The 60948-nt window shown below is 45.4% G+C and overlaps 1 protein-coding gene across 2 annotated transcripts; it reads left to right on the top strand.

Annotated features, from left to right (window-relative positions):
• The first annotated feature begins 2000 nt into the window (after positions 1 to 2000).
• Positions 2001 to 16922, top strand: LOC130886083 (spermatogenesis-associated protein 31A6-like). Of its 2 annotated transcripts, XM_057787986.1 has the most exons (4): positions 2001 to 4678; positions 12819 to 12870; positions 13428 to 13488; positions 13743 to 16922. In XM_057787986.1, exons 1-4 carry the CDS (start codon positions 4643 to 4645, stop codon positions 16885 to 16887), a joined length of 3294 nt encoding a protein of 1097 aa, XP_057643969.1. In that variant the 5' UTR covers positions 2001 to 4642; the 3' UTR covers positions 16888 to 16922. The 2 variants fall into 2 exon arrangements, with proteins under 2 accessions (XP_057643969.1, XP_057643970.1); XM_057787987.1 differs by lacking the exon at positions 2001 to 4678 and having other exon boundaries at positions 12759 to 12870; positions 13961 to 16922.
• Positions 16923 to 60948: the final 44026 nt, after the last annotated feature.

Raw genomic sequence — 60948 nt, 5'->3', positions numbered from 1 at the left:
CGAGAAAGTGATCCGCATCCTACAGAAGAGAAGCAGGGATTTCAAGAGCTTGTTCTGTGGTCCTGGCAAAATGACTGTAAGTAGCTTCTAAGTAGCAGCCTGCAGGAAACAAGCAGGGCTTCTCAGGATGTGTCCTGTGGTCCTGGGCAGCACAAGTATGATGAAAATCTGAGCAGCAGCTTGCAGAAGAGAAACAGGGTTTCTAAGAGTGTATCCTGTGGTCCTGAGTAGCAAAACCATAAGGAGAATCTGAACAGCAGCCTGCAGAAGAGAACCATTGTTTCCAAGAGAGTGTCCTGTGGTTTTTCCAGAACAACCATGATGAGCAAGTGATCAGCATTCTACAGAAGAGAAACAGGGTTTATAAGAGCATGTCCTATGGTCCTGTGCCGCATGACTGTGAACAACTCCTGACCATCAGCATGCAGAAGAGAAGCAGGGCTGCCAAACCGTGTCCTGTGATCCTATGCAGCCTAACCACAAGGAGCTCCTGAGCAGCTTGCAGAAGAGATGTGTGACTTCAAAGAGTGTGTCTAGTGGTCCTGTAGAGGATGACCATGATGAGAAGCTGAGCAGAAGCTGCAGAGGAGAAGCATGTCTTCCATGATCGTGTCCTGTGGTCCTTGCAGCATGACGATGAGCAGCTCCTGAACAGCAGCCTGCAGAAGAGAAGCAGTGTTAGCAAGAGTGTTTTTTGTGGTTCTGTGCAGCCCAAACATGAAGAACAGCTCCTGAGCAACAGCTTGCAGAAGAGATGTGTGGCTTCCAAGAGCATGTCCTGTGGTCCTGTCCAGCACGACCATGAACTCCTCCTGAGCATCAGCCTACAGAAGCAAAGCCTGGCTTCCAAGTCCGTGTCCTTTGCAGCCCAACCACGATGAGCACCAAATGAGTAGCAGTTTGCAGAAGAGAAGCAGGGCTTTAAGAGCATGTTCTGTGATCCTGTGCAGCACAACATAAGAAGCTGAGCAGCAGCTTACAGAAGAGAGGCACGGCTTCCAAGAGTGTGTTTATGGTTCTGTGCAGCATGACCTTGAGCAGAACCTGGGTATCTTCATTTGGCCTTAATGGTACAAAACCTAAAATTAATTTTGCCTACCTAGATAGTCTTGAGCACCCAGTGGGAAAATATAACCAAAACTAAAATTATGTTTCTTTACCAATTCAAGGGACCGCAGTTCTGGGACATTGTACTTGGCCATATAAAATGTTATGTGGATAACTATTTCCCACTAATGATTCTCTTACACTTACACACACTAGAGCTCAGATACACGACAAGACCTTGACTTCCATTAGCAACTACAGTAGCCACTCATAGCTAAAACAAAAGCAAAAACAAACCAACGAAAAACAGGTCTGTCATCTTAAAGAAGGACAATTGTAAAAGCTGTTCTCACCAACTAGAGAGCACCAGCTCTTCCCGGAAGCATCCTTCTCACAGCTGCAGTAGGTCCTTCTGCACCTTCACTCCCCTACTCCCTATTAAAGAAGACTGCCTAGTCCTCTACCATCAAACCCACAGGTTTGGAAAATTAACCCGAATGTCCAAGCAGGATCCTGGGAACGTTCCTAGGCGATCCCATAAAAATGTCTTAATCAGATTCTACTTCTCTTGTAATCTCTGGTTACATGCAAAGTCCTTTACCTTTTTGGTTCCATGTGCTCAGGCATCCTACGTCCTTTACACTTTAATGTAAATTTAAGGGTTAGTGTGCCAAATTTCCCTCCCCCAAGAATCTGCTGGGATTCTGAGCAAGGGCTGCACTGAATTCACAGATGTCTCTGGAGGATGGCTGTCCTCACCTAGCACCCACTGACCACAGCTTCCCTTCCTCTCCTCAGTGCTTCATCTCCAAATAGTTCGTCCTTTTGTAAATGAAATTGTAGAATTAGATTAGTTTCCTTTTCATATTTGTTGGTTTATGGAAATACAGTTTTGGTAGAAATATTATTTCCTATAAACTTAAGACTGTTTATTAGTTCTATGTTCTGTTTTGTTTGACAGATTCACTGTTGTTTTCTACATAGAGAATCATGTCTTCTGGAACTGTCGGTTCTGGGTGCATTCCAGTCTGATGACTAATTCCTCCTTGCTTTCCTTTCCTCTATCCTCCAGTTCCCTGCCCTTTTAATATGTAAATCACATATTTATAGAGTTTCCTGTGTACATCGTGTTTGTGTGTGTGTGTGTGTGTGTGGTGCGTGCCTGTATGTACATATCTGTATGTGTGTGCATGTTGTATGTGTGTGTATGAAGGATTGTCTATATATGTGCATATGCAAGGCGAAAGGTCAACCTTCGGTGTCATTCTTTGGGTGTCAATCATCTTGACTTTTTAAAAACACACTGTGTGTGTACATGTGTGGGAGTGTGTGCACTGTTGTGTGCCCGTGGAGTCATAAGATAACTTGTGAGAGTCGGCTCTTTCTTTCCACCACATGGTACTGGGAATTGAACTCAGATGGGGAGGCTGGGTGCCGAGCACCTTTACCTGCTAAGATAACTTATTGACTCCACCTTTAGAAAGATTTTTTTCTGAGTCAGGGTCTCACTGTATAGCACTGGCGGGCCTGGACTCTTCATGTAGAACAGGCTGGTCTAAAACTCCTGAGTTTGGAGATGATAAGTGTGTGCTACCTGCCTGGCCTTAAGTGCTGACTAGAGTCAATGGCAAACTCCTCAAAACATTTAGGGAAGAAATTATCAATTCCCCACATTTTCATTTGGACGGTGTCAGAAACTGACCCCAGCACAGCCTCCTGCCCTCAATTCCCTGCAGTCACTTCAGGGTAAGAGGCTGTGCAGCTGTCCTAACTAACCCCTTCTTTTAAAGCGGCAGTACCCAAATACCCAAACCAGGCAAAGAATAGAAACAACAAACCCACATCTGTCACGAACACAGCTCCAAAACTCAACAAAGTGTTGGTACATTTTCCTGGTACATTGTGGGAAAACCTGCCACACCACGACTCTGGAGGTAGAGGCAGGAGGATCAAGAGTTCAAGATTAGCCTGAGTGCTATAGTGAGGTCCAGGTCAGTCTCGACACAGCAAGATGGGGACTCTGAAAAGTAGAAGGCCCACCCCTTCACACGAGCCCCGCCTCTGGCATCCAGCCTCACCCCTTTCCCAGCGCGTTGTCCCGCCCACCAGCAACCCCACCCCAAATTATCAAGAAAGCTCCTCCCTTGATGGACTATGATATGAAAGATGAAACAAACCCTTCCCTTCCCTAGGCTGCTTTTGGTCAGTGTTTTGTGGCAGCAACAGAAAAGCAAATGAATATATGTATCTGGTCTTTGCAGCAGTTGGGGAGCTGCTTAGGGTTTCTGGTTTGAAACCGTCTCAGTATGTATCCTGGATACATGAGAGCTGCAGTTCTAAGGTCTCAACCTACCAAGTGCTTGGATTCCACGTGTGCACCACTGTGATGTATCTGTTTTTATTAATTAATTTCCCTTATTCTTGAATTCATACATATATACAGTGAAATAGGATTATGTCCACTTCTATTTCCTCCCTCCAGGTTCCCTCCATACCTCCCCAGCAGAGTCCTTCCCAACCCCCTGTTCTCTTCTAGGTGTTTCTGTATGTCTGCATCCCAGCGGCTGGTGGCTAATAGAAAGCCACGCAGAAAGAACGCAGCCCCCTGAGCTGCATGAACAGCCCTGAGCTTTCTGCTGTGAGCCCTTTGAGCAGTCTTAAAGCTTCTTCCATGTGTGCTACTTGGAAAAAAAAAATGCATGGTGCAATTTTCACTAAAATAGGAAATGAACAGTTAAAAAAATCTGCTTGAGAACAGAGTTAAGAATTTGCCCCAGGGCTGTCACTCCAGAATCCTCAATCCTTTCCAAAAGTTCCTCTCCTGGTGACTAAGCACTGAGGTTCATGAGCCTATGGGAGCCGTTCTTATTCAAACCACCCTTAGCACCTTCCCTAAGCCTGAAAACTGACACTTCCATTGCTGTATGTATGTATTGTCATAGTTCATAAAATCTTTTCTTTCTCCTTTCTCCTCTCCCCTTCATTGCTCTTTTGAGATCCTAACTCAACACGCTGATGCTCCAGGCCTGTCTCCTGGAGGGTGGTTTCTCTGCTGTCTGTGTTCCCTCTGCTTTTGGTTGTTACCCTGCTCTATAAAGGTTCTTCCAGTGCCTCAGTGCATTGGTAGTACTTCTTTTCTAGAAAGAACGCCTGCCGGTTCCTTTAGGGTTATACCAAGTTTTCCTCTGTGTGGCTTTCATACCAAGTTCTATTCTGGGATCCCTTCGGTTTCTCTAGCGTTCCCATAATCAGTGTTTCCTGACTCACCCACCACTCACCCTCACTGTAGGACCCAGCCATGAAAAGCAATACCCAGAAAGGGATGGGAAAGCTGAAGGGGCCCTGGGAACTCAGGCTCTACACCGCCCCTTGTGGGCTACAGGAAAGATGGTGGGAGGCCCAGGGACCTGTCTGGAGGAGGAGCGAGCTGCACCAATACAGGAAATGGAGTGGAGCAGCGTACAGCTGCTGCCAGCCAGGCTGAGGCTTCAGGATTCACATTTCGACAGCGAAGACATCTTCCTTTCCGTGCCTCGGTGCCCTTCAGTGACTGTGGGAGCGGGAGTGGCGCTGTCACTGCGTACAGATCCTGGACATGGCGGCTGACTGTCCCTTACTTGGACGTCAGCAGGTAAGTCAGGGGAGCCCGGACCCCACCCAACACGCAGATGTGCACAGGCTGGTTGGAGAAAGTGGTTTGGAGGGACTGAACCCCGTGAAACCCATGTTTTCAGGGTCATTTGGAACAACTTTGGGGCTGTAAACAAGACTTTTACCATCAGAGGACTCTGTCGAGGCTCTCAGCATGCCGTGTGCCAGGAAGTGACCTGAAAAAAAAAAAAGTCTTGTGCGATTATCCGGATTATTTTATTGTGTGTACGGTGACTCTCTAAATATATAAATGCTAACTTTTGTGGAAAAATGACATTGATTTTTTTTGGAAAAAAACCTTTATTGTGCATGGTTCATTTAGCACGTGAAAATCACATTAGTGACAATTCATAAAAAATAAAAGCGATGAGAAAAAAGCGATCCAGACGCCTCCCAGAGTTCCCAGTTTTGCAGTCCATTTCCCGCATTCAATGTTAACACTCAGCCCTGCCCCATTTAGTAGCTGAAGCAAGGGAAGTTTCCAAACACTAAAGTTTACCTCCCTCCAGGGATCACAGTGCCCATAGCATGAGCATGCTTCTCTCTGAGCTCTCCATGACACTGAAAATGGTGTGTAAAATGTTCAACAGCTCACCTCAGGAATATAAGGGAAGTGTGTGGGGTGCTTACTCCAAAGCTTCAGAAGGATCCAGAAACTGAGAGGCATCTTGGGGTCATGTGACTATTGCTGAGGAATGGTAAAGACCATTCAGGTGACAATGAGCGGGTATGTAGAGGGGAGGGAGTCCAGGTCCTGAGTGAAGGAGCAAGTGCTTCCGTGTCATCACCGCAGAGGAGGGCAAATCGCTAGAGCCAAGTGAAGTCAGAATCAAGAGGCCCTGTTGGCAACCTTTCCTAGACGACATGTTAGCATATTCCAGGGTAGTGTGGCTGGCCAGGTGACATGAGCATGTCTGGGAGGGTTTCTGTGAGATCTCTGGACTCTGAAGCTCATGCGCTATTGCAGCAATTGCTGCAGGTGTTATTATTGCATGAATCTTATGCACTATTGCTGCATCTACAGGTGTTATTATTACATGAAGCTCCTGCACTACTGCTGTGTGCTGTAGGTGTTATTGCATGAAGCTCATGCACTGTTGCTGCGTGCTGCAGGTGTTATTGCATGAAGCTCATGCACTACTGCTGTGTGCTGCAGCTGTTATTGCATGAAACTCATGCACTGTTGCTATGTGCTGATGGAGAAGTTACTTTCATTTAATAAAGAAACTGCCTTGGCCCATTTATAGGCCAGCCCTTAGGTAGGCGGAGTAAACAGAGAGAATGCTGGGAGAAAGAAGCTGAGTCAGGAGTCGCCATGATTCTCCCACTCCAGACAGATGCAGGTTAAGATCTTTCCTGGTAAGCCAGCTCGTGGTACTACACAGAATATTAGAAATGGGTTAGATCAATATGTAAGAGCTAGCCAATAAGAGGCCGGAACTAACGGGCCAGGCAGTGATTAAAAGAATACAGTTTCCGTGTAATTATTTCGGGGCATAAGCTAGCCATGTGGGCGGCCGGGTGCTGGAGACTCAGCCCCGCCGCTCCTATTACAACAATGTGCTGTAGGTATTATTGCATGGTGTTTCTGTGTTGGTCAGAAGTCTCTCTGGGTTCTCAATGTGAGCACTGTACAATTCTCAGCACTTCTGTGGAGATCTGTGGCCACTCTAGAGGGTGTGGTGAGCCTGTCTGTGAGGGAGTCTATGAAGAGCCCCATGGGAGCGCTGGGGACTCTGTGCGGAGGTCTATGAAGATTGCAGGGAACTCCAGAGGTCTGTGAAAGAGGGGGGCTGAGGGGAAACTTTAGGATCCTCTGTGTGGGTGTCACTAAATGTCCTTGGGAGGGTCTAGAGCAACTTCAGAGGTCTCTATGTGGGGAATGTGAAGGTCTGGAGGCCATGACTAAGGAGAACCTTGGGTGGGCTCTATCAGAGTCTCCAAAGATGAATGTGGAGGGGCTGGAACAATGGGTCATCAGAAGCACTCGCTGAGGACCAGGGTTTGGTTCCTGGTACTCACATCAGGTGTCCCACAGCTGCCTGTAACTCCAGTCGCAGGGATCTGAAGCCTCTGCAGACACTGCAGGTGTGCAGGGCCCATACAGACAAGCAGACACACACATGCACTTAAGTTAGGAAAATCGTGCTAATGGGAGTCTCTGTGGCTGCTCTTCTGATTTGATGCATCCTCATGTCCTTGTGGGTGGGTCCTGGAACTCAAAACCTGGCTGGAAGCTGAGGGAGGCCCAGGCTGCAGCCACATTTTGGACAAGTCCCTCCCCTGTGTGAACCAGCCCTGTAGGATAGCCTGGTCTCCTGCTGGTCATGGGAAGGCAGGGCTGGAAGCCCAGAATGACTTGCTGTGTGACCCCAGGTCATGTTCTGATCATGTCCCCTCTCTACCCCAAATGTAGTGGTAGAGCCATGTGTATGCATGAAGGTCGCCAGACTAGGAGTCCCAGAATTCCTCGGTCTAGCTTTCCCATCAATTAGTGACTCGTCCCTCTGGAATTAAACGGGCAAGAACAGCAGAGTAGTCAGCTCTGCTCTTAGGAAATAGTATTCCCTGTTTGAAGGCTCTGCTTGCTCTCAGAAGTCTGGGATGGAGCTGATCTCTCCAGGCTTGTGGACTCACCTGTGGCCTGATGATAAGCTCTTGTGGTGGCTGCAGGGGACACAGAGGTGCAGTCCCCAGTCAGGGGCAGCTGGGATCAAGAGGCTGGTGGGCAGAGTAGATTGGCACCTCTTGTCCTTTGGTCCATGACTGCCCTGACCTCAGACCACCCTTCCTGTCTCATGCTCCATAGTCCGCGACTTTCCCTTCAAGATAAGGCCCAGCCAGGCGGTGGTGGCGCACACCTTTAATCCCAGCACTCGGGAGGCAGAGGCAGGCGGATCTCTGTGAGTTCGAGACCAGCCTGGTCTACAAGAGCTAGTTCCAGGACAGGCTCCAAAACCACAGAGAAACCCTGTCTCAAAAAAAACAAACAAAAAAAAAAAAAAAAAAAAAGATAAGGCCCAGATCTTGGGTTGCATCACAGATCCTGGTAAGGATTATGCAGATGTGTGTCAGGTTCCTCTGTTTGCACAGTTAAATGCTGGTTCTGTGTCTCTTCTACTGTTGGCCATCTCTGCAGGCTGGAATCAGAGGCTGGACAGAGGATGAGCCCACATACTGATTGGATAGAGTTCTTCAGAGGAGCTCAGGAAAGCACCGGCTAGGAGCCCTAGCAACAGTGTCCCAGGATATAGACCAGTGACAGTGATTGCAAAGGTTCAGAGGACCCCATCTTTTATAGGGTGCTTCCTCCAGCTAACTCCGTGGCTTCCAAAGCCACTGTATGGGCAAGGAAAAAAATGAATCATTTGAAAGAGGAATAGATATAAGGGAACTGAAACAGTCTGTCCACAGAAGGACCTAGAGGTCCCCCTCCAAATCCTGGCAGCATGACTCTACTCCTCCCCTCATCCCTCTCTCTGAGCATCATCCATGGGCACAGCTTTATTCCAAGTGTAGAACCTGGATGGTATCCCCAGTTTTGATTGCCTCCCTGTCAGGGTTCTGCAGCTCACATCCTTCAACACATATCTCTCTTCATTCAGGAACAGGGGAGATGAAACCACCTCAGGGGAGGAAGGGCAGGGCCTGACTTTTACGGCTTCATTTTCCTTTATATTTTTTTTCTGTCCCTGACAGACACAAAAAGGGCCGGGGATCCACTCCTTCCCTTTTCCCTGAACAAACAGCTTACATTTGGTGTTCCTGGATTTTGATTTTCTATATTTACAGGACAGTCTCCATGTCTTTTCCTTTTGCTCACTTGTAATGTGGATAAATAGTCCTGTGTGTTTAATAAATTCAGCCTTTGTCCAGTGAGCCCCAGTTTCTCCCAGACACCTCCAGTTCACCACACAGACATTCTGAGAACTCTGGGTAGACCCTGTAGGCACCGCCTCATCAGTCCCCAGGAATGAGGCCCCGTTTTCTGAAAGTTTTTCTACTGCCTCCTGACTTGGAAAGTGAACAATGTCAGTAGAAGTGAAGAGAACCTCATTTATCCTCCCTCATCATGAGTAGTTCTCAAGTTTTTTTTATTTTCCTAGGCGGTAGTGAGGTTCAGTCTACTCCCAAGTCAAGGATACTCTCCACTGCTCCAGTAGGTGGAGCTAAGACTCAGGAGTCATGAGGAAAGGAGCTGAAAGGTAGCTGAAGCTCCACCCACCATGAGAACAGAGTCTGGCAGAGTGCAGCTTCTGTCTGCACAGAGGAGGGGCACCGCCCAAGCCTGGATACATCACTGGCGGTCCTACACTGAGTTGTGTGGATTCTGCCTCCATCTGCTATAGCCGACCCTGCTCTGTTTTGGTGGCAGGTGGATTCATAACACGAAAGCCTCACCAACAGCTATTGGACCTCTTGTTGTGGATGCTGTTGGGCTCATTTATTCTCTCTATGAAAATGCCTCATCCTGGAGCTGACGGGAACAGAGAGCACTGCTGTAGTGTGCAGAATGCCTCAGGTCCCAGGTAGTGGGCAACCCAGGGAGGGCTCAGGTGATCTTGTCCACCAGGGATGGATCAGCTAGCTCGTGTCACAATGCGCAGAGTCTCTGGCCTTCCTGAACTCAGTACTCTTGTTTCTGTGTGATTATTTCAGGAGGCTGAGCAGCTGGGAACTGACTAGTGGTCTCCCATAACAAGAGCTGACTGATTCTTTTTCATATATAAAAGTTTAAGTTTGTGGTTCCATTAAGACTCCTTATAAGATTACCTTTCAATATAAGTACTAAAGTAAGTGGCCCTTTCTTTGTAACAGCAAAATGCAGCCTGCCAATAGAAGACCTGACAAGAATAGCTTGCTTGCCCACAGGTTGCTTGGGTATGAATGTATGTGAATTTGGGGGCTAATTTGTTTTTCATCTATAATGTAAAATGTTTAATCATGTTAGGAAGATGGAAAACAGGTTTTTACCTGTATTCATTATAATCATTCACTTGAAAAAGAGGATGTAACGGCATTGTAATTTTTATATTGTCTGAAAAACTTTGTTGGGATATAAAGCTATAGAAAAAAAAGTATACAACAGAAAGAAAAAAAACAGAGAAAGAACATAGAAAGAGCATGAGAAAAGAGGAAGAATAAAGAAGGAAGCCATCCAGAGGGTGTCTGAGTGCTTCCTTTCCTAAAATCCCCCTCAGAAAAGTTTAGCTTATGCTGACACCATTGGTTTCTGTTCAAAGCGCTGTGCCGTCTGGAGGCTGCCCCACCACCACCACCAGATGGCAGTATCCAAACAGTCTCCAAGTTAGCAGTGACCTGGAACAGTGGGCTGTGGTCACAGCCCTCCTCAAGAGGTCCAGCCCAATGGCCAGGCACAAAGGTGTGTTCACTTCTCAAGGCTCTACTGAGGCTTTCTTAATCTGCTCAGGCAGGCTTTCTGGAGCATCTGTGAGGACAGAGATGCATGGGGTGACCTGCATTGTGAAAATGCAAACAGGGCCGACTGATGGGGATATGTTCAATTGTCAGTCCCCACCACAGCTTTCTTCCACAATGTCCCTGCTGCAAACCCCAAGATCTTATTGAGGAGAGAACAGAGCGGTACTGGTCTTCATTTGTCCCCTGGGACAAGGTTCATCATCCTCCACAGCTTGTCCCACGCTGACTGATGCTGACTGGCATTTCATCCCTTCTTCTAGAACTTCAGGAACTGATGTGCTAGGTGCCCCAATAAAGGAACTGGAAAGTCCCTTTCCACCACCACCGCAAGGCTTACCACTGCAGGTTCTCAGGGCAAAGAGTCTGCAGGATGTGGTAAAGTGCATGCAAGAGGAAGAGCCAAGGAGAAGCTGACAGAAAGTTCCATCTTCTACAGAGGCGGGATCTGTGTTGCCCTGGAGACTTTTTGTGCAAATGCCAGCATGTTCTAAGGAGAAGATTAGGAAAAAATGACTCCATGACCTTTATTCTTCATTGTCTTTTAGTCAGGTATACAGTGGGGTATACACACACAGTGGAAAAGGAGCCTTGGAGTAAGTGGCTATTTATTGGAATAAATAAATAAATAATAATAAATGCAATAAATGGTGCTGGCACATTCACCTAAAGAAGATTGTTAAATAAATCTGCATATCTCACCCTGTTCAAAAAAATCAGTTCAAAATATACAGAAAATCTTAATTTAAACCCTGCAGTGCCGAAGCTGTTGGAGGGAGAGAAAGGTAAACACTTCACACACAGGCACAGATAAGACATGTCTGACTAGCATACCAGTGGCACAGAGAGAAACCCTATAAATTGACAAATGAGATAACATGAAATTAAAAAGCTTCTGTGCAGCAAAAGATGCTATTTACTAGAGGGAACAGACAGCCCAGAACATGGCAAGATCATTACTGGACATGCTTCCTATGGGGCATTAACATCTAGAATGTACAAAGAATTTCAAATATTAAAAACAAAAAAAGGTCAATAAATGGACTAACGAACTGAACAGTTCTCTAAAGTAAACACACAAAGGTCAATAAATATTTTACAAAGTTTTCAACATCCTTGTCCTTCAAGTAAGTTCAAGTTAAGGCCACTTTGAGATTCCATCTCATCTAAACCACAATGTCTGAGGTCAGACAACAAGTGAGAAATTCTGTCAAGGGTGTGGGGAATGGACCCTCAGCAACTGCTATTGGGCGTGTAAATGGAACAGCATGATGGAAATCAGCATAGAGGTTCCTAAAAACAGAACTGCCATAGGCCCAGGATGCTGTCCACATCCGGCCAAAGAGATGCCCACACATCCATGCTGACTGCAGCAATACTCCCAATTGCAAGACAACTAGGCACAAAAAAGACCTTAATGAATTATCCACATGCATTCTTATGATAGAGCACTGAATTTCTGTTAGTAGTGACATTCTATTAATGTATTAGTAATTTAAATTCTATTAGTAAATTAAAATTGTATTCTTTTCAGTTTTATTGCAAATTGGCAATGCTAAATAAGTGTGAGACAAAAGGAAGTTCCATGTTGAACTTGAGGCAAGGAATGACCTCATAATGAACAGACATGGATATGCAGAGAAGACACCCTGAGAGCAACAATCCCTTAAGACACAATCTCCACAGAGAAGCCCAATCTCTCAAAAACTGTGAACCCGATGGATTCAAGCAGGCATCTTCCAGGAGACAGAGAAATTCTAGGGCTCAGGGGCAAGCAACCAAACATGGAGGAAGGTCTGTCTCAGACTGTTTCAGCAGGAGGACTTGGAAGGAGGGAACAGGGAAACCAGGAGGCAGGAGGGTGTGCTGGGCTTGAGGCTGGAGAGGGGCTGTGGCTCCCTCCCTCCTGCCAGAAGCCCTTTGTGATGAGGAGGCCACAGCTGTGTGATGAGATGGCCTGACAAGCCTCCTGCTGGACTCCCAGGACTCAGTGGCTTGAGGACTGCAGGGCAAATTAGAAGATGGAGAATTCTCTCTTTCAGCTGAGCAGCATTAGTGACTACTGGATGAGCCTCAGCTCCATTGTCATGGAAATGAGCTTTGGTGTTATGTGTGGAGCAGGGCTCTTCTTGCTACTGATTCCCTTCCTGAAGAAGTACCCAGCGTCACCACCACCTGGGAGCAGAAAGAACCCCCCAAAGGTGAGGAAAGCCATGGTTGAAACACAATGGAGTGTTCAGTCTGTTGCTCACTACTGTTACTTCCCCTTTTCCTAGTCAAGCAGAGAGACAGCTGAGAGGAACTCTCCAGAAACAGCAGCACCTCATCTGCAGGGACTGGAAAGTAGGGCATGGGGGCGGGGGGAGGCTTGAGGTGTGTGCCTGAAGCAGAACTTACCCAACAGCCCAGAGGCAGCAGCAGAGCTCAGCCTTGGGGAGGATCCTATCTGAGGAACACTGACTGAGGACATCCATGTAAGGGTGGCATAGACAGCCCCTTCTTGTGTTTCCAACAACGCCAAGGGGAAATGTGTTTATGCATAGGACAACTGAGTCAAGGATGGATGAAGCTCTCTGGGAAATGTGGATTTCGTGTTCTCCACCAGCACAGGGGGCAGGCAGCTTGTCCACCAGAGAGAGGAAGAATGGGCCCGGCTCATTTCTGTCCTTTCTCACTGTCAGGTGGTGAGGAGGGGGCAGAGCAGGACCAGGAAGAGAATTGTTTCTGCAAAAGGTAGGCTTCTGTTTCCCTCTGGAGAGGCAATTCCTTCTGCCCTGTCCTCACTGATGAGAGCCATGATGGGAGTCATGCTTCTGAGATACAGGATGCAGAGCACTGAGAAGAGGAGGCTGCTGGGAAGGAAACCAGAATCAGGGAAACTCCCCAGGTTCTGTGAAAGAAGGAAGCTTGGCCTGGAGTGGGTGCTGCCCATGGGCTAAGGGTGAGGGGTGTTGTTCAAGGCAGCTGTGATGCTGTGTCCCTGTAGCGGGGACTCTCGGGTCCACCTGAGAGCAGGTAGCTGCAAGTCCCTCAGGCCCACTCCTCTTTCAGATGACTGATCCTGTGTCCTCACAGTGTCATATGGGGAACGGCAGGGGCTGAGGAGGAGCAAGGAAAGTGTAAATGAAGAGATGTGGTCCCTCCGCGCCACTTGCTCATTCTCAGTGTTCTCTGTGCTTGAACTCTGGAGGTTGGGCAGTAGAGTCCTAACATGGGAGGTCTCTAAGAGGGGTGCCGCACTCTCCTGTGAGATCTCAGTCCTCTCCTTCATCCTGTATCACCACTTCCAGGTGGCAGAGATGGCAGAAAGAATGTGGAAGAGACCCAGAATGCATCACGACATGTGGAAATGTAAGAAATCTACCTTTTGTGAATTAATTTAAACCAACCAGGATACAAGCTCAGGGTCTGGGGATCTTTGTACTGGAGATATGGTACAGGGTGGAGTTGGGCTCTATAGCTCATCCTGTTGGATGAGACAATAAAGGATATGGGAGGTGGAGGCTGTGGAGCAACTATGGGATGCAGGTGTCATATTGATACAGACTGATGGGCAGCTTGACCATCTGCTCGGGACTGATGGTTTTGCCTCCTAACTTCTGCAGCCCCATCAAGCAACTTTTATTGGACTCCACATCACTCCCCATTTGGAACTCTAATGAGAAACTGGATCAGCTTCCCCTCTCTCAGCTGCTGTCCTACCTCAAGGTCTTGGAGGATCTTATACAGAGAAAATGTAGTCAGGTTTTCTGGAGCATGTCCTCCATGCTCTCTGAGTCAGTGGTGGCTTCTGCCTGGGTCTCCAAGGAATCTTCCTCTGCAGGACCTAAAACCGTGAGGTTCAGCGATACATGTGGTCCTTTCCCAGCTCTTCCCATGACTCAAGGACCTCCACAGATTTCCCAGACCCAGCCCTTGCCCCACCAAGCCGTGACACCAAGCTTGACAGGTGTGAAAGAAGCCCAGACACTGGGCAGCCTCCCAAGCTCTACATCAAATCGAGCACTTTCTTCATCTAGAAGTAGGGTCTGTGTAAAAGATTATTCTACCAGTGAGACAAAGATACCGGTATCCCTACCAATTGAAAACCAGGATCTGGAGTGGAAAGACACTTTAGACTCTAGTGCCCCAAAACAGCAAGCAGGTATTAGCTGGCCCACTCACAACTTGCCCAATGGTACCCTGCCCGCTGAACCTGTCAGGTCAGCCTCCATCCTTCCTGAGCATTGTCAGTTCCTCCAGCACCATGAGGAGACACAGAGTGAAGACAAGGTGACTAAGGTGAGAGAAATACGAGGCTCCCCCTTCATGGTCCTCTCATCCCCGGAACTGACACAGCTGTGGGGACATTTCCCAGCCAACAGTCCTTGCCAGCCCAAGAACAAGCCTGGACTCCCTCAGCCCACCCAGCCCTCCATCCTCGACTCCAAAAGCTGCAAGCTGAGCCAAATGATGGGGTCTGTGTCCTCGGCGATGCCCTTAAAGAAGCCAGAAGCATGTGACATGCACGACCCCATCAAGAAGGGCCCCGGTTTAAGGGCCAATGACTTTCCTTGCACATCAAGCAGGAGGCCTGGGAAAGGCCTGAAACCCAGAAAGCCTGCACTGAGGACAGATCAGCAGTCCTATGTGAACACCGCCCAGGACCTTTCCTTCCTCGACCCAAAGACTCAGATGAAGCTGGAATCAAACATCATGCAGCTTCCTATGAAACGTAGAAGGAGACCATATCTACAGACTCTTGAGTCAGGGGATCTCACCGCGCCAGGGATTCCAGCCTCATCCCTTCCCCAGCCTGTGTATCCCTCCTCACCCACCTCTGTTTCTAAGGCTGAATACTATTCCAAGGCTGCCATGATCTTAGAAAAATTACATCACCGAGATCCAGGAGGGACAAGGGTAGAAACTGTGTCAACTGCCAGGCTGCGGAGTTCTCTGCTTGCACACTCACCTTCACAGGTTCAGGTGATACAGAGAGCCACTCCACCAGCTGCCAGCCATGGGCCGTCCAAGGCCCTTCCACATACACGGAAGAGCTACCTGAGCACTAAGACCCGGGCTTTCTGCTTCCAGGCAAGAACCCAGCAGAGCAGGACTGTCCGAGGGATTGGAAGAAGCAGCCTGCAACCAAGGACCAGTCCAAGAATTTACAAACCTGCAGCACGGATGAAGTTTGAGAACATGGCCTCAGGACATCCCTGCTGGAGTGGGACAAAGCTGGGCCCTCAAGAAAGGATCCCACCTTCAGTGGTCAAACAAATCAATAGGTCGAAGGAGAAAGAAGGGACCCCTCTTGCATGGAAAGTGAGTCTGGGATCCACGGAGATTCCCAGTAGCCAAGTCATCAATATCCATCTCAGGGACTTTGAGTCTATAGAGGCCAAGAGAAGTCCAGGCCATTTCCAAACACCCACTCTAAGGCACTCAGGAGACTCAGCTCTAAATACACAAGTGTATACTGAGACTGATTTCAGATCAAGCAAGCAACCACAGTTCTGGTCTGTGGGCCATTGTCCAGACAGCTCAAGTTCAGTGAGCTTGCCTTCAGAGCACCTGTTTCCCAGCTTCCAGAATAGAACCAAAAAACCCAAGACTTCCCAGAGCCTGGGTGATGTCTTCATGAGGAGGGATCACAGCCAGAAGACCCAGGACTTCAGAGTTCCCAAGGATAAAATTCAAGCAAAGAATCACAAAGTGTTTCATCCCATCAAAGAGAGGAAGGAATTTATGAGATCCAGAGCCTTAAGCCAGGAAGAACAGCCAGGGAGAGGGACCCCCTCTACTCTGAGCTCCACCTGGTTCAAGGATACAGCCACGACCAAGACTGAGCCCTCTCTTGATATGCCAGGAATAGAACAGACCCCTCAAGAAAGTTATCTGATAAAGATCATAAAAAATATTATGCAATACATAAGCCTCAGCACAAAAGGCAAGGGGCAGGAGGATTCTGTGAAGAAAGAAAACTCCCCGCCATCATCTATGATGACCCAGGAAAAGCTCATCTACAGCATGGCAACTGAAGTGCAATCTCTCATGAATATTGTCGTACAGCTCCTGGTGAACTGGCTGGGCCTTAAGGTAGGGCACCCATCAGAGGCACAATGGTGTAAAGCGGAACCACTGATACCCCAGCTGAGAGACTCTTTTTTTCATTTTCCTGAGGGCGTCTATGAACCAAAGAACAGCAGACCAGAGAAAATGAGCTCTGGTCCCCACACCAGCCCCATGGCTCAGAGCCACACATTCAGGAACAAGGTGATCGGGGACAAACATCAGTCAGGTATTGCTACCCAGGAAAGCTATGTTCCACATCAGAACAGCGTGAAGAGAGGAATGGGCTGTGAGCAACTCCCCTCTCCCAAGGGAAACAACCATCCATGTAGGCACTGGGAAACTGGAGACAAGCAGCAGTTAGGTGTTGGTGCCCCGAGAACCTGTGACTCAGATCAAATTAGAACGAAGAGTGGAATGGACTTCTGTCCACATACCAGCCCCAAGGGACACAGCCATGTATTTATGCACAGAGATGTTGGAGACAAACCACGATCAGGTATTGTCCATAGAGCCTGTGACCCACATCAAAGTACAAAGAAAGGAATGGGCTGTGGCCCCCTCACCAGTTCCAAAGATAACAACCATCCAGTCACATACAGCGGAACTGAAGACAAGGAGCAGTCACCCCAAACAGACCTTACCAGCATAGGTCTAGGAGCAGGTGCCTCAGGCCACCATGGTCTTTGTGCATCATGAAATACTCCATAAGATGCCCCATCTGCCCAGCCATTGTTTCCCCTGTGATTTCCTGGTAATAAATGTCATTTTATCTTATTTTTTCTGGCAAAGCAAACCTTCTTTCTACTGACGCTCATACTCATTGCTGATGGCTCCCGAGAGACAGGAGCCATTTCCTAGTTTATGCTAGTTCCTTTTAGCACAGTGGTTTCTGTCTTGCAGGGATAGGGAGGGGAAGGTCAGCATTCCGTCTGCCATAGTGCAGTCTCTGGAAAGGATGGGGCCTGTGGGGAAGTCACGGTCTCTGTGAGGTGTCCTCATCCAGTCCCATCCCTGTCCGGTTATCATTCCATCACTACAGAGACAACAGTCTAGGGAATTTTCAGGGTGAGCCAACCCTGTGAAGACCGCACCCAGGTCTGTGGCTCGTCGTCTTTTCCTTACTTTGCTTCACCTTGACAGGACAGTGACACTGTCCATAGTCTGCCTGCCTTTCTGACTAGAGCAGGGGCCAGAATAGAGCTTGCAATGTGTGACCACAGTTGGCTACTGAGGGCTGAGTCACACAGGCCTGCCCAGTAATTCAGAAAGTGCCCGGGAGAGCCACAAGCATCTCCTCGGGTTCACTCAGTCTCCTCCCTGGTGACCTGCATCCATCCTGCCCATGCCATCACGTGATCAAACCCAGACTCCTGAGACCCTCACCTCAGACAGCATGGACCCATGTACCCCAAGTAGGGTTCTCTACTTGGGCTAAAGCTCCAGAATGTTCATCCTAGGTGATGCAATTACCTCTCCTCCTCCTCCTCCTCCTCCTCCTCCTCCTCCTCCTCCTCCTCCTCCTCCTCCTCCTCCTCCTCCTCCTCTTCTTCTTCTTCTTCTTCTTCTTCTTCTTCTTCTTCTTCTTCTTCTTCTTCTTTTGTCAAAATGGGGTTTCTCTGTAGCTTTGGAGCCTGTCCTGGAACTAGCTCTTATAGCCCAGACTGCATTGAACTCACAGAAATTTGCCTGCCTCTGCCTCCCGAGTGCCACCCAGCTCACTCACCTTTAGTAGAATGAAACACAATAGGGCTGGAGAGATGGTTCAGTGGTTAAGAGCACTGATTGTTCTTCCAGAGATCCTGAGTTCAATTCCCAGCAACCATATAGTGGCTCACAACCATCTGTAATGGGGTCTGGTGCCCTCTTCTGGCCTGCAAGCATACATGCAGACCGAATATTGTATACATAATAAACAAATAAATATAAAAAAGAATGAAACACAATAAATACTGTGAGACTATCTCAATTTTTTCAGTTTTAGTTGACCTCCACTCAAATGATTACGTGGTCTGTTTTACTAGGACCACCTCCTGCTACTCCAAGTCCTCACTGTGCTGACATCTCAAAATGCGGCTCATATGATATACCAGTTGCTGTTTTGCTATAAAGAATGTCTAATTCAGCGTGCAGATTGCTTTCTAGTGGAAGATTTCTATATGGATAAAATTTGAAAATCCACAGAAGGCCACTGTCTGTGTCCACTGTCTGGCCCAGTTCAACCTCTGGTCTTCTCTATTTTCTTCTAACTCTGCCCTCCATTCTGTCAAGTTCTGTCCTAAGCAAATCATGTTTCAGCCCCTCTGCTCCTTCATAACACATCTCTAATATTTTCTCTTTGATTTCTTCAGGTATTTAATTTTAGTGTAAAATAAAGGAAACATACCAAAATATGTGGGATCCACTCAGTACTCTAATGCAAACAATGGCAAAAACACTCCCAGGGTGAAGATTACTGTATCGGTTTTCCCTTCACAGCTTTGTGCAGTGACTGCTCATGAGCCTCCTCTTCCCAGGGAATCCTACCCAGCCGTACAATATCCGTTCATGGACTCTCTGAAATTTTGGTGTAAACCTACATGCCACCCTTATTCTTGCATTATGCAATCTGAACATCCCATACCATATGAACAGTGCTTGCCTAGGTCTGTGGCCAACGCTAGGTGTAATCTGGCCCCTGCCATCACGCTCTAGGTGTCTCTGCACCTTGGTGGATGAGACTTGCGATGATGCTCTCCTTGGTGACTTCCGTTAAGCTTGGGATCCTCTTGGCGACATACTCAGTTTAGATGTATTCCCACATCTCAGTTTAGATTTGTATTTTCTCCATTTAGAACCTTCGATGAATGATCTCTTGCCCTAACTAGACCATTCCTACAGTTCAAGAGGCTTATGTTTGATGGTCTTATTCACTTTTTAAGAATTTATTTTTGAGACTTTTGAATAATGTGTTTTGATCATATCCACTCTTGCCCCCTAATTCTTCCCAAATATCTCCTCCTCCTACCCGTCCAACATTTTGCCCTTTTTGTGCCTATCAAGACCAATTTGTACTGGCCGTATATTCCGCTGGAGTATGGATTACTTTCCAGCGACTGTAACAATCGCAGAAAACTGTCTTCCCCTCTCCCAGAAACCACCAATCGTCTGCTAGCTATTCCAGCCCAAACCGCAACCATGAGCTCCTGCCTGCCCTTGTAAGGGTGTTACTTGAGGAAGCTTGCCATTACAGATGCTCTTCCTGGTATGAGCTGACCATCTTCTAGGATCCTGGAATCTTCTTCTCTTTTCTTCTTCTTTCCTTTTTTCCTTTTGGCTTTTTTGGCATGGGATCTGTGGTTTATTCTGGCCTCAGACTCAAGGTGTTCCTGTTCTAACTCTGGAGTGCTGGGTTTACAGCCATATGCCACCATACCTAGCCAGACTTCCTGTAGGCCCATATTTCTACATGGCAGCCAGGCTCTCAAGCCATAGTTCACACCTGAGGTAGCCTTCCAGACAGACTGTTGCTACCCTAACAAAGGGTCAGGAGGTTGCTCTGCTCCTTCTCTGTAATTTGGAGAATGCCTGAATAGAGATGCTAGCAGGATGCTAGCTTACAGAGCAGGATGCTAGCTTACAGAACAGGTAGACCAGGGAGACGTGACAAAATGGGCATAGAAAGGTGTGGTCAAAGAGGTAGATGTGACCAGAGACATTCACTTGGTTACCTAGGAAACAGAATGCTAATGTATTTCCCCCTCAGTTTACATTTGGGTATAAAGGCTGTTTGGAGAATAAACGAGAAGAATTTTTTCAGGATGTGAACTCAGGATTTCATGAGAGATCCCTGAGAATCTCCCTCCCAATAAAGCCATGTGAGTTGTGTCCTTATTCCCGTGCCTCCATGCCAGTCCAGAGACATAATTTAGGGTCCTGGCTGAGGAGTGGACCCCTACAACTTCCTACTTCAGCTGCCTGCTTTTAACACACCCATTTGATTTCTTAAAGAATCTCCAACCTAATTGTCAGAGCCAGCCTCTTGTTCTTGTTCCAGAATTTCCACTCTCAGAAGTTAGCACCACTGTTCCCACATAACCACACACCGCTGTTTTGTTTTGCTTCTTGCCTTTTGGTTTTTGAGGCAGGGTTTCACAGAGCACAGGTTGACCACAAACTTTATCTGTAGCTGAGGATGACCTTGAAATCCTGACCCTCCTCCTCCACCTTCCTCGTTCCAGGCCTGGCTCCTTGAGCCATTCTTTACATCTCTCCTCTCAGTCAGTATGTGATCTGTCCTCTGGGATTTTCTTCTCTCTCTTTAAAGACAGCAGAGTCTGGAACCTCTTCCTTCTGCTTCTGCTGCAAGCTCTCAGATTATCTCACCTCATCCCTCTTTCCCTGGCCCGTCACACCTCCTTTCAAAGTCTAAGTGTGGTTCCGGCATTCCTCTGTTCAAACCTGCGCAGTGACCTGCTCTATCATTTAGGGTAAAGCTGGGGTTCTCCCTGGGGCCACCACGAAGCGTCATTTCCTAGTCTCCACCTCCACCTTAGTTCTCACCACTGTGTCACACTCAGTGTCCTGACTTTGCCCTTCCAAGGACCCCAGAGATGGGATGTGTGCCTGCACTTCCCCACTTTACGTGTGACGTTCTCACCACCTGGCCAATCTTCTGGATTTCAGCATTTTCTAAACCTAGGTTTGGAATATCTTCTTGTTAGACATCTACACGCCTACAGTAAGTTCAGATATGAGTAACAGAAAGGTTTATGACCACACAGTGTAAAACTGGACTTCACTAGTCCTTATCTAACATCTGCTAATCTTCTATCATCTATCCATCCATCTATCTATCTATCTATCTATCTATCTATCTATCTATCTATCCATCCATCTATCTACCCATCTATCCATCCATCTATCTATCTATCCATCTATCTATCATCTATCTGTCTATCCATCCACCTATCTATTCATCTATCTATCCATCCACCTATCCATAACTATCTATTTATCTATCATCTATCTATCTATCTATCTATCTATCTATCTATCTATCTATCCATCCACTTATCTATTTATCCACCCACCCACCCACCCATCCATTCATCCGTCTGTCTGTCTATCTATCTATCTATCTATCTATCTATCTATCTATCTATCATCTATCTTTTAGTTACTATTCATGTTCCATCATTTACTTTCTATCACGGTAATCTACTTACTTAATCTAATTAATTACTTAATCTAGTCTATATCTTCTGTCAATTATCAATGATCTATCCATCTATATAGAGGTTTTTGTTTTGTTTTTGAGACAGGGTCTCACTATTTAGTCCAAGATAGCCTATAACTTGCTTGGTATCCCCTCTGGCTTTAAATTTACTCTCCTCCTGCTTTAGTCTCTTGGATGTAGGGATTACAGGCAGGAGCCACCATTTTTGAATAGTCTAGGAAACTGGTTTTGAACTCCTGGGTTCAAGTTATCCTCCTGCCTCACAATTTTGAGTAACTGAGACCATAGGTGTGCACCACTGTGCCTGGCATTTAAGTTTTGTTCTGCTCAATTTCCCCCTGATGTCCCCCTCATGCCGCTCAGTGTGCATCCTATTAGGTAAGACCGGATGCAAAAGATTTCGGATCCCCCGTCCTTTAGTGTATTTCCACTGAGGGCTCAGCTTTCCCTTCATCTCCTCGGGCAAGGCCTCTCAGGGAAGACTGCAATGTGAGAAGGTGGCAGCAGATGGCACTGTAGGGAAAGGATGAGCATCGTATAGCAGCGTCCATAGTGGACACACCTGGTGATGTGGAAGAGGCGCTCATTATGAGATGACCTCATCGCCAGCTGTGCCCACTGCAGACACTTCGATTCAGAGAGGAGCTCGCTGTGAGACACCGCATTCCCTGCTCTGACCTTCATCTTAAACTGGAGAATATTTTGGTGATAAAGAGACGATGCTGGTGACCAGGAAAACAAAGCTGCCCCGTGTTTCATGTTTTCATCCCAAGCTTGGGACACATCGATGCCACTCTGCAAAGTCTGTGTGGTTGTGAATGTGGATGTCACAATCAAGTACCTTAGATACTGTCTTAACAGAGTGTCTATATCACGATTCAGTTTCTAGGAGTGACGGTGGTTAGTTCCCTTTGGGGATAAATGAAAAGACTGTGTGTTTGGGATGAGACACCTACTTTTTGCAAAACCAGCACTTCTGCAGAATCTGAAAACAATGTTATGTGCTCTTTCCAAACAGAATGATGGGAGAGGCATTGCTCAAAGACTCTTGGTGGAGTTTTCTTTACACTCTTATTAAAGATGGGGGGAGACATGTAACAAACTAGAACTGAGAAATAAGGAATTAAAAAGAGAATCAAAATTCCATCTTCAGCCACAAACACAGTACATATCTAAACTAGGCCAGGGGTGGGAATCAAAGGACTATAAAGGATATAGCTCAACTGATGGGGAGCTTGCCCATCATGTACAGAGTCGCAAGTTCAAGCCCCGGCACTGCAACCCACAGGAGATGAGACCTCACAGGTGCAGAATGAGATTGTCCCTCTAGCAATCTTTGCTGCTCAGGCACTCCAGTCTGTGACGTTGCCATCTGCACGGAGTTAGTACGCATCTCACCATTGCTCTTGGGGGAATGCCAGGCTGAGTTCTTGTTAGCTACTAGTCATATTTTTTTTTTAACCATCCTTCAGTAGATAATCACATGTCTTAGTATGGCAACTCTTATAAAGAAAAGCATTTAACGGGGTGGTTTACGGCTTCAGAGGTTTAGTCCTTTATCATCACTTCAAGGTGAGTCATGGCAGTGTGCAGGCAGATACTGTGCAGGAGAGGGAGCTGAGAGCTTTACATCTTGATATGCTTGCAGCAGGAAGTGAACTGAGACACTGGACATGACTTGAGCACATATGAGACCTGAAAATCTGCCTCCACAGTGACACACTTCCTCCAGCAAGGCCATACCTATTCCAACAAAGCCGCACCTCCTAATAATAATCCACTCCCTTTGGGGACCATTTTCTTTCAAACCACCACATTCCACTGGGGGCTATGCATGGGTTCAACAACATAGACCTCCACTCACCAAGGCTGACTTGGCTACAGCTGCTGCTGAGTGCCAGATCAAAAAACAGCGGAGACCAACACTGAGCCCCAGCCATGGCACCATTCTCTGCGGGGACAGCCAGTAACCTAGAGGTAGCTTGACTACTTGGACCACTTCCTTCATGAGAGACAATGCTTTATCCTTCCTGGAGTAGATACTGACTCTGGTTATGGGTTTGCCTTTCTTGCACTTAACGTTTCTTCCAAAATCACCGTCTCTGGACTTACAGAACGCCAGATCCACTGACATGGGATTCCACACAGTGTTGCTCACTTCACAGCCAGAGAAGTGTGACCACGGGCCTACGATCATGGAATCCACTGGTTTTACCATGTTCCTCACTGTCCTGAAGCAGTTGGTCTGAGAGAAAAGTGGAGCGGCCTTTTGAAGACACAGCTACAGTGTCAGCTAGGTGGCAGTAGCATAGAGGGCTGGGCTGGGGTTCTCTAGACAGCAGTAGACATTTCGAATCAGTGTCTAATATATGGCTCAGTTTCTCCTATAGCCAGGATCCTTGGGTCCAGGAATCAAGGGGCAGGAAAGGGAATAGTTCCACTCACTATTTCCTTTAGTGACCCACAAGAGAAATTTTTGCTTCCTGTTCCCACAACCCTAAATTCTGCTGGCCTAGATGTTTTTGGTTACGTAGTAGAGCATGCTCTTGCCCAGGGTCACAACAAACATTCTATTGAAGTGGAAACCCAGACTTTCCCCTGGCCTGTTTGGGTTTCTGATGCCCTTAAATCAACAGGCTGAAAGAGGAGTAAGAGAGAAATCCAGATTACCCAGGGGAAATTGAATTGCCTAGCCACAGTGCAGGTAAGAAAGATTCTGTCTGGAGTGCAGGAAATCTTTTAGGGCATTGCTCGATGCTACCATGTCCTCTGATTAAAGTCAGTGGGAAACTACAGCAACCTAATCCAGGCAGGGTGACAAAGGGCACAGACCCATTAGGAGCGAAGGTATGGGTCACTTCTCCAGTAAAAGAGCCAACACCTGCTGAGGTGTTTACAGAGGGTGGAGGTAGTAGAGGAAGGGAGTTCTAAATGCCCCCGAAGGTCATGTGACCAGTTACAGAAACAAGGCTTATTACTGACATGAGTGTTTCTGTTGTGTTTTGTTACAAATGTATTTATACAGAAATTTATGTGTTTTTTTCAATTTCCTTACTATATGCTGTAATACTAATTAAGAGACTATCAATGGTTGTTATATGTAAGTTTGAGATACTAGAAGGGACATTGCTACCAAGGGACATTGCTTCCTATTCTAAATTTATACTGGATTTGTGGTTGTATGAGGGATAGCTACATCATGTTAGGAGTAATTATGACCTGATTGTTGTTTTCATTTGGAAATTAATCATGGATGGCATAAGGAGATAGGACTGTGTATCAAGTTGACGATGGGGTGAATTGTGACGGTTGTTCTTGGTTGTCAACTTGACGACATCTGGAATGAACTGCCACCCAGAAATTAAGGGCCCACTTGTGACAGCATGGCTTCGATCCGGATCAGGAGGCTGGAAGACACAGGCTTTTGATCTGGATCTTGGGGTGGGAAAGAACATCTTTCATCTGGGCCACAACTTCTGCTGGAAACCTATATAAGGACAACGGAAGAAGGAAGGGCGTGTCCATTCTTCACCTGTTTTCCCACGCCTCTGTCTGCACACCCATTCCTTCACGGGCACTTGAGCCTACTTCTTTGGGAATCCAGCATACACAGAAGACCAGCTAAGAGAGCCAGCCTTAGATTCTTGGACTTTTCACTCACAGATAGCCATCATAGGGCTGCAGCCTGTAAGTCATACCAATAAATTCCCTTATATTTATATAGAGATTCCTTCTATAAATTCTGTGACTCTAGAGAACTCTGACTAATACAACATGTTATATATGCAAACCATGGAAACACCCCGAAGGCTCCTGCATTGAATCTGGTCCCTGGTCCCCAGATGGTGGCGCTATTGAGAAACAGTTGGTTCTTGGTAGAGCTAACCTCTCAATGCTCCATGGAAGATACATTTTCCAGAAAGCGATACAGTTTCATGCTTTTTTATGGCTAACTAAAACTCCATTTCTTTATGCATTCATCTGCTGATGGATATCTATGCTAATTGCATACTTCGGCTGTTGACCATGAAGCTACAGCGAGCATGGGCTTGTTAATCTAAATGAGCTAGAACCTATTGAAGTTCTGCATTTTCTTTTGAGAAACTTTCATACTAATGTCCATTTTGGCCACACTAATTTATATTCTTAGCAACACTGCATAAGGATTCCTTCCTCTCCATACACTGTCAATAGCATATATTGTTTGATTTCTTTCTGGTAGTCTTTCTAACCAGTGAAATGGAATTCGGTGATGTATCTGATTTGTTTTGGGTGGTTTGAGACAGGTTCTTACTATGTAGCCCGGGATAGCTCCAAATTTACAGCAATCCTCCTGTCTCAGCCTCTAGATCCTGGTATTTCAGGTATAAACCAGTGTGCCCAGTTTCAACGTAGTTTTGATTCACAGTTCCAAAAGGCAAGGCATGTAGTTTGCTCGGATAGAGGTGGTGCCACAGGAACCCACAAACTGTCAGGTGGGAGAATCAAACAACTATGCACAAATATCCCTTAATTCTTAGTTCCTTCCATTTGATAAATAGAGTTTTATCTTAGCCTCTTTTTTATTAAATTTTAATGAAACCTAAGAAAGCACAAGACAAATGACTGAGGGTATCTTGGTCAGACACGTGCCCCTCTACCTGTCTATTCAGCAGGCAGTAGAAACACAAACGGGCAAATTAAATTCGACTCATTGCTGACTTGACATAGTGAAGCTTCAAACTGTGGGTAGCTTTTCCATTTTCTTCAAATACACAGTGCCGTGTGTATGAACGGTTCCCACACTGCACTGGGTAACGAGGTGAGAAGGTTGTAAGTTACAGGTCTTCCAGGCTGGGAAGTGAGTTCCAGGCCTTCTCGGATGCCTAGCAACTAACTCCCTCACCTAAAATGTACCAAACATAGATTTGAAACTTAACTTTTAATTGAAATTACCCTGTATAAACTTTAAACCGTGCAGATAATACCTTTTAAGCAATGAAGACATGCTAAATTCAGGGAGTGGCTGGTTCTGGGGACTGATGTAAAGAGCAAGGCTAGAAAAGGAAAGGCAGAGATTGACCCTAATCTCCAGGGACCTCGGCTCCGCTTAGACAAACAGATACGATAGTTTTTGTGACATTTTTCTGTCCGTGTCCTATAAGCTTACATTTTTTTATATTACAAATGTCTACACTGACTGAGAAATATCACAAGAACCCTTAAAATGATGGGAGCATAAGAAGCTAGAAAGGGTTTTATTAGGAGCATCCTTCAGAAGGGAAAGGGTGAGAGAATATATAAGAAACTGAGCAGCTTTAAATGCCGCCGCTAGAGCCGAGGAAACCAAATCCTGTTGCACAGTCGAGCAGGAGAGGCTGGAGGTGTCTAGAAAGCAAGCAGGAGCCAGAGGTGTGCAGGGGCTCTGGGGAAAGGACGCCTTCTTCCCGTCCTCCATCCTTCTGTGTGTACAAATTTCATTTTATGTGTGTGTACCTGCATATATGTACTCAGATTAGTGTAAGCAGGAGCCCTCGGGGTTCCAAAGAATCATCAGGTCCTCTGGAACTAGGGGTACAAACAGTCGTGAGTCACCATGAGGGGCTAAGAACTGAACCCAGGTCCTCCGCAAGAGCAGGCAGCTCTCTTAACTGCCTAACCACGTTTACGGACTAGGTCCAATTTAAACTTGAATGCATAAGAGAAGAACTTGATTGCACAGCACTTGCTAGAAATAAATAGCTTGAGGCAGGAAATGGAGTCTTTTTTTAAAGGAAAGAGGGTATTTAATTTGTTCTCTAGACAGTCATGCTTGTGAGAAAAACTAGTTTTCATTTTCTTCTTTTTGTGATGGGAAAGCATTTTATTTCAAGCACCAGTAAGTGATCTTAATATTTTCAATGTGTTAAACTCTTTATCATTTCACAGTATCTCTCATGTATAAAACAGCCACATCTAATTTTAGCACACTTTGAAATTCTCGTGTAAAATATCACACATTAATTTTATTTACAAACATGAGTTAATGTTTAAATAGCATCATAATCTGGAAGGATAAGTAGGGACGAGAAGAATGAAAAGTCAATCCATCCACACCTTTGTGGCTATATTATGGCTTCTAGCTTAGTGTTTTCATGAAGTTCCTGAGTGTGTGAACAGAGGGTCTCTGTTTCTATACCTGCTTCTTGTGCCTTTTCTTGGGCTTTTTTCCTTCTGATTGTTTTAACCTATTCTGGTGTGTGCTTGGTTTTTGTTCTATCTTATTATAATTTATTTTATCTTATTTTCTCCCTTAGAAGCCTGTTTGTTTTCTAATGAGAGACAGAAAGGGACTGGATCCAGACAGGAGGGGAGGCAGGCAGAAACTGGGAAGAGTAGAGGAGAGAGAAAAAAGAAACTATTTTCAATAAAAGGAAAACATGGAACTGGAAGACAGCTTTTGGGGTGGGTTGTCTAGATTTAGGGATGAGAGAGGAATAATGATATGGAGAGTCGTAGGGTAAAAATGTTCCAGTCCTAGGCAGAGACAGCTGACTTACTTTTAACAGCCTTGCTTGTTAAGTCTTTAGCGAAACACATCTTACCTGTGTAGGCAATTTAGGTGGGTTTTGTTGTTGTTGTGTGCTTGTTTGTTTGTTTGTTTGTTGAGACAAGGTCTTACTGTGTAGTTCCTGACTGTCCAGGAACCTGCTGTGTAGACCAGTCTGATCTCTAAATCACAGGGATCCACCTGCCTCTGCTTCCCAAGGGCTGGAATTGAAGGTGTGTGCAACCAACCAAGCCTGTACGACCGGTCAGATGAATTGGAAGGTCTGAGTCAGCAAGAGAATCACAAAGTAGTTCTACGAGTGGGTGGTTTCTTTCCCTTCTGAGTCCCCTTAATTTTCCACCATTTATCCGACCTTGGGAGGATGAGTCAACGTGAAAATGGTAAGCTATGCAGGATCTGAAAACCTGCTTTTGTTTTCACTTTCTTTTTATGTGTGTGTGTAACTGTGTGCATGTGTGTGCCATGGCTAACTCCATGTGTGGCTGGGAGTCAGAGGACAACTGAAAGCTGCTCCTGCTTCCGTCACATGTGTCCCTGGAATCAAACTCGGGTCCCCGGTCTTGGCAGCAAGTGCCTTTACCCACTAAGGCATCTCATCGACCCTGCTTTGCTTCTGAGATGGGGTGCAGCTCAGGCCTTCCTTGGACTCTTTGTAAAACAGGGAATGGCTTTGAACTTCTGGTCCTCCTGTCTCTTCCTCCCAAGAGGTTAGATGTTGGCTCTGGAATGCAGCATGGAGGTGTAGAGTTGATAGAGAGAAGACCCTGACCTCCCATTGTCATTCAGGCAAGTGGCCCTGAGTAGCTCGAGCTCTCTTTGTTTATACAAGTTCTAATGTGTTTAAGCAAGAGCAGTTTCAATTCATTTCTCTTTCATCCTTATCCAAGAATCATTAACATTTACTCATTTTAGTTTCTTTTCCTCTTCCCCACTCCTTTATTGCCATTAATTAACCTTTACCCCATATCTAAGCATGAATTAACCTTTACCTCATAGCTATGCATGATTTTTATATTGCAAGCCAAATGATTATATCTAGTCAGGCACGTGCTATTCATATTGTGCCCAGGCTGGCAGCAGACAAGTGGTTACAAACATGAAAGGCATTCAAACCCTGTAGCCTTTAATAGTCCGGTGCCTTTATATCTTTGCACTTGGTAGAGGGTGTGATACCAACCTAGAATAGTATTGTCCAGGTATAAGTCTAACAGTTTCTAAAAGGTCTACATATCACTTTTATGTGAACAGTGGTTCTTTTTTATACATTTCCAGACTGGTAATGATTAACACCTAACTCTTAACTGTTGGGACCAAGTTTCTATTCTTCCTGGTAGTGTCTACTTGTATTTCTCCCCCGAGATTCTAGACTCCATGCCTGGCCCAGGATGTAGGACGCTGAATAATCCCGTGAGGTAGGTTGTACCTGGGGGAGAATTATGAAAAGCGCAAGTGTTCTGAGAGTAATTCTGTGACTGCTGCCCACAGCCAGCTGATTCCTGGCCTCATCAGGACAAGAAAGCCTTTGCCCCGCCTTGCTCTAGCCTTGCTGTTTGGTAGGAGCAGGACTCTGGCCCCCACTGCTAGCTGCCTGCTCATGTCAGAGGGGTTGGAGATACCGGCTAAGCAGGAGAAGCTTTCCTTGACTCTGTTCCTCCGCTGCTTCTGTCTCTGGGGTGGATACTGGGGTCCGTGGGTGTAAGAGCTACACACAGGGAAGTGAAAAAAGGAAAACTCAACTTGGGTTCAGAGAATAAAATAAAATTCTCCATTCATTTCTCTTCTTTTAGGTTTACTTATTTTATTTTATAATTTATGTGTATGAGTGGAACAGGAGTCATGGACAATTGTGAGCCAACATTTCAGTAATCCAACCCCAGCCCTCTGCAAGAACAAGGCTCATAACCAATGAGCTGTCTCTCTGAGTACCTACCCTTCCTTGTTCCTTCCCACCCCCTGGGGAATCGGCTTTATAATTTAGCTCCTTTTCAGCTTATGACGTCACTTCCAGTTAGGAACTGCCCTCTCCTCCAGGGAGCTTTTCTGTTAAGTATCCCCTTTTCCCCCCTTTCCTCCGTGTGTGCACAGAGAACTCCCACCACCCCAGACTCCACTTCCCCTCCCTGCAGGCTGCAGCTCTCCGCAGTGGGTTTGCAGGGCTGTGACCCTGTGCAGAATGGCAGCCCCCTCCCCGGCCATGATCAGGCATAAAACGGCACAGCCTATGTTCTCTAGACCCAGCAGCTCCCAACACCATTTTCTTATGAGGTACACTGGGGTTCTCTAGGGTTTTTCCTTCACCTATGGGTTCCATACTGTACCCTACCATGGACCCAGCTTCTGTCCCTGCTTCTTCTCTCTGAGTGGCCTGGCTTCCATTCCTCAGTCTTCAGGTTTCCTACTGTGAGGCTCCTTGCTCACAGTTCACTCCTCAGAGGTCAGTTTAGAGCTCTCTCCAGGTTCTCCATGTGCACCCCACCGGCACCCCAGCTTACTGATTCACATCCAGAAGCACCTCTCAATCCATCTTCCCATAATCCTTCCAGTCTCTGAAACATCATTCTGCCAATGTCTCCAATACTGCAAACTGGGTTTACATTCTACTTGACCTGATGGATCTTCTAGCGTGTTCCTTCAGGTTCTATGGGCCACAGCTGCTAAGCTTTGTCTGTAAAGGTGTTGCTTATAAGCAAGAGTTGGAGCAGACGCTGCCATGTTGCCTCCCCTAGCCCATAGTGAACACTACTGTAGAATGTGGTCTTCTGAGCAAATGCGGCTCCTTGACCGTGAGTGTTCCCAAACAGAAGGGTGAAAAGAGTCCGCAGACCCTTGTTGGTGTTCTAGCCACTCCTCTGAGACATGTGTATGCAATCTGCCTAATGATACCACACGTGGACTCAGTCTCAGGAAGGGCTAAAGTGGTACCAGAGTATAGAGACAGGGGTGACGGTGGGGTTTATATTGCTGTCTTGAGGAGCAGCCTCCAGCAGCACAGGGCTTGAGGGGAGCCTACAGAATCTGTGGACTTTGACTTTTCTATCTGAGAGTAAAACTTAAGTCTCAGGAGCCAGCGAGAAAAGGAAAACACACACACACACACACACCTCCAACATGGCAGGATCTCCCCTAGGGTGCTGATGAATGGCAAGCCTTCAGCAGGTCAGAGAAACTGAGGAGGAGATGCAGAGCAGGTGAACCAGTGGACAGACCAGCACTGCCTGGGGGACCAGCCTCCAGCACTGCCTGGGGTACCAGCCTCCAGCACTGCCTGGGGGACCAGCCTCCAGCAGCACAGGGCTCAAAAGGGATCCCCAGAGTCAGCAGGTACTGACATTTTTATCTGAGGGGGTTAAGGGAAAAGGCACACACACACACACACACACACACACTCTTGATGGTGGTTTCCTTTAGATCTTTTCTTTATTATTCTTTTTCATTTTCTTTATTCTTTATTTTCCTGGTGATTTTCTTCTCTCATTCTTGATGTTTTCCTTCTCCTTCTATCTAACTCTATCTTTATTCTTTCCCTTACATCTTATATACCCAGCAAAATCTTTCAGGTAATACAAAAATTACAATATGGTTGCATTCTATTTTTCAAGTGATTAATTACAATGAATACAAGTTAAAAAACATGTTTTCCATCTCCCTTACATGATTAAAACAAAGTCATCCCAAGAACCCACATACATTTACATCCAAGCAACTTGTTACAGATTAACAGTGTATGAGCAAGCAGGAAGTATTTTTTTTCCTCAGCCATTTTTTACTGGCAGGCTGCATGTTGTGGTTACAAAGGGAGAAGCAATCACTTTATTATTTATCTTGAAAGTTAATCTTATAAGCACTCTTAAAGGAATCACAAAACTAAACTTTTATAGATGAAAATCAATCAGTCAGCTCTACTTTAAATCTTTAGGGTGCCTACCCACTCATCAATGGGTTTTATACCAGGAGATTGAGGACAAAAATGGGTACAAGAAATTAATCACCACCTTTGGTCATCAACCAACCCTAGAAAGAAAGGCATGTCAGCTAATAATAACTGGGCTGCTTTGTTCCTGTTCCCTGACCTTAACAAGTCCCTCGTTCAACTGTGAGCCTTTCTAAAACTTCAGATTGACTCCTCGGTTTTTCACCTCAAAGCTGTTTGACAAAAACATCTTAGTCTAACTTTAAACTATTTTCAAAGTTTTGTTTCAGCTACAGTGCACTCCAAAACCTGTGAACACATCTCCCAACATTAAGATTAGAAGAATTTAAGCTAATGACACTTCTGGGACTCAGTTGCTTTCTTTAATTATGAATCTGAACCACGGTCTCTACAGCTCCTCAGTAGAAACTCATGTGTTCTAACTGTGTGATGCTTCCTTGTTTTATTTTTTATCATCAAAACTCTATTCAAACTAACATAATTATTATCAGTTAGACAGTACAGCTTAGGAAGAAATAATCTTCATAACAGTCCACAGGTAAAAGTGCCCAGTAGAATGGAATTTCCATGAGATAAACACACACATTACAGCAGTGGGGATCTCCCCACACCCATTCACACCGTGCTGGATACCAGAGAAAGATGGCAGCGGCAAACATGTAAAGGCACAACAGAAGCAAAAGACATTCTGGAGTCTGTGGTCTTGGGGTCTTGCCTAATCAAGATTCACCCATCAGTGATTTGCTTTCTGGGGGGCTGACACCTGAATTTCAGTTGTGAGCTGCTGCTCCTCTGATATGACCACCGGCAATAGGCAAATACTCAAGGTCTCTTCTGAGGCCAAAGTTTAGTTCTTCATTTTATTGCTCTTTCTGTCTACTCATTTTTGTTTGTTTGTTTCCCTTCTATCTATCTTGATGTTTTCTTTCTGACTTTCCTTCTACATCTTTCTGGTGTTTTCCTTTTCTCATTCTTGACGTTTTCCTTCTAACTAACTTTTTTCCTCTTATAGTTTATATACCCTAGCAAAATCTTTCAAGCAATATAAAAATTACAATGTTGTTACATTCCATTTTTCAAGTGAATGATTACAATGAATACAAGTTTAAAAAGATAGCATGTTTTTCATATCCCTTACATGAGCAAACATTTTATGTACTACAGGTGAAAAACAAGTGGTCTCAAGAACCCATATACGTTTATACCCAAGCAACGTGTTATAGATTAATAAAGTATAAGCAAGCAAAGTATTTTTCTCAGCCAGTTCTTTTGCTGGCAGGCTGCATTTTGCAATTTTACATTTTGCCAAGAAAGGACCAATTATTTTATTATTTATCTCAAAAGGAAATCTTATAAGAAATCTTAAAAGAATCACAAATCTAAACTTTGATACGTGAAAAACAATGTCATCTCTACTTTAAATCCTCAGGGTGCATACCCACTCATCAACAGTTTTTTATTTCAGAAAACTAAGGGCAGAATTGAGTACAAGGAATTAATCATCATCTTTGATCACCAACCAGAAATCCAGAAAGAAAGACATGACAGCTAATAATAATTGAGCTACTTTGTTCTTGTTCCCTGACCTAAATGAGTTCCTGACTCAACTATGTGCCTTTCTAAACTTTATGTTGTATCCTTGGTTTGTCACCTCAACGCTATAAAACAAAAACACCCCAATGTAGTCTTAAGTTATTTTTAAGGTTTTGTTTTAACTATGATACACACCAAAACCCGTGAGCACATCTCTCAATATTAAGATTGAAAGTATTTTAGCAGGCTGGGCTTCTGGGACTCCATTGCTTTCCTCAGTCATTAACCTAAACCACAGTCTATACGGTTCCTCAAGAGACGCTAGCTGTGTGACATTTCCTTGTTGTTATCTTCTATCCTCTGAAGCCCTTGTTTTATCATGAGTGGGGGCAATATTTTCTCCTATCTTTACCTATATTAAATTTCCTACTAAGCTGACCTTTACCATAAACCCTGACTATATTTATTAAAGACCCTCAGTCGTCAAAATCCTATTCAAACTAACACTATTATTGTATAAAATCATCTCGTCAGCTAAACAAAATCACTTAGGAAATCATTTTCATAATAATCCACAGGTAAAAATGCACAGGCGGATGGGATATTTCTCAGAGATAACCACACTGCATGAAGGGCACTGGGGATCTCCCTGTGCCCATTCACACCATGCCAGACACCAGAGGAAAATGACAGTAAACAAACTTGCAAAGACACAGCGGTGGCAAGAGACATATTGTGTGAAGGCTCTCGGGCCTTTCCTATCAGAGCTTTACCCAGCAGAGCTCTGCTTCCTGATGGGTCATTCCCCTGAAGTCAGTTACCACCTACTGTTCCTCTGACATGGCCACCAGCAGATTTATTTGGAGAGGGTCTCCATCTATACACTATGAGGAAACCAGGTCCCAACACTCCAAAATGACAATTTGGGCTCAGCTCAGGCTGGACTTGGATCCAGTAAACCCTCAGTACTCCGCAGAGACCTTGTAAAGTGGGTTTGATTTGCCAGAAAAGCCATCATATATTAGCCACTGCTGCAGCTCCCTACCTCCAGAAAGGGCATCTACTTCTCTTTTGACTCAAATAGGCCTCCAACAGGTCAGAGCCCCACACTGGTTCCCAGGCTGTTCCAGCTAACCTGCCCTCCGCCCCCTGCAATATAGCCCCTTGGAACTGGCAGGACCTTCCCATCCTTTCTGCTATCTTCTCTGTTCCCATAGCCCTGGCAATTGTCAGTCTGCTTCTCTCCCCATCTTTTCTCCGTGCCCCTTTCTCTGTCCCAGAGAGGTAGCCATGGCAGACTCCCCCAGATGCCTCTGGCTGTTCTCTTTCTCTTATTCACACTAAAAAACCCCTCCCTGGGTCATGGAGTGCTCATGCCAGCAGTTTCTTTACTGCTGTGACCCCTTACACACGGAAACCATCACCCATGTTACATGAAGACTTCCCTCCCAGTACAGCTTCTTGAAGTCGCCAGTGTTCTTTCCAATAACCCCTTACCCATGTTCTAAGAATAAGCCTAATAAACTCACTGGCTCCCCAGACAGTGGGGAATTATGGTGGGATCCTGCTTTGGTTTCTTGGTGAGACCAAAGGACAGGCGGTGTTTATGCCTCCCCAGCGGATGGAATTTCACGTCAGCTACCTTGTTCTCCAGGCTTCTTGTCTTTGACTTTTAGCTCAGCTGCCCCTGCCTTTTCCCCTTGCCCTCACAAGCGGCTCTAGTGCCATCTTGATGGCTATGTGGGCATGAGACCTGGCTTGGAAGAAGCCTCCTACAGGGACAGCATGAATCCCTTGGGGATACAAGGGAAGGGGCTCTTTAAGCAACGGATTCCTCAGCTTCAAGTTCCTCTCCTGGTCCCTCCCTGGGTAAGCAAGTGTCTGTGGGCCACATCAGCCTTGGGGGATTTAGAAAGAGAAACCTACAGAGACACTGATGGGTCTTCTGGCAACACACATGAAACCATGCCAGACTCACTTGTTAGAGGACAATCTTAAATGTGCTCAAACAATAAAATTTCTAAAGGCTTCCGAGCCATGGCCAGCACTGCATCAACTGTGGCTTGGTTTAATAAGCAGGAAGCTGGTGCTGAGAAAATCTCTTTAAATCCACAAGGCTAAGCTGAAGAACTGGGTGGTCTTCTAGGTGAGGTTAAGATGGGTGCTTCTCCCTGCCCAGTGACCCCTGTTGATGAAGCCCCACATGGCAGCTGAGGCATTAGGTAATTGCTTAACTCCCCTCCCCGACTCTTTTTTGGTCTGAGAATCTGTTATTAGCTTAAAAGTCTCTCTCTGATGAGAATGGTACATCATTAGGGAGATTAAACCTCTCAGGGTGGACCCTTGGGATTGGAAACCTCTTTTAGGAAGATGAACGAGTTCTATCCAAGTAGCCCAGAAGGGGTGCCCATCACAGGAATGTGAGAACCTCCTTCAGGGCCCACCCTCATGTCTCCCGGTCTACCAAGACATTCCTGCTTCTGTTTCATCCCCGTCTTCTGAGGGACGGGAGAAGATAGAAGAAAATAATGACTGCTACTACAAGGGGAGTGGCCAGGGAGACAACTCAGTGTTTGCTGCACAAATATGGGGGCCTGAGTTCAGAAGTCCAAGTGTAGTGGTCCTTGCCTAAGACCCCGGCACTAGTGGAGTGGAGACAGGCAAATCCCTAGAACTCACTGGCCAGGTGTCTTAGCTGAATCAGTGAGCTCCAGGTTCAGAGAGAGATGCTGTCTTAGAAAACAAGATGGAGAGAGACTGAGGAAGCCAGCCAGCCAATGTCAGCCTCTGGCCTCTACACTCACAGCTCGAGCACCCTGCCCCCGGCTGATACACACACATATGTATTGGTTCCTAGACATACAAAACATACAGAGAACCTTCTTGGCTCTGAGTCAGATCAGAGAGAGCAAAACAGAGGAAGAACCTAGAGTCAAGCAGAAGGACCTCCAAGCTTTGCTCCCGTGCAGCCAAACTGAACCAGCGATGTGACCTCATTATTATCGAGGATTCAGAAAGCCGCAGAAACAACACGCTTCCTGCTCAGACTGCAGGACGGTGATGCTTACCACGGGGTGATCGTCCATGGGACTGTGAGTCATGGCAGATGGTCATCACACCCTCGTTAATCACTGCAAACGAATGTGAGTGTTTTGTCCTTTGGAACGTTCGATTCTGTCTTGTAACCACCATATGGTCCCCTGTCATCTGCATGGTTGTCTCTCACTTGAGCAGTGACTTATTTATTGTACTTCAAAAAATATTTGCTGAGATAACAACGAATTAGTGATAGCAAAAAAAAAAAAAAATACCCACAAGAGTCCTGTCTCTGAACATGAAGACCTTGGTTATCACTTACAGCCCCCAACCCTAATAGCCCACAGAGCCAAGGCTTCTGTGGTGGGAGGCAGAAAGCAAACCTACTTTTATGTTATTCATTTACTTAGTTCAGACAAGATCTCACCATGTAGCCCAAATTGAACTCAAATTCACAATCCTCCTGCCTCAGTCTCACAAGTACTAGACTCACAGGTGTACTCCACCAAACCAAGTTCCCCTTTTATTAACACATCATACAGCACACATATCATACAACACACACTCACATACCATACAACACCGCACATCATATGCCATGCACACATACACACACGACACAACACAAACATCATACACCACGCGCACATGCGCACACATTCATGTCTCATACGATGCCATGCACATATTACACAACTCACAACACACTCACATACACAATGCACACTCATGCTGATACACATATATAAAAGTAAATAAATCGAATAATGGAAGCCCCCCGATGGCAAACGGGGTTGTAGAGCCAGAAGCAGAACCCACGAGGACAGGAGGATGGCAGACACTGACCAGCAGACTCTAACATGATCTGATCCTTCATGCAATTCAGGAAAAGAGGTCACACAGAGACCATGTTCTCTGGACTGCGTACACACAGCAAGTCTCACTGAGTTACACAGAAGCGTTTGATAAGAAGAGCACAGAAGCCTGTCTGACATGGGGTCTGTGGGATTCATGTCCTCAAGGCTAACTATGGAGGCAACCCAACAGAGTTGTGGATGGCAATGTCATACTACAACGTCAAAAGCTTGGACATCTCTGCTTTAGAATAATGATAGTCCCGGAAGTCTTCTGAGAATCCCGGAATGGCAATGGCTACCACCACTGCCAGCAGAAGTGAAGCTGAGCAGGCTGGAGAATGGTTCTTTCTGGTTGCCATGGGAGCACAGTGAACAGTACAAACAAGCCAAGTCAGTCCAGGGCTTACGTACTAGCTGCTATCTTACCTTCAGTATCCACAGAGCATCTCGGAAAGCAGTAGCTGTCAGCCATTTTGTCACGGGCCTCAGTGAGAATTATGCTTCTTTATCTTGCACACACACATGTGTATCCCCACATAATCCTCAAAGGCCCGTGTGCTTGCTTACCCCTTAGTATCTGTATCAACTTTCTAGCGCTGTACTGAAGTACCTGAGATTTGTTTAAGCATACGGAGGAGAAAGGAAGCTGAAGAGATAGCGCAGCTGGTAGAGTGCCTGTCTGTGTTCAATCCCCAGAATCCACTTAAAAAAGGCAGGGCGGAGCTAAACATCGTGTTATACTCTTGAAATCCCATTGATGGGGAGATGGAGGCAGGGTGGTCTCTTGGTCTCACTGGCTAGCCAGTTTACCTTACTTTTGAGTACCAGGTCAGTGAGAGATTGTCTCCTAAAAAGAAGGGGTGGGTGCATGAGAAAGACCACACAAGGTTGTCCTCTGGCCTCCGTGTGTGCCCACACACATGAACACACATACATACAAACACTAAAAAGGAGAAAGGCTTTTTTTTTAATCTCGCACATTCAGTGGTGTCCATCTGAAGTCACCTGACCTGGTTACTTTGAGCCTATGATGACACAGTGCACTGTGGTAGGACGTGACAGAAGGGTGCCTACGTATCCGATGACAGCTGAGAAGAAAAGGACAGGGAAGAGACAAAGAGATGGGTTCCCAATGTTCCCCTCAAGTTCACATCTCCAGTGGCTCGAATGTCTCCCATTAGGTCTCACCTGTTAAGGCTGCCTACCATCTCCTGACAGTGCCAAGCAGTGGACCAAGCCTTCACGATATAGGCCTTTGGGAGACATTTCAGATTCAAATGACAGGCATATCTGCAGAGGGCTGGTTCTAGGATACCGGTGAGGTACCAAAGTCCTCAGATACTCAAGTTCCTAGTATAAAATTGTATAGCATTCTCTTCCAATCTATATACATCTGCCATTAAAGTGTGTGCATGTGCGTGAGAGAGAGTGTGTGTGTAAATGAGTGTATGTGTGTGTGCATGTGTTTTGCATGTGCATGTGTGTTTCTTTGTTAAGGTTCCTATTGCTGTGATAAACACCATTACCAAAAAACTGCTTGGGGAGGGAAGGATTAGTTTGACTTACACTTCTGCATCAAAGAAGCCAGGGTGGGAACTCAAGGTGATGTAGGAGAAACAGAGGAAGTTGACATTAGAAAGGACCGACAAGCCCTGCTTAGGAAACATTAAGTTGCATGAAGTAGAGCTGGATGAGGGTGTACGCTAGTTCTCTTATCAACATAATTCTGCCAGGCAGACAGAATGACCTTGGTTAACAGCTGCCTGGAAAAAGCAGCGCTGGTCTGTGCCAGACTGACTGTGATAATATTTTTACACTGTAAATCTCTCTCCCAAACATCAAAACCTTGGAATTTCTGTCTCTGTGAATCATATTTAATTGCTCAAAATATAACTTGGGGCTGTGAAACTCTATAAGCGATGGGATGTTGTTCAAGGCTTGTTCTCTTTGGTACATTAGCCAGACCCAGTCATTAAAGAGTTTTTCCTTTATTAATCTCTAATCGATGGCATAACTTCACACTGGGAAGGCATTAACTCCATCCCAAAGGTAGGAACTTGAAGCAGAGTCCATGGAGGAACACTGCTTACTGACTTGGTCTCCATGCTGTGTTCGTCCGGCATCCAATACCATCCAGGGACAGGTGCTCAGGAGTAACTTTATCCCCAGTGAGCTGGGTCCAAGTACATCAGTCAATCAAGAAAATGCCGCGTAGGCTGCCCCAGGCCAATCTAGTGAGGTCGTTTGCTCAGTTAAGACTCCTTCTCCCCAAACAACTATAGCTTGTGTTAAATTGACAAAAAAAATTAACCAGGTAGTGTGTGTGTATGTGTGTGTGTATTGCCAGAGATGGAACCCAAGTCTCTGCACATGCCAAATGCATGCTCCTCCACTGAACTACAGATTTCCCAAACTCCTTCATATGTTAAATCGCTGCTCATACCCAAGACCACGTAAACCCGATGTAAGTTGTTATGTTCTACTGTTAATAAAGACACGGGGAAAGGTCACACATGCTCAGTACCGATGGAACTTTCTATTTCAAATATTGCTAATTCATGATTGGCTGAACCCACGCTGTGGCGCCTACAGAAGGGGCTGGCTGGCTTTTCTCTTAGGTGACACTTCCTTATACCTTCCACGCATTTCTGTCCTGTTCCATTTAGAAAGGCAGCTGTGGGAGCAGACCTAAGGTGGTCATCACCTACCTGCACCTCTAAGTGTTGATACCATGCGTCATCCTGTCTTCCTGGCTGAAAGCAGGATCTGTGACTTGTGTTCTAGTCAACAGAATATGGCAACAGTTGTCACGTGCCGTTGTCTCCTAGCACACAGGAGTGTCCCAGTGAGAAAACATCACCTTGAGGCACTTTTTGTCCTAAAACCCCGCAGCAGGACTCGAACACTCGGGGCAATGTCTGGAACAAGGCTGGTCTCTGATTAAAGACCTGGGAAAAGCCCTGGGAAGGAACAGGAGCCTCAGCCATGTAGACCTGAGGAGATTAACTGTTGCCAGTTTGAGTGAATTTCGAAGAGGGGTCTTGCCCTGTTGGGCATCCAGACAAGTACAGAGTTCAACTGGCATCTTCACTGTAGCCGTGAGTAGAGGAGCTAACTAAGCTGGCCTCAAAGTCCTGGCTAGAGAATATGTGACACAGAAAATGTCTATAGTTAAAAAAAAGCCACTAAGTGTGTGGTAGGTCACACTCACTAAATGAGTTTCATGACAGCTTCATGGGTTAGGTGCTTGTTTTAATTAGGGGTTCTATTGCTACTAGGGACACCATGGCAACCCTTATAAAGGAAAACATTTGATTGGAGCTGGCTTACAGTTCAGAGCTTTAGTGCCTATCATGGGAGGACATGGTGGCATGCAGGCAGGCAGGCGGGGGGGCTTGAGGAGGAACTGGGAGTCCTACATCTTGGTCTGTTGACAGCAGGAGATTGTGTGCCACACTGGAGAATATCTTAAGCATATGAGACCTGAAAGACGGCCTCCACAAGTTATTAACTTACTCCAATAAAGCCACACCCACTTCAACAAGGCCACACCTCCTACTGGTGCAGAGCATTCAAAGGCAGGAGTCTAGGGAGCCACACCTATTCAAACCACCACAGTGCTGCAACTTAAAACAACAGAGATGTAACTGGTGTACAGTCACACTTTTTAATTGCTCAGGAATGTGACCTTGAGGGTATCAACAAACCGCACAAGGTTATACGTGACAGGCATTTATTTGAAAGTGTGTGCTGGAAGAAGGAAACCACTGTAGCATGGAAATATTGAAAACGACGATTTGATTTGATTCTTGTTCTTGTTGCTTCAAATGAAAGAATCCAGTGAGCAGATTGAAAGTCTTCCACGTTACAGGGGAAAATGATACAGAAAAGTCATCACTGAGCCAGCCTCTCTGAAGTAATCAGACGTTAAAAGAAAAGAAGAGATCGTTTGGGTAGCTACTTAAAAATGAGCCTGTGACTCAGAAGGAGAAAACTGCTAAGGCCCGGCTGAGACCTCTGGGGCTGAGCCTGTTACCACTGCATACTCCATTTCCTGTTTTCAAGGCATCCTTCTCCACATTGCACAGGTGACCAATGACTCCAGTGATGTCACCTGTGAAATTTGGGGATGTGGTGTAAAGGTAGACTCTCAACCCCCCTCATTTAGAACCCAAGAAAACCAGACCTTAGAACAGAAGACTCTCCTCTTACACAGCAGTTTCCTTTGAATTGAAGCATCCCCCTCCACCAAGGAGAGGTGTGGATCAGGAGACTCAGGAAGTAAACAAACATCATGTGACTTGGCGAGCTGACGCGGACAAGCTTCACCAGGGCCCCTCCTGGATGTCGTGGAAATAATAAACAACTTCCACTGAATTACAGAGAGAAGTTTCTCCCAAATGTTGAGCCGCTTGCAAGTCTCACAGAAAACTCCACAGTTGCAGCTTTCCTCAGCGTCTCACCATGTCAGGGTGAACTTTTCAGTAATGCCTTTGAGTCCTCCCTGCTCCTTCAAGTAACTCCTCCCACACCCAGACCCCTATAAGTAATTCCAACAAACTCATTGGCTCAGCAAGTTGGCATAATCGTGAAGCAGTCCTCCACAGTGTCTGGTGATAACTACACTTCCATTTTGTTGTTGTTGCTGTTGTTGTTGTATCTTTTGAGGCTCAGGCTGGCCTCACACAGGGTTCTCCTACCCAAGTCTTGTACCAAGTCTTCCATGTGCCACCATGACCAGAAAAGAAATGAATTCTCACTGTATGTAAACCATGTCATAAATGGAGGACCTGTTTTCACTGATAGGAACAGTCATGTAACTAACATTTGAGAGTTCAATACCCAGTTGACCAGAGTAAAGATGGGTTGCTAAATAACTTAGGAGAGAGGGCTGGAGAGATGGCTCAGAGGTTAAGAGCACTGCCTGCTCTTCCAAAGGTCCCGAGTTCAATTCCCAGCAACCACATGGTGGCTCACAGCCATCTATAGTGAGATCTGGTGCCCTCTTCTGGCATGCGAGCATACATGGAAGGAATGTTGTATATATAATAAATAAATCTTTAAAAAAAAAAAATAACTTAGGAGAGAAAGCAAGCCTCATGAGTTTCATAGTCAACAGTGGTTTTCTAAGTAGATGGTTGATAAACGTGACAAACTCCCAACAGGGAGTGTTATGGTTTGCAAGAAGTCCAATAAGAGACCACCAGACATGTATGCACTCAACAAGAGTTCTTAATTCCTGCATGCAGGGGTCAAACTATCTGACAAAGTGTCAAAACAGCACCCCAAGAGAAGCTCGCGGGCTCCTTTTAAGCAAGATTAGGGGAATTCCAGGGAGGGGATGTTAGTTTGGCAGCTGATTGGTGGGTTTAAATACAAAGTTTATAGGTTGCTACAGGATTGGTTGGTGGCTTAGTGGTTAGGGTCTTTCCAGCAGCAGGTAGGAGAAGCTATCTTTAACTACCTCAAGCTTGCAAAAAGCTGCAGGTGCTTACTAATTGGTTGCCCCTGAGTTGTGGTCTTTCCAAGAACTGCTTGTTCAGTTCCAGTAAACCAAACCTGAGGCCTGGTCCCTGGCAGGGCTATTTGGAGGCTGTCATGGCGCTGGTTTGGCTCCTTGGCTTTCTCAGGAGTGCCACACCAACGTTCTTCCCCATGAGCTGTTACGAATGGCCCATGTTAAGTGTTGCAGCCCTGAGGGAAAAGGCATCCTAGCAGTCAGGAGCCAAGGAATATCACAAGCAAGCACACTACGTAACAGTCACACCACACAACAAACCTCACAAATTTATTGGGAGAGACACAAGGGTGGCTGTCTCTACTTTGTTAGAAACAGCAGGGAACTGAGCAGGAGGCTGTTGTAATATGAGCGGCGGGGCTGCGTCCCCGGCACCCGGCCGCCCGCATGGCTAGCTTATGCCCCGAAATAATTACACGGAAACTGTATTCTTTTAATCACTGCCTGGCCCATTAGTTCCAGCCTCTTATTGGCTAGCTCTTACATATTGATCTAACCCATTTCTAATATTCTGTGTAGTACCACGAGCTGGCTTACCAGGAAAGATCTTAACCTGCGTCTGTCTGGAGTGGGAGAATCATGGCGACTCACTGACTCGGCTTCTTTCTCCCAGCATTCTGTTCTGTTTACTCCACCCACCTAAGGGCTGGCCTATAAATGGGCCAAGGCAGTTTCTTTATTAAATGAAAGTAATTCCTCCATCAGGAGGCAGACTTTACATAGGGTTTCTTGGGAGGAGGAGATTTCCAGCATGGGGATCAATGATATTTCAAACTCAGGGATTGGTGGGTTTGGGGCTCAGGGATTAGTGGGCTTTCTAGCTCAGGGATTAGTGGGTTTGGGGCTCAGGGATTAGTGGGATTTCTAGTTCAGGGATTGGTGGGTTTTCAAGTTCAGTTAAACCCAAAAGTGGGCACAGACGTTTTACCCAACATCCAGTCTAGGCCTGGGGATCTGGAGCTACTGGCAGAGTGACTCCTGGCATACACAAGACCATGGGTCTGATTCCCATCACCACATATCCCAGGTGTGGTGGGGCACATCTGTCAACTCAGCACCTGGGAGTTAGAGGAAGGAGGATGGGCACTCTAAGGCTTGCTCAGCTACATAGAGAGTTCAAAGCCAGTCGGACTCCATGAGGTCCTGTATCAAAAGAAAAAACTCCAGTATTTGCTGTCAGGCCCAAATTCTGGTGGTTAGACCACAGCCTGCATTCTTCAGGAATTTGTGATGCCAGTCCCCCTCTACCAAAGAAGCAAGTTCCCTGATCACTCGCAGAAGGGACAAATGGTATCTGTGATGCCTGTTAATAACCCAAAGCTCATGCTGGCTTCCAGGCTCCCTCGGTGGCACAAGAAGCAATTGCACATTTCAGAGCCCATGCTGGCATCCTGACTTTTTTTACCCATCCCTTACCTTAAACGTCTGCTCGTGGACTTTCCTACCCCTAGCTTTTTAGTGTCCTTATTTTGACTGTTCTCTCTCTCTCTCTCTCTCTCTCTCTCTCTCTCTCTCTCTCTCTCTTTCCCCTCTCCCTCTCTCCCTCTCCCTCTCTCGGTCATTTCTTTCTCTTCATGGCTCATACTCCCCCCAGGCCCACTCATGGCCAAGTCCAATCTGTTGGCCATGTTCAATCTACTACTTTCTCTCTCTGCTCTGGACTCTTCCAGAGACTCTGGTTGTTCTCTCCCTCGTATCTACACTAACCTTCCCGTCAACCATACCTTGCAGTTATCATATTGGCAGTTTATCTATCTGGAGCCAATCACATGTAACCAGCCTGTGTGGGGTGTGTGTATTGGCATAAAATGAAGGCAGGCAGAAATTGTAATAATATATACAGCTTTAATTAGGGAAAAACTCACAGAACACGTGGTTCCAGCAGAGAACAGGAAAGCAGAAGGGGCGGCAGGGAGTGCGCCCGCAATCTTTATAAGTAAAAAATATCCTCGGGGGACCCCGCCCTACCAGCAAGGTGATTGGCTGGGTCTCCCCTACAGGTGTGATGGTACACACCTATGATCCTATCACTTGTTAGGCTGACACAGGGGAATGGAGAGTTCTATTCAACCTGGGCAACTCAGGAAGCCCTGTTTCAAGTACGATCAGACGGGCCAGCAGCAGAACACTTGACTAACACAAGCATAGCCCTGGGTCCCACGCTCAGCAATGCTGTCAGTCCAACAGTCTCATGGAGAGTCTAACAGAGAAGTGATAGCAGAAGGATATCATGAACCCCAGCTCTTTCAATTTTCATTATTCACATGAACTTTACTTCAAAATTTTATAGATGATGCAAATAAAGCCAAGTGAGGATTATCAGCAAAGCCACAGCGCCGTAGAGGTAAATGGAAGAGAAGCTGAGAAGCTGATGACATCTGGCCATCATCATGGATGGAGCCATTGTTCTAAGATATTGTTTTTAGCTATGTTTCAGAAAGCTAGGGGGGCTGGAGAGGTGGCTCAGTGGTTAAGAGTACTGGCTGCTCTTCCTGAGGCCCTGAGTTCAATTCCCAGCAACCACATGGTGGCTCACAACCATCCATAATGAGATCTGGTGCCCTCTTCTGGTCTGTCCTGCAGACAGAATGCTGTATACATAGTAAATAAACCTAGAATTAAAGAAAGAAAGAAAGAAAGAAAGAAAGAAAGAAAGAAAGAAAGAAAGAAAGAAAGAAAGAAAAAAAGAAAGAAAAAAAGAAAGAAAAAAAGAAAGAAAAAAAGAAAGAAAGCTAGATAAGTTGGGGGATGCAGTTCAGTGGTAGATTGGATGCTGATCACACACAAAGCCTCTGGTTTTGGTCCCCAGCACAGAAAAGACAGATGCACATATACACATACCCTAGAAGACAAAATTTTGAACATTTAACACTATGTACAAATAATAAATAGTAATATCAAAAGGCAAATAATTTGGATACCACTCAGTGTGTGCATTTATGGAGACAATATATGTTAATCTATTAATATGTACAATTTTTATGTTTTCTATGAGTACCAGTTAAGTGGTAGTTTAAACAGGAATGGTCCCAATAGACTCATATATCTGAATTCTTGATCATCAAGGAGTGGCACTACTTGAGAGGGATTAAGAGTTGTGGCCTTGTTGGAGTAAGTGTGTCATTGGGGGTGGACTTTGTGCTTTCAAAACCCCAAATCAATCCCAGTATCCTTTTCCTCCTGCTGCCTTCAGATCCAAGCACAGAGATCTCAGCTACCATGTCTGCCAGTGTGCTGCCATGAGGAAAATGAGCTACACTTGTGAAAGTGTCAGCCAGCCCAGTTAAATGCCTTTTTTTAGGAGTTGTCATGATTATGGTGTCTATTCACAGAACTAGGACACTGACTAGGACAAGTTAAAATCATTTTTCTTGTGTATTTTTACTTATTTGTGTATGTGTGGGTGCATGCATGTACATATATGTGTGCCACAGCACATACACATAATCAGAAGGTAATTTTGTGGGGTCATTTTCTCTAATTCTGCCTTTCCATGGTCTTCCTCCATGTCTCCTGGTGTCTCCACCCTTCTTCTTCCCAGTGTCCTCTGTGCCTAGGAATCCTGCCTAGCTATTGGCTATTCATCTTTTTAGTAAACCAATCAGAATGCCACATCTTCACAGTGTACACAATGGCTATCCCGCAACAGCCTTCTTTGAGATCCTCCAGTGGGGTGGGAAATGGGAGGGTAGAACTGGTCCTAGTAGAGACTGAGAAGAATGTAAGCAGACGTGAGTGGGGGTAAGGGAGAGAAAAGCGATGGCTGGGTACCTAAAGCTAGTTCCCTAGGAAGATCTGCCACTTCAAGACCTAAAGGGGGAGGGGAAAGGATAGAGCAGAGATGCTCTTAGAGCCTGCAGACTCTAGAACAGGAGGTGGGGCTAGGGCTCAGGAGACATGGTTATGATAGGGAAGTCTAGCCTTGGTACAGTGGGCAATCCTGTTGCTCAAAACTTAGTAATAGGAAGCCTGACTGTGGTATAGGAGGTGTGGCTATGGTACTAGGGGCATGAGTACATTTCCCGAGGCCTGACTGTGGTAGGATCAGAAGGCACAGCCTTGGTGGGTGCAGGGCCCTGTTCTCTAAAATCTCCAGTACTGACTTGTTTGGGCCAAACAAACCATTTCTCCTGGGGGACACAGAATTAGGCACCAAGTCTTAGATGCTACATCTTTGTCATCTGCTCCAGTGTGTTAAATTTGATCTATATCTTTGTTATATCTGTGGGGTTTTTTATAGTTCTCTTATTCAACATCGACTTTATTATAACTTAGATAATTGTATGTTTTATTTCATCATAACAAAATGCAAGCAAGCTGGGTATGGATAACAGGCGTGAGGATCTGGTCTACACAGAGCTCCAGGCAGTCAGTGCTACATAGCAGGACCCCGTTTCAACAACCAAATCCAAAACATACATAGGCTGTGTGTTTAGCATTCTCAAAACCCGGGTGCTATGACAGACAATGTCTTTGAGCAACACGCACACAGGCACACGCAAACATACACATATGCACATGCACACACACACACACACACCAAGCACACCACAGCCTTCCTGGACTCATAAATATTAGGCATCTGTTCAGTTTTAGGCCAGGAGTCATTTATAAGCTGAAATCAGCAATAAAAAAAAAAAAAGAGTGGGCACCAAATGCCTATTGTAGGATATTTTACTCTCTTGGATTTTTGAGAGACCCACCACCCAGCTCTCAGATAAATCACACATGGAGGCTTATTCTTAGTTATGAATGCCTGGCCTTAGCTTGGCTTGTTTCTTGTCCACTTAAATTATCTTGACTACCTTTTGCCTCTGGGCTTTTATCTTCCTAACCTCTGTATAGCTTACTTTCCTTCTTACTCTGTGACTGACTGGGTGGCTGGGTGGCTGGGTGACTGGGTGGCTGGGTGGCTGGGTGGCTGGGTGGCTGGGTGGCTGGGTGGCTGGCCCCGGTGTCCTCCTCTCCTTGTTCTCTTGCTCTTTGTTCTCCTCCTCTCCAAGTTGTCCTATTTATGTTCTGCCTATCCGTGCTCCTGTCTTGCTATTGGCCATTGATCGCTTTACTAGGACCCTCAGGTGTTTTAGACAGGCATAGTAACACAGTGCCACAGAATTAAACAAATGCAGCGTAAACAAAAGTCAGACACCTGAAAATAATATTATCCAACAAATGACGCTCAAATGTAAACTGGAAAGCTAAGATGAGCTAGGGAGGTGACACAGTTGGGAAAGTGCTTGCCGTGCAAGCATGAGGACCTGAGTTCAGATCCCCAGAACCTACGCTTTTTAAAGAGCCGAGCATGGTGCTACACACCCCAGTGCTTGGGGAGCGGGGACAGGAGGATCCCTGGGTTTCACCTGCTACACAGTCTAGCTAAATCCAGCCTCCACATCTTCCATCTCTCCCCAGTATGCTATATCTTCAGGAGGTCAAGGCAGTCCACTCACCCCCAAAAGAGTAGAAAGATAAACTTCATCTTCTTCAGTCTTCCACTCCCTGGGTAGACAGATTGGTCTGGAGCATAAAAGGATGTCATGGGAACAGTCCCATGATGGACCACATCCTGGCTCCCAAGGTTTGGGGTGGCGCCTAAGGCACATAAAAGTAGTAAATCAAAGAAGACGCGTCAGGAATCAGGCCGTTGCTCAGCAGCCTTCTTCCTTTTGCAGCAGGTTAATAATCCCACTGAGGGCCCTGGAATTTACTAGAACTCTTTGCCTACATTTCCCACAGATGCAGAGGGGGATGCTCATCAGGAAGGGACGAATAAAAGGCAAGGACCACTTTAAGATCGGGTTACTCCTTCAGCGAGATACACGTGTCACAACTCCAACAGAGGCAGCACAGCAAGCCCAGCCCAGTTACTGACGAGGTCACACAGAGGGGCAGAAGAGGAAAGGTAGTGCATCCCACAGGCTGCTGTTGCTAGTCACGCCTCACATCTGGAAGTGTTAAGACTTCCACAGTAAAGACGACGCACATGGAGGCCGTCAGCCCTCACCAGGGACCTTCTCCTGCTTGCAGCAGCACCCCTGCCTGGGCACATTTTTCTCTTTTTCTTTGTGGTGTGTGTTGGGGGTGTGTGTGTGTGTGTTCATGTGTGTGCAGGTGCCTGTGCATATGTGCGTGTGGAGGCCAGAGGTGGGTGATAGGTACCTTCTGTCGTTCTTCATCTTAATTTTTTAACCAGCTTAGCTTGACTGACCTGCAAGGTCCAGGGATTCACCCATCTCTGCTCCCCTCCTCAATGAAGTTACAGATAGAGGTCACTGTGCCTAGTTTTTTATGTGAGTGTGCTAAGCTTCTCCTCTTCATCTTCCTTCCTTCCTCTTCCTCCCTTCTCTCTCCCCTCTCTTCACTTCTCTTCATCCCTCCCCTTTCTTCCCCACCATCCCCAGAGACTCTCATAGTCAACGTGCGTTTTCTTCAAACTCTCAGCTTTCTTGCTTGGAGATTTTCAAACACACAACAGAAGTGGACAAGGCATACAATACACCTCTGCCTATTTATCTTCCAGTCTCAAGAATGGCCAACATTTTTCCACCTTGGTTTTATCTCACTTTGTCTACCACCCAGTGTTTCCGTGGAACATTTTAAAACAAATTCTAGAATTTCACTCTTAAAGGGGTCACATGCCATTCTAAAAGAGAAGTCCTTTTTAGAGCTCTTAAGCCTGGTGTATTAGCATTACTTCCCCAAAGAAACCACCTTGATAACATTTGACACCCGCTTTAGTTTACAATTTCCCTAATTTTCTCAAAAATAGCTTTGTGTCGTTGGTTTGTTCAGACAGGCTCCAGACACGTTGACCGATGAGTTCAGTGAGCCCCTCAGTGCAAGGCCGACCTTGTCCCTGGGTTTCATGCCCCACATTTGGCCAGGCTCAATTTTCCACAGTCTAGATCTTGATGAATTGCTTCCTCGCAGTGCAGCTAGCGCCTTCTTTTGCTCCCGGCACTTCCTGTAAACTGGTGTTTAGATTTCGAAGCTTGTTTAGGCTCCTTGCGAACTTTCTGGCATGGAGACTCCATAGCGCTGACAGGAGTCATGGCTTACACCACTGCTGTCTGGATTCCCAGGTTTTGTACTTTTGGGTTAGATTGTTTGAAAAGGGGATGTGTAGGAACAAGAGTCTGAGCGAGGCACTGCTAGGTACCCCGTGCCGAAGCATCCTTTCACCCAGAGAAAGAGCCAACCAGTGTTGACTGATTCGAAGATGTTCATAAACCCAGAGGTTTTAGGACCTCACACACAAGCCTGCTGTTCTCTGTGATCACACATCGGTACTGACTTTTAAAAAAATAATAAAGTTTCATTTTATGAACTTTGAAATACTAATCAATTTGTTTTTCTTCCTTTAAGCTTTTTCTCATCAATAGAAATTAAAGTAATAAAACTTCTAATTTTTCTCAATAAAAACTAATCTCCAAGCAGTTGTTTGGTACACATCTATAACTCTAACACTCAAGAGGCTGAGGCAGAAGAAAAACGAGGTTGACACAAGCATAGAACACATGGTATAAGACCCTTTCTCAACAGAGAGTCTGTGGAGTTGGGAGGGGAAGGAGGTATTGTGAGATACAAGTTGGAGGGGAGAGAGTAGGGGCTGGGTTTGATCAAAACACATTATATTCATGTATGAAATTCTCAAACAGTAAGTTAAAAGTAATAATCTCTTCAGTAAAAACAAAAATACTTGAACAGAATATGTAAATTTCATGGGGCTGGAAAGAAGGCTCAGCAGTTAAGAGCAGGGGCTACTCTTCCAGAGAACCTGGATTCAATTCCCAGCACCCACTTAGTGGCTCACAATTGCCAGAACTCCAGCCCCAGGAGACCTGACACCCTTTTCTGATCTTCTCTGATACTAAACACACGGTGACCATACACACATACATGCAAGTGAACATTTGCATACATAAAATAAATATGTCTTTAATGAGGGAAGGCACGGATGTGGTGGCACATGCCTTTAATCTCAACACTGAGGAGGCAGAGGTGGATCTCTGTGACTTATAGGCTAGTTAGAGCTAAAGAGTGATAAAAAAAATTCTCTGCCCAAACACACTATCATTTAGCAGAGGAAACATTCAGGACAAACACTGGATTTACTTGCTCTCCTTCCCAAGGTGCTACCAAATAACTGTATAAGACCTGCAAATCCTTAATCAGTTTTGATTTTATTTTTGCAAAAATTAGAATATTTAACACTGACTCACTAAGAACATTAATTCTACCCCAATTCTCTCTTGATACATATTTTTACTCTTTGAGAATTCCATGCATTATTTTAACCATATTCACCCCTTCCTCTAGCTCCTCCCAAATCCCCACCCTGTCCCATACCCTGCAACTTATCCATTACCAATGGCACCCCAGGTAGGGCCAGGGTTGCAAGAACCTCCCCCTCTCTGCTGACATTTGTTCTGGCTTGAGCTTTTGCTGTTACAACCACTGAGAGTTCATAGGTCCTAGGTGTTATCCAGACAATACTATTTCCTGTAGTCATCTACCACCTTTGGCACTTAGAATCTTCTAGCTCTCTCTTCCATGATGATTCCTGAGCTGTGGGAGGAGGTGTTGTGTTACAGATGTCTCATTTTTAGGACCAAGAACTCTACAGTCTCTTATCCTCTGCGCCTTGACCAGTTATAGGTCTTGGTGTTAATCACGATCTACTACAACTCCTAGGGGAGTTGACTAATGCAGTAATCTATGACTACAATAATAAGTCACTATGAGTTGGTTTAATGCTGTGTCCCTTTAGCAGAGCAATACTAGTAGGTTCTCATGTAGGGCCTATGACCTACGTACCCAATGGATCTTGATTCCAACAGAGCCAGATAGGATTTTCATCTTTGGAGCAGGATTTATATTCAATCAGAAAGTGGTTGGTTACTCCCATGCCACTGATGCCACTATGGCGCCAACAGACAAATCTTCCCAGACCAGTGGCTATTGTAACTGTCAGAGTTCACTTCTCGGTAAGGCTGATGATTCCTCTCCTCAGCTGTGTGCATAGCACCTTCCAGCATCGGGAAAGCTAACCAAAAAGGATGAAGCTTCCAGGCGAGGGCCAGCTTGATCCTCTATGGTCTATGACTCAAGTGTGTGCTGTCTCTATTATTAGGTTCTAATAAGTTCTGTTTCTTGTAGAATCTTCAGTCTTCTTTTCTTAATTGTCTGATAGGTGACTGCATTGCAAAGGGTAAATGAAGCACGATTAATAAAAACTCAGACATAGAAATTGGGGTTCAACCGGAAGGTCTGAAAAGCAAAGCAGCTTTGACCAAGAGCATTGGCAGAAGCCTGTATAATTTGAGGGTCTGTGAGACCTTGTTGCTCAACAACTCCAAGAGAGGTAGCCCATTCCTGGCACTGGGCTTTTTAATTGCTAGCCTTTGTGTGTAGTAAGGGCTTTATTGCCCTATTATAAGGTAATTCCATTGAACTCTTTTTACATGTAAGTGTTTATATTTTAGAAACCTTTGCCTTAGTAACTTTCTTTGTATTTTTCCAGTTTTTTTTTAATCATCTGAAGATTCCAAGTCTTTGCTCATATTTCACTCTTACCTGCATATAGAAAGCCAAAGAAATCTAGAAAAAAAAGGCCTTACTTGTAGTGGCATTGCATTTGTATTTTAATAAATAAAGTTTGCCTGAGAATCAGAAAAGTAAAACAGCCCACACTGGCCAGCTTTACAGACCAGGCAGCAATGACACACATCTTTAATCCCAGTAGCCACCTTAGTTTGCCATAGAAACCAGGTGATAGTTGTGCACACCTTTAATCCCAGAACCAGAGAGAATTATAAAACGGGAGGAGACAGCTCTCAGTCTCAGTCCCATTCTGAGATTCCTGGAGGCAGGGTCGCCATTTCAACATGAGGTAGAAGTAAGAGCCAGTGGCTAGCTGCTTTGCTTTTCAGACCTTCGGGTTGAACCCCAATTTCTGTGTCTGAGTTTTTATTAATCGTGCTTCATTTACCCTTTGCAATGCAGTCACCTATCATACAATTAAGAAAAGAAGACTGAAGATTCTACAAGAAACAGAAAGTTTGAGAAGAAAATACACGTGACTAATAATCTTCAGGATAGAAAATACTTTATCCCTGAAATGAGGAACGTGTTCCTATTTTACCGGGAGCAAAATGGAAAAAACAAACAAAATAGAAAAAAACATTAATTAGTAAGGATATTATGGGTGTGCATCTACGCATGTGTAGGTGTGAAAGAGGGCTGCTTGTGTGTGGGGGGGATAATAGTCCAAAGTAAAACCTCAGGGGTCATTCCTTAGGCGTTGTTAGGGTCTCTTATAGGTCTGTGAAGTCTAGAGTGGCTGTCCAGTAAAGCCCAAGGACCCCACCTGCCCAGCCCTGGGGTTATAAATGCATGCCACCATGCCTGGCTCCCACCATGAAGTCACCAGAAAATGAAACAAAATAACAACAAAAAGTATGAAACAGCCAGCTCACCTTCAGGCACTGGGTCTAGAAAAGCAGGGTGTATAGCCAGAGGTTATCCACATACTGTGCTGCGCACACACTGTGCTGCAAGAGGCTGAGAAGGGGGGGTGTCCAGAGCCTATGGGGTCCTCGGGAACAGGGTCGAGGTGTGTGGGCTTCTTAGCCTGGTGTCTGCCACTTGGTGCTTTCCAAAGAAGGCTTCTGGTAACAATTCTCTTAAAACTGCTATTACAGAGACAGTGTGGCGGCTGCTGAGTCTGGGATAATGGTTTACTTCCCTGATATCAGAACTCCATCCGAACACTGACAACCACTGGGGGAAAAATGTCACAAGCCTGGCATTTTTCTCGGAAAGCCAGGCAAACGATGTGGAGAATCTCTTCCCGTCGTGATCTGTTGAGGGAGTTGCTATGGTGTCTTCGATATGAGAAACAGGGGAAGAGGAGGTCATGTTATAGTCTTTAGATTCTCATTCCAATTAAAACTGGTTAGAGTTATTTTAAAATGTGTCCACTGCTACTCTTATGTAATGGCTTTTTTAAAAAAGAAAAAAATGGAGTCTCAGTGTTTAGCCCAACGTGCTCTTTTGAACTATCGATTCTTCCACCTCCTGAATGCTGGAATCGCAGGCTAGTGCCACCATGACAAACGTGAACTTTTGATGAAAAAAAAATTTTTGATGGTATTTAAACTAGACCCATATGCTCAGGTCAGTCAGTGAGGGTGAATTTGCCAGCACAGCAGCCATGTAAAGGGTACCATATCGGCTTGAGTCAAAAAGGCCACACATAGCTCATATTTCAAATATAACTCACTTCCCAGAGGAATGAATCAACACAGAACCATTTGCCAAAGCCACATACTGGTTTTGTTTTTTGTTTTTGATGTCCCTAGCTTTCCAGGATTGAAACTTCAGCTTCTCAAGATGTTAGCTTTGCTATTTTTAAAAAACTATAAATTTTGGAACTTAGGGTTAAAAAAAGAGTCTAACATAACAATATGCAACTGGGTTTAATTTATTTCATTTCTCTCCTTCAGGAAAAACCAGGTGATTTATGCAGTCTACCTAAGAGATTATCCAGACATCCAATGTAAAGTCTGTGGTATAGATCAGAAGAATCTATAATTCCCATCTGGTTATAATAAAAATAAATGTTTAAAATTCAGACTTTCATTGTTAAAGAAGAAAGTATTTTACTCTGAAATTAAAATAACAATCTAAATACCAAGTTAGGGAAGCCGTTCACCACCCCTGGTTCAAATATGACTTCCTTTCAGCCTGAAAAGATGAAGGATGAAGATGCTTCCTTCCTGTGCACAGGGCATAACTGTGTACTGTTAGCTCCGCCTTGCCTGCTTGCTTCCACAGTCAGAATATACCTTTCTTGGGGCCACCCTCTATTTTGCTTCAAACTCCTGAAGTCTTCATCCTGCCCAAGACATTAGATTCCTTCCTTCTTTCCTTCTTTCCTTCCTTCCTCCCTCCCTCCCTCCCTCCTTTCCTTCCTTCTTCCTCTCCCCCTTCCTCCTTCCCTCCTTCCTCTGCCCTCTCTCTCCTTCCCTTCCCTTCCCTCCCTTCTTCCTCTGCCCCCTCCCTCCTTCCCTTTCCTTCCCTCCCCTCCTCCACACATGTTGGCAGGTGGATATCCTTGAATGCATTTACACATACACGGAGAGTCCAGGAGCAACCCTGGGGACTGTTCCTTAGGAGTCATCCACCTTCTTTTTAGGGAACGTGGGAAATTGAGAGTGGAAAGTACAGGGGCTGGGGAATAATTCAGTCGGTAAAGTGGTTGTACTTGAGTTTAAGCCCCAGAGACAAGGCTTGGGGTTTTTGTTGCCTTGTTTGGTTGTTTTATTGTTTTTCAGTGTTCTTAAAGCTGAGTATGTAATCCCAGTTTGGGGAAGGCAGAAATGAGTGGATCCTTGGGGCTTGATAGCCATCCTATGCTATTGGCAAGCTCTGGGTTCAGGGTCTGACCCTGCCTCACAGACGAGGCTTTTTAAAAAATGTTTCAAACTCTTTCACCTAAATGATGCCTCTGCCTCAGTTTCCCAAGCATGAGACTGTAGGCATGACCAGAGTCGTTGTCTCTCCCTTATTCTTTAAAAGTGTTTGGCAACCTGCAGTAAATGTTTTGCTGCTCTAAAAGGTGCTTATAGAAAACAGGGTCTTCAAACCGATGTGTGAAATATCAGAAGATATTGAGATTTTTGCTCATGGTCAGTTACAGTGAGGGAACTGAGTTAAAATAACATATAAAGGCTTTCCTTATTAAGAATTTCAGACTCCTACCTCCACTGCCATCCTTAGCCCCTTTGAATTTGTTTGAATTTTTATTTTCTTACTATTATCATAGCCTCCCTCTCTGTGTATGTGTGTGTGTGTAGATGTGTGTGTGTGTGTGTGTGTAAGTCAAAACATACTCTTGGAGGTCAAAAGACTACTTTTGGGACTTGGTTCCCTCCATCCTCCCTGTTGAAGCAGAGTCTCTCTTGCTTCTGGTGTTGCTCTGTGCTCTAGCTGACCCACAGACTTAGGCCTCCCTCCTCCCCTCCCCCCAACATACACCTCACTGTAGGAGTACAGGGATTATATTCCATCCAGTTTTTTCTCCCACCGATTACAAAAATCAGACTCAGGTTTGTATGGCAAGCACTTTTACTCAACGAGCCATCTTACCAGCCTCCTTTCTTACCAAATCTCTCATGGACTATAGAATACCCAAAGACAAAAACATAATGCTCAAAGAATTCCCTCTTTGTAGAGGAGAAATGGTAAGAGCTGTGAGAAAGGTGTGCACACAGTAATGAGTTAAGAAACTATGCAGATTTTGCCTGAGGCAAGTAGGAGAGCTGGCCCTGCAGGCCTCACGAGCAGGAGGGCTATCTCTGACCCCCATCAGCTGCAACACTTGGGGAGAGCAGGCCCTGGACCCCGCCAAGGCAGTCCAATAGAACCAATCCTGTTCGCACAGATGTGGGTGAGCCAGCCCAGCAGTTGTGGGCATGGGAGAACTGTTTCCATTACCTGTCTGTCTGGTGGCTGCATGAGCCAGGGAGAGTTGCTGTCCCCCGCATCCATGTCTGCAGCAGCTGGGAGAACTGACCCTGTGGTCATCAGAGCAAGAGAGCCAACCTTGTTAGTGCAGGTGTGGGTGAGCCAGCCCCAAAGTTGTAAGGCATAGGAGAGTTGTCCTCATCTGGCAGACCAACCCTACAGGTGCCCAGGCCCAGAGACAGCATATGGCCTTGCCCACCCTGTCATTCACCCCATCTGTGATCTGCTGGAGCACGTGAAGGCACCTGACCCGCAGACCCAAAGCTGCAGGATTCCATGACACAGGGGTAACAGCAGGACGGACATCCAGAAAGAATCCTAGGGAGGGCCACCATTGATAGTGTAGCAGAAACCAGAGCCTTCAACCGTCCCAATGACTCTTTACAATAAACACTCGCAAGTAAAGATGCATGGATAAAGGCACTTACAGCGTGACTCAATGTGTCACACTGCAACTTCCATGACGAGATTTTAAGTTTTTTCCTCTTTTATTTTTTTCTCTTAAATTTTGTTTTATTTGGGGGGAGGTGCATTGACAGAGGGAGATGTGAAAGGAAGAGGAAATGAATGGGATCAAGACACATGATATAAAGACATAGAAGAAATAATTTAATTAAAAAAAAGAATGTACTTTGAAATCATAATTTGCTGTTTAAAATAAACTTAAAAAAAAAAAAAGAAACTATGCAGGTCTCCAGACTGAAGGCTTGGAATCTTAGGCACCTCTTGATGAGATTTCCAAACTCTCAAGAAAGAATGGGTAAAGTAAGTCATTCAGAGAGAAAATCCAGATAGTTCACAGAAGCAGGAATCCCATAGAACAACAACACATTAGCTCCCAAAGTAAAGGATGTAAAACTACATTTATATCCCTGACTGACATTTACCCAAGCACAGGAGACATTTTCAGATGTACAAGAATTTTAAGTATTTGACCCCTACTAACCTCCATTCTAAAACAAACAAACAAAAGAAGCAGGGATGGGAGGGTAGAAGAACGGTAGAAACACGTGCCGAAGGCATTTATGGTCCTGGGTTCAGTCGCCAGCATTGAAAATACAACAACAGCAACAACAACAAAATAGTAATAAATAGGGTAAAATAATTGCTGTTTGGTTTGGTTTGGTTTGGTTTGGTCTTTCAAGACAGGGTTTCTCTGTAGCTTTGGAGCCTGTCCTGGAACTAGCTCTTGTAGACCAGGCTGGTCTCGAACTCCCAGAGCTCCGCCTGCCTCTGCCTCCCGAGTGCTGGGATTAAATGAATGACTAAACAGTAAGTAGGAACTGCAATCATATTTTATTCCTGTGCAGTGGTGTTTAAGTAGAGGAAGAATACAAAGTTCTTGCACATCACCATCAGCCATTAGGAATTTCAGGGTAGTGATAGTGTAGGTAATAATGGCAAAAGACATGCAACACCTCTAAGTACCCTAAGAAACTCGAGAGAAACACTTACTGAACATTAAAAAAGGAAATTTGAGGGGATAGAAAATTGTGCCATGCAACGTTCCACATGGAAAAAATCAGTGCAAGTGTGAAGATGCAACTGCCTCTAAATAAACTCTCAACCAAGATGTTAAGTCCTTGGTTACCTGCGCAACATCAGGGAATCAATGTGGTTCCGAGGTAAGTGGGCAAATGAATTAATTCTCCCGGCGAAGCGGCTCAGCGGTAAAGCGCCGACCAAGCATGTGCACAGCTCTACTGTAACGGTGTGTGTGTGTGTGTGTGTGTGTGTGTATGTGTGTTAATTTTGACAAATGCTGGACTGCTTTCCTAGAGTGCCGCAGCTGGGGAAGCATCTGTGTTTCTAAGTCCCTTCTCTCCATATGTGTTCTCAAAAATACAATCATTCCCAACACTTCAGTAATTCTAATAAAGCAAATTTGTGATTTTAGCTCTATTCATTCCCTTGGAAATGCTCAGAATGGTAATGGTACCGGTGTAATAGCAGGAAATTGGAGAAGTCACAAGTTAGCATGTGCATGAAGTAAATGATGCTATATCCACAGGGTGGAGCATGGTGCAACAGGGAAGAGGTGGCTCTGAGCTGAGTGGGGAAGTATGAACGCCATTCAAATTTGTTAATATAGAAAAGAATAGCTGGAAAATAGTATTTACTATATTTCTGAATTTATTTATGAATATATATTAATTTGTTTATGAATATATATAAGTATTTACACTCCATAAATAGATTATACACATATAGATACACATAAACACATGGAATATTCCTTTACACTGTGTAAATATATGTCACTGACTGGGTTAATAAAAAGCTGATTGGCCAATGACTAGGCAGGATTTTCAGGGCAGATGTAGGAAGGCAAATATCATGTTCCTTCTCAGATGCTGAACCTTAGTCTAAAAGTATCGTGTGTGTGTACGTGTGTGTATCTGTGTGCATGTATGTTGCATTGTGTGTGTCTGTGTGCATGTATGTGTATCTCATACATGTATGTTGCATGTGTATCTGTGTGCATGTATGTTGTGTGTGTGTGCATGCACACACGTGTGTAAGTCATGAAACTGGAGAAGGGAGGAACTTATCTTAAGGGGGGGCCGGAAGGTAACAGAACACACATGAGAGCAGGAGAGACTATTTGACAGTAGAAAGGTGCTGTGTGAGAGTCTCTTCCCAAGGATGTGCACCCATGTCTACTCGTCCCCAGAAAGGAATCCCAGCCAGACCAAAACAATGATTGCATCAGAGGATTTGGGGTTGCAAATTACTTTTTATTGCAGTTATGATAGGTATACAAATTAAGAGTCTCTTACAGGAGCAGGGATGACTCAAAGGAAGCTGGGTCACTGGAAAGCCCACTTAGGCACGGGTGACAACTTACAAACATAGTGTCCCCAGATCTCTGCACAACTTGCAGGCAATCTCCACATGTTTGAGAATCTCTTTTCTGCAGATGGCTGGTCAGCCCCCCCCCACACACACACACACACACACATCCAGCAGCTGCTTACCGTTGCTATAAAGCTGGGGAGGGGGCTTGAGAGTCTTGCACCTTTCTGCTTTTTCAGACATGCGATACTTGTTTACCTCCAAGACTCCTGAGTCTCACTCCTCCGTCCTGGAAGGAAGGCTTCTATTCAGAGGAACCTGCTGTACCATAGAAGGGAACCAGCAAGTGTAGCTGGAATTCTAATTGGTCTAAATAATCAAAACCTGGAGCCAGATGTCGGGGTAAATGCTGAAAGATCAGAGAAGTAAAGGAAGGAGACAGTCACTAGAGAGACTTCTTACCTCTACCAAATCCTCAAACCGAATAGGCAAGCTCCTGTCTCTACAGATCTTCACACTGGATAGAACTGAGCTCCTGTCTCCTCCTGCCTTACAGTCCTCTCTCTGCCCAGCCATATTACTTCCTGTCTCCACCTCCCTAGTGCTGGGACTAAAGATGTGAGATCCCCAAGTGCTCGAGTGAAAGGTGTGAGCTCTGTTAAATCTCTTGTAACCCAGTGTGGCCTTGAACTCCTGGTCTTCCTACCTCCACCTCCCAAGTGCTGGGTTTAAAGCTATGTGCCACCACTGCCTGGCCTCTATGGCTAACCAGTGGCTAGCTCCGCCCTCTGATCTTCAGGCAAGCTTTGTTAGAGCACAAACACAATATCACTACAAGCAAGGGTCAGGGAGGGGACAATGGGAGAGAGGGATGAATTAATAATGACAAAAATGCACGGAAATGCCACCATTCGGCATGCTAGCTTAACAACTTTAAAAATTAATTAAAATTATCTAATAAAAAAACTGATAACCTGAGAATTTGAGTTTCCAGATAGAAGAAATGTGCCAAATATGGGTCATATTAAATGAGAGTATTCTGCCATCAGAGTTCACCACATAATTTCAGGATTCTGGGGAGAAAAAGATAACAATTACAAGTTCCTAAGGGGGAAAAAAGTAGGTCAAATACAAAGAGCAGGATCCACAATTACCTTTTGTTATGTCCCAATCCGCGAAGTCCCCCAAAAGCCAACAAGTAGACCCAGTTCTGTATGTAAAAGCAAAGAGCCTTTATTTTAATCAAGTTTGTAAACTCGGTCTCTCCTCATGTCCAAAGTATTGGAATAAATGGAGAGCCCTGAGCTCAGTTAGAGTTGGGTTTTTATAGTAGTAAAGGTGGGGGTTTAGGACCTCTGATTGGCTGACATTTGTCTAGGGGTGTCCTGGTGAGTGTGCTGGCAGGTGATCCTATCTACAATGGTTGGAATGCTAGGTATTTCCTTTGGATAATCTGTTCCTGCAACCAGGCATTGCTTCAGGGTAAACTACTGAGACTCAGGCCTCCATTGAACTTATCCACAGCTGAGTCCTACTCTGGCAGGTGATGATGGTTGAAGGTGAAGAACTTCCTTTGGGTGGTCCCTTTCTATCTAGCTTATCATGGCTGGCTCCTACACTTTCTCAACAGCAACAATAGAAGCTGAAAAACCATGGAAGCAGGAGGCAGAGGCAGGAAGACCAGGAGTTCAAAGCCAGCCTCAGCAAGTAGAGTTCTTCACTAGAATACATGAAGTCCAGTATTTGATGCCCAGTGTAACAGAACACTGGGCAGAGTTGCACACATCTGTAATCCCAGCCCTTGGAAAGTAG

The sequence above is a fragment of the Chionomys nivalis genome, chromosome 13 (genome assembly GCF_950005125.1).
Source record: "Chionomys nivalis chromosome 13, mChiNiv1.1, whole genome shotgun sequence".
NCBI classification, from domain to species: Eukaryota; Metazoa; Chordata; class Mammalia; order Rodentia; family Cricetidae; genus Chionomys; species Chionomys nivalis.
Note: the sequence above shows the minus strand (reverse complement) of the source record. Positions and strands in the feature narration are given on the sequence as shown.

Coding starts and splice junctions, on each gene's coding strand:
- LOC130886083 (XM_057787986.1), top strand. CDS start 4,643: ATGGCGGCTGACTGTCCCTTACTTGGACGTCAGCAG. Junction 12,871..13,427: donor GAGAATTGTTTCTGCAAAAG/GTAGGCTTCTGT, acceptor CACCACTTCCAG/GTGGCAGAGATGGCAGAAAG. Junction 13,489..13,742: donor GCATCACGACATGTGGAAAT/GTAAGAAATCTA, acceptor TAACTTCTGCAG/CCCCATCAAGCAACTTTTAT.